The sequence below is a fragment of the Prunus avium genome, chromosome 6, assembly GCF_965620075.1.
Source record: "Prunus avium chromosome 6, drPruAviu1.hap1.1, whole genome shotgun sequence".
Taxonomy (NCBI): Eukaryota; Viridiplantae; Streptophyta; class Magnoliopsida; order Rosales; family Rosaceae; genus Prunus; species Prunus avium.
The window spans coordinates 32,489,509-32,560,127 of record NC_142289.1 but is presented as its reverse complement, the minus strand read 5'-3'; the positions used below and the strand labels follow the sequence as shown (position 1 = coordinate 32,560,127).

The 70,619-nt window shown below is 36.3% G+C and overlaps 8 protein-coding genes and 1 long non-coding RNA gene across 11 annotated transcripts; 5 read left to right on the top strand and 4 right to left on the bottom strand.

Moving 5' to 3' along the window:
- Window positions 1-10,176: 10,176 nt before the first annotated feature.
- On the top strand, window positions 10,177-22,709 carry LOC110752779 (uncharacterized). Its single transcript, XM_088254709.1, has 7 exons — window positions 10,177-10,202; window positions 11,316-11,412; window positions 11,499-11,614; window positions 11,731-11,854; window positions 12,001-12,117; window positions 22,346-22,426; window positions 22,542-22,709. The coding sequence occupies exons 1-7, from the start codon at window positions 10,177-10,179 to the stop codon at window positions 22,701-22,703; spliced, it is 723 nt and encodes a 240-aa protein (XP_088110835.1). The 3' UTR covers window positions 22,704-22,709.
- A 63-nt stretch (window positions 22,710-22,772) lies between these two features.
- On the bottom strand, window positions 22,773-23,922 carry LOC110752780 (major pollen allergen Ole e 10-like). The gene is made up of 5 exons (XM_021953505.2): window positions 23,905-23,922; window positions 23,602-23,836; window positions 23,475-23,504; window positions 23,347-23,381; window positions 22,773-23,224 (listed from the first exon to the last, which is right to left on the bottom strand). The coding sequence occupies exons 1-5, from the start codon at window positions 23,920-23,922 to the stop codon at window positions 23,192-23,194; spliced, it is 351 nt and encodes a 116-aa protein (XP_021809197.2). The 3' UTR covers window positions 22,773-23,191.
- A 1,351-nt stretch (window positions 23,923-25,273) lies between these two features.
- LOC110752784 (uncharacterized) lies at window positions 25,274-27,286 on the bottom strand. The gene is made up of 2 exons (XM_021953510.2): window positions 27,115-27,286; window positions 25,274-26,654 (listed from the first exon to the last, which is right to left on the bottom strand). Exons 1-2 carry the CDS (start codon window positions 27,204-27,206, stop codon window positions 25,355-25,357), a joined length of 1,392 nt encoding a protein of 463 aa, XP_021809202.1. The 5' UTR covers window positions 27,207-27,286; the 3' UTR covers window positions 25,274-25,354.
- A 279-nt stretch (window positions 27,287-27,565) lies between these two features.
- Window positions 27,566-30,358, top strand: LOC110752786 (uncharacterized). Its single transcript, XR_002526027.2, has 3 exons — window positions 27,566-27,627; window positions 27,753-28,239; window positions 29,983-30,358. It is a non-coding gene; the product is annotated as an uncharacterized LOC110752786 (long non-coding RNA).
- A 1,170-nt stretch (window positions 30,359-31,528) lies between these two features.
- Window positions 31,529-37,294, bottom strand: LOC110752785 (uncharacterized). Of its 3 annotated transcripts, none has more exons than XR_015836673.1 (4): window positions 34,230-37,294; window positions 34,049-34,119; window positions 33,220-33,315; window positions 31,529-31,925 (listed from the first exon to the last, which is right to left on the bottom strand). XR_015836673.1 is itself a non-coding variant. In XM_088255268.1 (4 exons), exons 1-4 carry the CDS (start codon window positions 34,255-34,257, stop codon window positions 31,818-31,820), a joined length of 303 nt encoding a protein of 100 aa, XP_088111394.1. In that variant the 5' UTR covers window positions 34,258-35,477; the 3' UTR covers window positions 31,529-31,817. The 3 variants fall into 3 exon arrangements, 1 of the variants encoding a protein (XP_088111394.1); XR_015836674.1 differs by having other exon boundaries at window positions 34,049-36,781; window positions 37,071-37,294; XM_088255268.1 differs by having other exon boundaries at window positions 34,230-35,477.
- A 3,224-nt stretch (window positions 37,295-40,518) lies between these two features.
- LOC110752809 (uncharacterized) lies at window positions 40,519-42,693 on the top strand. Its single transcript, XM_021953539.2, has 2 exons — window positions 40,519-41,246; window positions 42,555-42,693. Exons 1-2 carry the CDS (start codon window positions 40,652-40,654, stop codon window positions 42,560-42,562), a joined length of 603 nt encoding a protein of 200 aa, XP_021809231.1. The 5' UTR covers window positions 40,519-40,651; the 3' UTR covers window positions 42,563-42,693.
- Window positions 42,694-53,786: 11,093 nt separating this feature from the next.
- LOC110752781 (uncharacterized) lies at window positions 53,787-55,620 on the top strand. The gene has a single exon (XM_021953506.2). The coding sequence runs from the start codon at window positions 53,787-53,789 to the stop codon at window positions 55,365-55,367; it is 1,581 nt and encodes a 526-aa protein (XP_021809198.2). The 3' UTR covers window positions 55,368-55,620.
- Window positions 55,621-55,705: 85 nt separating this feature from the next.
- LOC110752796 (uncharacterized) lies at window positions 55,706-62,031 on the bottom strand. Its single transcript, XM_021953527.2, has 10 exons — window positions 61,734-62,031; window positions 61,011-61,041; window positions 60,735-60,883; window positions 59,869-59,960; window positions 59,749-59,756; window positions 59,568-59,639; window positions 59,262-59,429; window positions 58,818-58,913; window positions 57,444-57,563; window positions 55,706-56,277 (listed from the first exon to the last, which is right to left on the bottom strand). The coding sequence occupies exons 1-10, from the start codon at window positions 61,751-61,753 to the stop codon at window positions 56,170-56,172; spliced, it is 864 nt and encodes a 287-aa protein (XP_021809219.1). The 5' UTR covers window positions 61,754-62,031; the 3' UTR covers window positions 55,706-56,169.
- Window positions 62,032-64,812: 2,781 nt separating this feature from the next.
- On the top strand, window positions 64,813-65,400 carry LOC110752741 (monothiol glutaredoxin-S11-like). Its single transcript, XM_021953461.2, has 2 exons — window positions 64,813-64,902; window positions 64,993-65,400. Exons 1-2 carry the CDS (start codon window positions 64,813-64,815, stop codon window positions 65,398-65,400), a joined length of 498 nt encoding a protein of 165 aa, XP_021809153.1.
- Window positions 65,401-70,619: the final 5,219 nt, after the last annotated feature.

Below are 70,619 nucleotides of genomic sequence, written 5' to 3'. Positions count from 1 at the left end.
TGTAAGACCCCTCTACAATGTCAACTGCCATGGCTCTTGCTCTGTACACAGTTGTTCTAGATGGTCTGTAACCATCGTCTTGGTGAACTTGCTCTGCAAAAGAAGAAGCAGTCCAATTTGGATTGAGCCTTAACTGCCCAAAATATCTTTCAGCCAACCAACTAGCAGTGGCATGTATATTTTTACTCCCCTTACTACAAACATGTGTAGGATTAAAGGTTTTCACCTGCAGGTAAGTGCTACCACTAACACTTGAAGCATGGATAACAAAAGGACAACCATCTTCACATACTACTCTTATTTTGTTACGGTCATTATTCATAAATATCAACTCCCTTCCACAATTAATGGAGTATATCTTGACAGCTTTCCTAAACATCTCGGCAGTTGCAAACTTTAAACCTGTTTTGAAACCTGAGTTTGCCATATCAATTTCAAGTCTGAAATCTTCACCTTTTGGCCTTCTATTCTTCTTCCTTCTTAGTTCACCTACTGCTTCATCTTCACTTGAAGAGCTATTTGGGCAGGTAAGTGTAGGTGACTTTTCTCCATTGTCTGACTCATCATTTTCCTCTGCATTAGGATCATTGTCAGTACAACTATGATCCACATAACCTTCAAACCACTTATCATCCTTCTTCAATAAGTCAATCTCTTCATCACTCTGTGCATAGTCACTATCTTCAAAGTCTGGATCACTGCTATCATCATCCTCGGAACAAGAATATTCTGGATCACTGCTATCATTCCCCACTTGGCTTGAAGTCAGGCTCAATACTTTCAAGTACAAAACTATCACCCTGATATTGCTTTTAGGTACCGTGCTCATACAAGCTAAAAGCGTACTATCTGATATTATTTGAATGAGTCTACCAGTTTCACACTCTTCACCATAAAAACTCACATCATACCCATCGCCATATCCCAAATCTTTAGCCATTCCAAATAGCTCTAACATGGACATATAGTCAACCTCACTATAATCAAACCAATTGACTTCACCACCCAAATAAGACCATTCATTGTCCCTTCTATTTTTAACTAGTTTACCTTCATGGAAAAACTTAAATGTAACAACCTCGTTAGCATCTAAATCTGTGTAAGAGGAAGATTCACTTAACAAATCGACAAAGGTAACAAAGACAAAACAACTATAATATTTGGTAGATTTTAGTTCTATATGAATACCAAGGTGTTTGTAAGGTTCAGTCTAAATAAGCCATAGCACATAGTAAAAAAGTATACCATAAAACAAAAATAATATTTGGCAGATTTTAGTTCAGTCTAAATACCAAGGTGCTTTGTAAGGTGTTTGTAAGGTTCAGTCTAAATAAGCCATAACATAGAGTAAAAAAGTATACCAAAAAACAAAAAAAACTCCAGCAACACACAAGGACCAGACAAGGAACACACAAGGGACCACACAATGCCACACTAGGACCAGCACAGAGTCAAAAAGTATACAACAAAACAAAAAAAACTCCAACAACAGTCCAATGCACATGCCAAAAGAAAATAGAGTGAGAATGGGTCCACTTACATATGAGTTGACAACCTCCAGATTCTCTAAGCACCACCATCTTCGCACTTTCTAGCCTTAAAGTATAACGCCAAAGAGTGATTTCTTCTCCAGATTCTCCAAAATTCGAACCCCACCTCAGATTTTGCAAAAGCCCTAGCCTTCTTCTCCAAATCTCCACTTCTCACCCAAATACCCCCTTCCCCTTTTTTGAAACTCGAAAACCCTTTTTCTCCAATGTTAAGTGACTGAAACAAAGTGGGGCCCAACGCTCGTAACGGAACGTCTATAATATTGACGGAACGGGTAACGTGAGACCGTTTTTAAAAGTATGGGGGTTATTTTGAGACGTTTCGAAACACGGGTGGTAATCTGAGACAAGTTTGAAAGCATAGGGGGCATGTACATAAATAAGCCATAATATATTGTAATTCTAAATTGTTAATGTGTACAAAATGGTCATGAAAAATGTACATTTAATGTTGGCTCATTTTCGCAAACTTTCCCATGTGCAGGGAAAACAAAACCCAAGAGGGAGGAGGGCTTCACTTTCCCCCCCTTTCCCATGTGCAAGGTAACCATTTCCCATGCATGGACTTACCAAACATGGGAAAACAATTGATTTTCCATCTCCAAGCCTCCTTTCCTATGAACCAAACGAGCCCTAAAATCGATAAAAACTAACATACACCAATTAGAGGGAAAAGACTAGGATGCGGCCACATTAGACGCACATCACCCCCTAACTCAAAGAAATTACTACATATTGAATGTCATTTTTGTGATAATTTATATAGGCCTATTTAGTGAGTTCAATTATGTATTTGGATAAAACTGATGCAAAAACTCAATGAGACCCTGTTTTTATAAACTCCCTCCTACTTATTTTTCTTTTGTATTTCTTAAGTATTTTTCTAAAGAGGTATTTACATTAACACCTTTGAGGTTTTTCGTGTTCTCTTAAGAAATAATTGTCCACGTATTATAATATGAGTGAATGACGTGATTAAGATTTCCCACTTTAGAGTACACTATCAATGAATATTCACTTAAACCTTAACTTGTATCAATAAATATCCATCTAAACCTTAACGGGTAGATGACTAACTTTGGATCACCAATAAGGGCGACGTTTCATTCCTCCACTGTAACTCTCAGCTCTCATTTTGGCTGCCTCAGTGAGCCTCACCTCTGCCAAGGACTTCTTAGAGAAGGAACAAACAGTTTTTCTTCTTGCTTGAGCTCATAAAGCATGGAGACAAAAATGAAAGATTATAATGCCCAGAGTTCAAACATTTGCAAAGAAGAAAGTAGGCAATAGGAGGATTTCCTTCCCTATCATCGGTGGTATACAAGTACAAGTGATAGGGAAGAATTACTCCTTGAGTAATTTAGCAATGAGTTGAAGCGAAATGATGGAAACTACGTAATTTAGCATCGGTGGCATACTCTTGAAGTACAGAGTCTACGGACATTCATATACATGCTCATATATGCGTGTGTAGGGAGGGAAAGCAGTTCACCTGCAGACAAACTTCAATCATTTCTCTAATTTTTGCCATGCCAACAGAGCTTCGGGCAGAATATCCATAAATCATTGCTGTTATCAAGACAGTTTACAATTTATCTTAACCAACATAATTTTTTATTCACAAACTCAAAAAAAAAAAAAAAAGATACTATTACCATCTCCGCCAGTCACCGGTGTGATGCTAGTCACCGGTGCATTCTGTTCGAAAGCCTACCAGATTGTCATGGAAGACACTTCTTCCAAAATGAACTTGATGGAAATTGCACAAGAAATATGTTGTAGCATATTCTCAGTCTATAAACTTATCATCGTAAATGTGAATAGAGAATCTCCTATCTGTGTATTTTGGACTTGACAAAATAATGAATGTGGTGCTTTCAATCAAGCCTGATCTACAATTCTTTTTAAAGGTAACAGAACAATGTAACTATGGTACAACAACACAAGCAGAAAATCTCCTATCTGGGTACTTCCTTCTTTGATAATTTATCTGGCTATGATACATGTTAGCGTGCTATACCCCATGCTTGGTGCTTGGACATGCATGCACCATTCCTGGCTGCTTCTTCAATATATCAAATGGTCCTCCCACTTTCTTTAATCACGTCCAGGGACGAACCGGGCACTGTCCAATAAAAGAATTGAATATATCGCCGATAAGTTGGCGGAAATTGAGTGAAAATAACTGAAATCTTCATTACTACAGTTTGCATGATGCTACAAAAATTTATGGCTATCGACGTAAGTACTGATTCAACCCACTGAAAACAACACCAGACTAAGCTTCAAAATAAAAATGTCACTAGTATATGGAGAAGCAAGGCCTGCCATATACTTGTATATTTAACATTTACTACAGTTTTATTATAAGTTTTCATATTTTGAGCAAATTCCAGTTATTTTCATTGACGTTAATCGATATTGAATTTTCATAGATGCGCTGTTGAAAAGATTCCTCATACTACTGATAATTGAGAAGAATTATGGTTGTAAAGATTCCTCATAATAAAAAGAAATACACTCAGTAACTCCCCTCATCAACAATCATTCAGACCAAAAATTCAATGAAATCATCTTGCAGTTTCAATGTTTACTGTGATAGAAGATGAGTTTCAACTTTCAAAGAGGCGAGTTAAGTTCATAATTCTCTTTTCATCAATGGCAACAATGCTGGATCCACTTTATCTTTACACAATAAATCAACTATCAATTCTGTAGTTGATGTATCTGCAGAGAAACCCCTTTCCACCATTTGTTGAATAAATACCATCGCCCTTACTGTTTCATTGTTATTGATGAACCCTCGAATAATTATGTTATAGGTACAACCATTTGGAGCACAACCTTTCTCTTCCATTTCGATAACCAGCTTTTCTGCTTCACTTGTTAGGCCCCCAATACAGAGTCCATTAATCATTACGGTATATGTCCTCGCATTTGGTTGAAGTCCTCTCGATGATAAACCGCCAAAGAGATCCCTTGCAGATTCAATTTTCGTGCGAATTCGTGTCGTGTTAACGGGTCGTGTGCAATATTGCCGGGTCTAATTTACACTAACGCCCTGAGGTTTTTGATGTTCTCTTAAGAAATAACTCTCTTAATTTCAAGAGTGTTAGTGTAAATGACTCCACTCTAAACGCCAAAAGCTTCCCATTACACTTAAACACGTACAAGACCAAAAACCCACCACAAAATCTATTCCACTAAAATTCAAATCTTCTAATTAATAAAATAAATACCATGCAGAACATACCTTAAAAAATTTAACGAAACCATCCACCAAAAAAAAATAATCACAATCTTGTCTCATTGGAAGGTACTAGTAGAGTATGGTCACGCGTATTTGTCCACATATTATAATATGAGCACGTATAATACAAGTAAAGGGCAAGATTAAAAGATTTCCCACTTTAGAGTAGAGTATCAATGAAAATTCACTTACACCTTTACTTGTATCAATAAATATCCACCTAATCCTTAACTGATAGATGACTAACTTTGGATCACCAATAAGGGCTATTGCAAAACTCAGGCGACGTTTCATTCTGTTGGCGAGTCCTTACTTAGTTAGGATTTTGATTCCTTACTATGTTAGGATTTTAGTTACTTACCTATTTGTCTAGTCCAATTATAATTAAGATTTATTTCCTATTGTAATTTAGATATATTTTCTATTGTAATTTAGATTTATTTCCTATTTTATTTAGGATTGTACTTATATAAATACCTCCATATTGGAGAAGAATAAAAATATGAGCATATAGGAGCATATTTGAATATTTGCCCTACTTTGTTTGACATGGTATAAGAGCCTAGGTTTTCTTGTGACCTGTGTTAGTGTTCTCCTTGCAATTTAAGTGTTCTCCTCCCCTCCTCTTCAAGGGGGGGAGGGGGAGTGAAAAGGATATGTTTATTGACGTATCCCCATTACCTTGATGTATTCCCATGAAGATATAGCCTATTTCTTGACTTCGACGACCTCTTCTCTTCAGGGGGAGAGGAGGAGTGAAGAGAAGTTGTCTGTGTGAATTAGCTAAAGTTGATATGGAAGAACTGTTGTTGTTGCTGTTGTCGTTGCCGTTACCTCTACTACTGTCGTTGATGTTACCATTGCCGCTATTGTTGCCGTTGTTATGGTCATTGTCGATGATGTTACTGTGTTTTGATCTGTCTCTACCCTAACCCTAGAGACTACTACCCTATAATCCTAGTCTGCCGCCGCCGCCGTCTACCTTGCTACCGTCATCGCTGCCTACCTTGCTATTGTCACCGATGCGCATCTATTCCGTTGCAATTTAACCACCTATCTGCCATGGCTGATTCTGCTACATCTCAGTGTTAGTCAGTGCATGTTTCTCAAGTACCATTGATCATATGGCTCCATCGACCCCTTCTCTTCAGGGGGAGAGGAGGAGTGAAGAGAAGTTGTCACTGCTGTTGCTGGTGCCAATGCCTTGTATTGCTGTTGATGATGCCTGTTATGTCTCTGCCTTGTTGCTCCTGCTTATTATGGTGCCAGTATTGTCGCTCATGCCTTTGCTGGTGTGTTTGCCTTCCTTACCCTATTTTTTAGGGTTTGGTTTCTGCCTTATCTTCTGTCGTGCTCACAGGGCTTCTGTGTTCTGTCTTATCTTCTGCCGTACTCACAGGGCTTCTGTGTTCTGCCTTATCTGTTGCCGTGCTCACAGGGTTTCTGTGTTCTGCTATCTGCCTTATCTTCTACCGTGCTCACAGGGCTTCTGTGTTCTGCCTTATCTATTGTCGTGCTCACAGGGCTTTTGTGTTCTGCCTTATCTGCTGCCGTATTCACAGGGTTTCTGTGTTCTGCTATGTGCCCTATTTTTTAGGGTTTGCTCTTGTGTTTCCGCTGCGAACTTTGCTTATGGTTGACGAAAAGACCTTCTCTACAATTGGTGCTTCTCAAGTATGGTGTTCTATGACTCGCTTGTCAAGTTGGGCATGCGAAATATCTTTGCCCAACTTGAGGGGGAGCGTTGGCGAGTCCTTACTTAGTTAGGATTTTGGTTCCTTACTATGTTAGGATTTTAGTTACTTACCTATTTGTCTAGTCCAATTATAATTAAGATTTATTTCCTATTGTAATTTAGATATATTTTCTATTGTAATTTAGATTTATTTCCTATTTTATTTAGGATTGTACTTATATAAATACCTCCATATTGGAGAAGAATAAAAATATGAGCATATAGGAGCATATTTGAATATTTGCCCTACTTTGTTTGACACATTCCTCCACTGTAACTCTCAGCTCTCATTTTGGAAGAATTACTCCTTGAATAATTAGCATAGCACATACCGATTTGATTGAAGCTAGGGGTTGGCCTTTAATACTAGTGAACAAGCGGAGGTGCTCTTGCCCAGACAATGCCTCCCACAGAATGTCAAACTATGAACATAGGCAACATATAGACAAGTTAACTCTAAATTTATCAATGAGTTGAATCGAAACGATGGAAACTACGTAACTTGCATACTCTTGAAGTACAGAGTCTACAGACATTCATATGCATGCTCATACTTGGAAAAGTTCACCCATAAACCCCCTGAAGCAAAGTTTCGAGTGTTTGACCTGTGCAAACTATCAACAGCACAAAATTTTGATTTTAATATCTATAGGAGAATATCATTAGAAAGGACTGTAATAATGTGAATGACAGGCACATTATTCACATTACTACAGCGGTTCCTTGTGATATTTTCCTACAGATAAACGTAGTGTGGTTCAGTAGCTCTTGGAGTGTTTTCCAATAGCTACTCCAGAACATTTTTTTACCCTTACATGGATTGGTTCTGTATCTGTGTCACATTGTGGATCAATAAGAAGCGATCTGGCGAACTCTTCAGCCTCGGGGTCATTTGCTTCAAAGTCAGATTGAAATGCATTGTGATCATTATTACTACGGAAATTTGCAAGCCAAAGATCCCTTGTACGCTCAAAATAGTCCAGATTTTCTCGTGGCCGAGTATCTTCCTACATTTGGAACTATAAAATAAGTGTTGGTTATTTTTTATATATATTTTTATGTATGCAGGGTGACCGCTCATATTCACTTGAGCTACAAGCACTTGGTAGCAAGTGTTGATTTATTGGACATGTTTCTTTTGCACCATATATACATGAAGAAGCTCATATCAGGAAATTAAAGTCTCACGACTCTCACCTCTAGACTCTCCATGCCATGTACTGGTTGATTTTCAAAATCAGATGCATTGTGAGTACTAGGTTCACCTTCATCACAGGTTGTTGCAACATCAGTATTCTCATCTGATTTTTTCACATTTTTCTTTAAGTGACAGAGAACGAAGTCCCTCTGCATATAATTAAGTTGGAAAACCAATTATGTAATGAAAGTAGAGGCAATAGAAAATCAAATGAGGTTCCAACGCAAGCGGCGTTTCCAAGTTTTGCATATTTACAAAACAAACCAAATTGGCTCGAAAGGGTTTCGACTTTGAGCCTTGAGCCATTCATTGATTTCAAATTCGAAACCCCTTTGAGCTGCAAATTAGTAATTCATTATGACTAAAGAGCAGCATTTTGTTATTGGTAATATGAGTTGGTATACACTCCATCGGGTCCAAGTGCTTTAGAGTTTTCTTTTAGTTCATATTAGTGCATAATCTCTAAACTTGGTCTATATATACACTCACCGCCACGTTTGGACCCAATTCCAACTGCATTTCTTCTTCCTGAAAGTCATGTGAAACCTCAAATTCCTTGTTAGTGTTAGAATTTGGCCTATAACTTTCTGGTTACAGTGATTGATTTTCAGAAAGCAAAACAAAACCTTTCACAAAACGTATGCAGAGGAGAAATGAAAAACTCAGAGAGAATAAAAGTCTAGGACAAAAATATTTTCTTGTATTGCATCAGAGCCAAAAACATTGACTATATGCATGACTCATTCTGTCAAAAACAGATCCTAAAAATCTAGGACACAAGGATTCATCTCCAGCCATTCAAGGTCATTGGAGGCTACGATTCTTACACCTAGCCTAGGAATCGTTACAGCAGATAGGACTAAGACAGCTAAGAATGACAGCTGTAGAGTTTCCCAAAATAGTAAGAAAACTAGCTGTTGGACATAACCTATAACGGCTATTGCTATAAAAGGAAAGTTCTTCAGCTCCTTGAATTTCTTCATCCTCTTCACTGTCAATCTGCAGGATTAACATCTGCAGCTTGATTCGAGGCTAGTATGCAGCTTAACTCTCAACAGTTAGTACGTTGGCAACAGACCCTACTCATTGATAGCCCAGGAGATCCGGATAGTTGTGTGAAAATCTTACCTTCTTCATCATTGTCTCTTTCTTCCATGTTTATATGCCTTTCATTAAAGCTTTTGTTGCTATACCAGCCAGAACTCAGAAGAATATCTAATAAGATTATTGGGAGTGTATATTCTGTAGACACTACATAGAATTTTTTTTAGTTGGATAATGGTTGGTTATTCTATAAAATTTTCCTACATTTTTCCAAATAACTCAAGAAATAGTGACTTTCAGAAGGAACAAAGAAAGTTAATAAACAATCCAGTAGAAGCTTTGAAATTATAACAAAATAGTTCAAATGTTTGGTATTGAAAGCATTTTATGCCAAGTTTTGAAGTTTCTAGAGAACGATTAAGCGCAATAAATATAAAGATTTGATGTGCTTTTCTTTTAGTTGTGTTCATATTCCATTTTATCAGTTCAGTTCTCAAAGTAGAAAACTAGTTAGGAAATTGTGGTCAAAATGTTATTACCTAAGAAGAGAATAATAAGTAGAACTGTGACCATCCAGTCGGCGAACATGATGTTGAAGGCAACTCCTATGCTGATGCCCAGCATTAGCATTGGCTGAAAGAGAAATGCCAGATCATAATCTATAAGGGGCATGTCCAGTGTTGGGTGCCTAAGTCTCAAATTGAAGTATACAGTTGAAACTGAAGCACCCATTATCTTACCTGCATGACCAATAGGATGGCATATAGTTCTTTAATTCTGTCTAAAGTGAATACATTAAGATTAAACTAACAAGTTAAAAGAAAAGATTAATAAGAAAGAACTAACACTTGGAAATGGCAGTGGAAGACTTGGGATCAAAACCAATGATCAAGGAATTTTGAATCCAAACCTCTTCAGTGATTTTTCCTTGCCAAGGATTTCTTGACAAGATTTTCTGACTGACAAAAAGAATACAGTGAATTTTGTCTTGCGTTGAACTATACCTAAGGAGGAATTCCCAATTCAAGAAAAAGGGGTCCCAAGATGAAACCGCCTCCCAGCCCAAGTAGGCTACCCACCATACCAGCTACTATCCCACAGCTGCAGTAAGGAAAAATCTGATGCAACTTCCACTCTGTGATTTCCTTTCCTTTTGGATGCAATCACCCTGGTGCCTTTGCATAAGAATTTGGCTTCAAAGAGCGTAACGGAGACTGAAATTGGTACCTACGAAATGATAATATTTATGTTCAACTGGACATCATTCTTTATATGTATGCTTGAGTGTATATAGTTAAGTGTTTCTATAGTGTCCGTGAAAGAAATCTTACTACTCTGGTTGTTAACCTTACCTGCAAGGAGTTCAGGACCCAATAATTCAGTAACAAAAGTTAAAATCATGGTGCTTTGGAAGCAAATGCAGAGGTATTAGAAAGACGGAACTTGATTGCATGGCTAGTGATGATCATATCTTTTGGAGAGCATTTTAAGGTCCGTTATGCGAATAGATGAGTTCCTAGAAAAGCTTCTTTAGTTGTACAGAACTATAGAGTAAAATAACTTACCTTAACAAACTGAATAATAAGAAAAGCCACCTAGACATACACAAGCATCAATAACTCCTTCCAGTAAACGTTGTGTGATATAGACACTTGGATAGAGTTGTTCGTCATATCAATAAAACAAAAATTGAAACCACTTAAAAATTGCAGATAACAACGACAAGTAGAGCCGCGCGGCTATACCTTTTTTTAAAAACCGGGGTATAGCCGCATATATAAAAAAAGATCCGCCGAGCTATTCGGCGCCCACGTGTCAATAGGATAGAGGAAGATGGTGATTTTGTGAGCAGGAGGATTGTTTGTCATCCATTATGAAACCAGCCTAGCTGTTTGGTGCTTACGTGTCAAAAACGGTATAGCCGTGCGGCTATACTATTTTTATAAAAAAAATACCGTAGTATAGCCGTGCGGCTATACTATGTAAAATATATCATCTTTAAAAGGTATCGAATGGTGCGCACTGTGGTGAAGCCCGACTCCAAGTTCCACCATGCCAAAATAATACACTTCAACCAAATTCAAGGAAAGCTAGAACATCCAACTTGAAATATATTATTCCAGGGATCATATCAGCAATACTCCTGGTGGCCTCTGCATCAATGTTCATATTGTGCAGGAAAAGGAAAGTAGAAGTTGCAACAGACACTGCCTTATTACCTCGACTTCTTTGGAGAAGAGTTTCACGCCTTGAACTTCTGAGGGCGACGAATGGATTTGATGAAAGCAACTTACTCGGCACTGGTGGTTTTGGCTAAGTTGTATATAAAGGTACAATTTCAGGTGGGATACATGTTGCTGTAAAGGTTTTCAATTTACAGCTTGAAGGGTCTGGGTGGCGCTAGGAGGGTCTGGGCTGCGCTAGGCGGGTCTAGGAGGCGCTAGGCTGGTCTAGGCTGGTCTAGGCAGGTCTAGGCTGGTCTAGGCAGGTCTAGCTGGGTGCCAGGGTGGGTCTGGTTCTTTTCTTTTGTTCTTTAAGCCTACTGCCTGGCGATTCTTCTTTGAAGCCGATATTTCGAGCAAGTACTGTATCAGATGCACAACCTTTTGACCCCAGCAATATTGTGTCATTGCAGGCACATTTCTGCAGCCACTTTCTTTTAGTCTATTCTTTCACTTCATTTTCTTCTATGTTTATTGATGGGATTCAAAATTATGGCAGCTCATGTTTAGCAACTTTGAATTTGATGGGAAAGTGAATCCTACTTTTGTGGAAGGGGAATTTAAGCTCCCATTATCAAGCATACGAGCATATCTAAAAGAGCCTATTACTCCCAGGTTTCACATTCTTTTCATTTTGTTGGATTATCTTCTTATGACTAAACATAATTAATCTGCTAGGTGCACTTTCTGTTTTAGTGTTTAAAGAATCTCTTTGCTTGTGTTCCGTGTAGGTTAGTACACGTAGGTTCTGCAGGAGTTACCCGACCTGATAGGCCTGGACTTGATCTAAGTAAACAACCTCTTGCTGTTCGCTTAAACAAGGAATTGGATTTTATCCTGACATTCAAGTTGAAGGTTTCATACTAATTCAGTGCAAGCTGTTTGATATTTTTATACATAAACAGTGTATCAAAATACCACTTCTTAGCTCTTTTCTGTTCTTTTTCTTTTTCTGGGTCGGATTTAGCTCTTTTGATTTTGTACATTGATAAGTTTTGGAGCTGGGGGAGGATTTAATACGGGAAAGTGGAATACCATGTACAATTGTGAGGCCTTGTGCGTTAACTGAGGAGCCTGCCAGAGCAGATCTCATTTTTGACCAAGGAGACAATATAACGGTATATAATCAAATAGAAGATCACTATTCTCTCTTTGTTGTATGCCTGTGATGACATGTATTGCTCTTTCTTTCCCTTATAATAGTAATAGTATCTGAATGTTTTGATTTATAGTATTTATATGTGCAGGGTAAGATATCAAGAGAGTGTAGAAAAATAGACAAGAGAGAAGTTTGGGTTGAATCACTCGATACTTTGATCATGTTGAGATACATGATCGGTTCATAATTGTATATCATTTTGTACCCTTCTAGCTTATGATTTGGTTATGTTATTGAGTTAAACTTGTGCTTTTAATCCATTTTCTGTTTTGATAAGTCCATAATTTCATACACTTGCATGCCTTCTTTACTTAGTGATTTTGCTTAGTTTCTCTTTATTTTGAGTCACTTACCTATGTTTGTGTGTTTTGTAGGTTAAGATAGCAAGAGATAACATTTGATGCAATCCATGCATGTTAAGGGCTGATTGGCATATGAGGAATATGAGCTTAAAGACAAACACATTTTGGCTACAACCCCTTTCCAGCCCAATTTCGTAGGTCAACTTCTTGGCCTTGGATCAGCATGCTATGGGGCTCGAATGAGGTGAAGATCTTCATGAAACTTGTTCCAATGGGTGTCTACTACAACATATCCAAATTTCAGCCCAATTGGACATTTGTGGAGTGCTCAGCCCGTCCAACACCCAACCATGCTCAGGAGGATTTGCAGCTGCCAGCTTTGAGCCTTGTCTCCTCCTTTAAGCCATGTGCCTCACCCATGCTGCAACTGACTTTGGATCCAACATAATGAGTGAAGTGGGGAGGCATTCCAGCTATGAAATTCTAAAGGAGCAAGTTGGTACATGCTGGAGCTATTATAGAGAAAGCATGTGCATGCATGTAAAGCAAAGAAATGAAATGAAGTCAATTCCAGTCTCTGTTCGGCTGCCAACTTGCAAGGCCCAAAACGCACACTTCTACTGCTCCGATGGGAATACTTTCTTCATAGAAGTTGTTCCAATGGGTGTCTAGTATAACATATCCAAATTTGAGCACCATTGGATACGTTTTGAAACCTCTGGCCTTCCTACACCAAGACTGGTTCAGAAAACTCGTTTTTCAGCAACCAAAAGGCAACCACATGGGTTGGCAACCAAAAGGCAACCACATGGGTTGGCAGCAAAGGCAGCCACAACTGATCACCTTTGAACCCATGTGAAGATGCTTGAGGTGCAGCAAAAGATGAAGGATGGTGTGGGAGTTCATCATGATGTTCCTCCCTCTTAGCCCTATAAATAGAGAAGCCTTCAAGCTTCAAAACACACCCCAAGGGGGGGGAAATCTCAAACACTTCTCTAGAGCTCCCTTCCCTTCTCTCCCTCAAATTCTCTTAGTTTCCTTTCAAGTTGTCAATTGTTGTAACAAAATGAGTTTACTAAATTTTCCTTCAAGTTTTCTTAGTTCTACTTTACTTTTATTTGTAATGTACATTCTTTCTTAAGTATTCAAGTTTAATTAGTTTCCAAGTTTCAATTATGGTTTTTGTTCTTATTCATTATGCTTATAAGTTAATATGCTAGTTTGAATGATTGATCACCATTTAGGCTTGCATGTTAGCTATCTTGGTTTGAATTAAGAGTAGACACCATGCTTTAATTCGAATTGAACTATGGATAGGAAGAGTATGTATGGACATTCGACAACAGGGATTAGATACATACTTGGTTGTTTAAAATGTTCTTCTATGCTTAATGGGTTCCTAATGCTTAGTTTTAGGTTAGACAACAAATGATCAAATTAGGGAATTAGGAACACAAGGTTTTGACCAAACACCATGGCTTAATCATACTTTAGCTAGAATCAATCCATTAATCTAATTGAACTTGGGAACTTATTTGCTTGAGTTATTTCTTTTTTTTTCTTGTTTTATTTATTTCCTTTTTCATTTCTATTTTGTGTAGGGAAAACAAATTGGATCATTCAATCGCCAATCCTCGTGGGATCGACCTCGCACTTACATATGCTATACTACCAAACGGCTCGTGCACTTGCGAGTATCACAAGTTGAGGATGCAGCTGAATCTATTTTGGTGCAGCTGAATCGAAGCAACAAGTTTTTGGCGCCGTTGCCGGGGATCGGTAACATTGTTTGATTCTATTTGATTTTCCTACTTTTTATTTATTTATAATGTTTAAAGTCTACTTAGTTCTCTATTGTTCATTCCTAATCCTTTTAATTCCATTTCAAGTTTGTGTGTTGGTTTTAGCAATTTATGACAGCTTAATAAAAATGGAGAGAGATGGCAACCTCAATCGTAAGAATGGGAAGTGTGGAGCAATGGGAGAAGTCGACCTCCAAGTGCATCCATGCTCGACCTAATCGCTTCAAGGAGGAGCATTTCAATCCTTTCTCTTCTTTGAATTATGTTTATTTCCGTATTTATTTTTGCCTTTTGGTCCACGTTGAATTCTTTGTTTCTTTTTCTTACGAGAATATCTTTTAAAAAAATTTATATAAAAAAATTATTTTTCATATGAGCTAACTTTTGGTAACTCCAGTAAGCACTTCCGTCAATACAGTGTCTAGGAGTTCTTTAGGCGACACCTTCGATGTCTAAGAAGTTTGGGTTTTAAGCGGGACCATTGTGACCCCTCCAACCTTCCCGGATCCCCTGGCTGTGTTTTCTGAGGCCCTTAACTGGTCATCCGTGAGTTGCTTGTATATTCGTGTGTTTTTAAATTAAGTTATTTATTTATTTATTTATTTTTATTTTCTTTGTTTTCTTTTCTGTATAATCTTTGTTTTTGTTTTTGTTTTGTTAAGTTAGTTTATTTATTTATTTACGTGGTATGGTTAGTTAGTTTATTTCTGAGTGTTAAAAACACATTTTTATTTCACTTCAAACTCTGCATTACAAACAAAGAAAAAAAAAAGTTAAAAAAACAAAAACAAAAACAAAAACTTCTTCATCATCTTCTTCATCTTCATCATCATCATGGCTTGCCTCTATTTTCTCGCACTTGTAGAATCTGCAGCAGCTCTACATGGTCTTCATTTCTCTTTTGCAGCATTTCTACATGCTGGTTGACACTGTAGAGCCGCTTCTGCAAGTCCGCCACCTGAGCCTTCAAGGAAGCTACTTCCTCGTTCAGCGTTGTGCACTCCCGCATCCTCGCCAGTAATCGCATGCCCAAATTGGTAGCCGAGACCGCATGGAGCACAGATAAAGAGTGGGACTCATCCACTGCCATCTTGTCAGACCTACGTGCCACATGCAGATGATCTGCCGGTGTGAGTATACTGCCAATCATGCCACCCAACAGCACTGCTCTGTTCGGCATTGCCTCAGCAAAGTTCGGTATTGCCTCAGCAAAGTTTGAGGCCGTGCCGTGATGATATGTGGAGTTTGGGAAGACAGGAGTTGGAGGAGCCCTTGTCTGGGCATTCGGTGGTGCAAGTGAGAGCTCAAGGTTGAGATCATCAAGGTGAGTGCATGAGGATGCCATTTGTTTTGCTTCTGAATTTTTTGATGTTTTTCCTTGAGTTTGCAGGAAGAAATGCTGGGTATCATCCGCTTGCAGAGGTGTGGTTTAAATAGACATATGCTGATGAGAGAGAGCCAACACCATTTCGGATTTCCCGGGCATGCTCGACCTAATTGCTTCAAGGGGGAGCACATTAACTTTCACTTTACTTTTCTTTTTTCCGTGTTTTCTGGTGTTTTGTGTTTTTGCCCGTTACTTTCATTTTCTAGAGCTTTGTGTTTTTGCTTTTCCCTTTCGGCTATCATCTTTATTTTATTTTAGTTAGGGAACTGTGCTTTCTTTTCCGTTTTCTTTTTCCTTCTGCAACTTTACTTTTATTTCCGAAATAAAATAACGAAATTACAAAAACAACAAAATAAAATAAAAACAACAATAATGTAGTAGGAAATCATTTCTTCTCGGTGCTTGGTGTCTCGACCATTGGAGCTTTGAGTTTGGCCCTCTGGCTGTCCTCTTCCGGGGCTTCACGTACAGCTTCTTGGGGCTCACCACTTGAGCTCCCAAAGATCGCAATCTTAGCTTGAGCGTAATTACTCTCGCGATCTGCTTGCTTGCGTTTACTCGGTCGGTCTAGGTCCTCCAGCTGCTTTCGCATGTCGCGAGAATACAACTCTACCATCTTTGATAGGTTTTTATTCTCGTCCCGCAATACTTCTAGCTGGTGTCGATTCACCTCCACTATCCTTGCCCTCTCCTTTTTCAAGCTTTTTATAGCACTCTGACATTCTTCAACCATACTTCGCTCCGCCGCCAACTGACCCTTTAGCACCTCTACCTCATGGGACTTCGCAAGTAGGCGATGACCCAAACTTGCGACTGTTGCCGTACTCTGCACGCTCAGTGCCAGGGCATCGCTCACGACCCGGTTGTCATCCCTTGTCCCCAGGACACGTATATCTTTAGGAGTCACTAAATTTCTAGCCACTCCAATAGCAACATCGTTGTCCAGGAGTATTGAGTCAGTTACTGTCACAGGCCCCCGTGCGGAAGCAAAGTAAGGCATCCATACTGGTGCCGCTGCTTGGCCTCGTGTCTAAGTCGGTGGAGCTAGGTTGAGATCCAACGAAAAAGGGTAGGAAGAGGCCATTTGATTTCTCACTCTTTGTTCTTCTTTCTTTTCTGTTTTGTGTGTTTCTGAGTTTGTGTTTTTCACCCGTTCTTTTTACCTTTTTATAGACTTAGTCTGCTAAACCCTAGCCGCTGCGGTTCTGGGTTATGTGCGGCCCTTACGGCTTATCTCTATATATCGCCGCACCCATTTCCCAACCTCCCCTTAATTGCATTTTCACCTTTCACAACCTTCAAAGTGAAAAAGTCGTCCCGCTTCACCCAAGAGGCCAATAATTCTGGCTTGGGGGATGTGAAAGCGGCCTCTGCGCGCCGACACGTCCCTCACCTCTTTTGCCCGTAACCTCACAGGAGCCGAGACATCAGGGACCACATTCTCTCTTTTCAAAAATCCCGTCTTTGCACTCCCAATTCACGTGTCATCTTAAAAATTAAAAATTAAAAATAATAATAATAAAAAAACGTGTGGGCTTCGGATTTCATTGTGGGTCGGCTTTTCACCGTTGTTTAGGTTTCAAAGTGAGTTAATTTTCTTTTGGGTTGGGCTTTCAATCGTTTGGATTTTGGTTTGCGTAAGACTGTTTGTTTATGGCTTTTTGTTTCGAGTGTTTTACTGTTTCGTTTCTTTTTTATTTGTTTGTTTGTTTTGTAATTTTTATTTTGTAATTATTTTATTTTTGTATTTTAATTCTTGTGTGTTTTGTGATTTTATATTTACTTACTTTAGTACCTTTCATTTCTTGTTATGACATTGCTTGTTCCTAATTTTTAAACATTGAGGACAATGTTCATTTCTAGGTTTGGGGGTATTGGAGTTTAGCAAGTAAATTTGGTTTTTCTTTTTTTAAAAAAAAAAAACAACAAATTTTAAATTAATTTCTTGCTTGTTTTTTTTTTTATATTTATTTTGAGTCTTGTTTTGTTTTGAGTCACTTTCCGAACACTTATGATGAGATTGTGATAAATGTTTGCATGACTTAAATGAAAATTGAATTTTATTTATTTATTTATTTATTGTAAATTTTTTATTGTAAAAAAAAAAAAAAAAATATTAAAAAAAAAAAAAATAATAAATTTGGCATTGTTCTAGCATGATATGTTCGAAACCTTCTTTGCACTTGCCATTTGTTTCATAATTTTCCAATTAAAGGATTTGCATGACCCAAAGAATTGTATCAAGCATAAATTAGACTTATATAACCATATAATGTGAGCTTTTGAGCCTTGTGCTTCATTTCATGAGTGTTATACACATACTCTTATTTTCTTGTCATCAAAGTTGTTGTTTGATTTCATTATTCATTGATTTGGTTGAACACTTAAAAGTCATTCATTCTTATGCAATTTGATTTCATGACATTTAAGAAGTGATATTAAGGCCCTCTTTGGATCGTTTGTGCCTTTCAAGCTAACCTTATGCATGCTTAAGCATGATTTTCCATTGTTAACCATTTTGAGCCTACATGTAAACCTTTTCTTTCATTTTACCAATTATATTTCCTCACCTTAGCCCAAAAAACAAATATTTACCTTTCTAAGGAACTCATGAGCTCTAATTCGGATGTGTTTTTCATGCTAAGTTTGGGAAGGGATATTACATAAAGGAAAAAAAAAAGAAAAAAAGAAGAAGAGAAATTCACACAATTGGTGAAAGAAAAGAAAAGAAAAAAAAAAAAAAAAAAAAAAAAAGAAGTTGTGATTAAGTGGTGGTTGATTAAAAATTCATTTTTGGGCCTTCAAAATAATTTGGTGTTTGGAAAGGAGTTTAAATCATTGTAAATGAAGGTATAAGGAGTTTTGATCATGTAAAAGAAAAAATTTAATCGTGATGATTCGAAGTCTTGTAAACAATTATTTTATGCTCTTACATTTTTGAGTTCCTTGGACTTTGTATTATCCATACCTTTCATTTCTTACTCACCTTACACCATTGGCCCCATTACAACCTATGTTAAAGACCTAAATTGATCTTAAATGTCATGTGGTTGAATTGCATTCATTTTTCTACTTTTAAGTGTTTGGCATCCTTCTTGAGATCATATTAATGCAAGTTCTTCATCTTCCTATTTTGAGTTAACTCCTTTACGGTTTAACTCTAATCTCATGTTTATAACTGAGTGATGCATTGTAGCCCTCTTCTGAGTAATTCATTTGTGAGAGGACAACTTTGGTGAGATTTGAAGTTGCATTTGTGCTTGGTATGATTTTTGAAATTGTGTGGAAACTAAGATTGGAGAATTTGTTGCATTTGGCTATCACACTATACACTTTGAGCATGTTGTGCTTTGAACTTTGCCGCCTTGTAAATAATGTCTAAAATTGAGTTTTAACTTTTGAGTCATGTGCATGAGTCATCTCTCTTCAGAAAATGTTCGGAAAGATTGTTTTGAGTTTACTTTTTACATTATTTATTTATTTATTTATTTATTTTGGTTTTGTAATTATTTTTATTTTGGTTTTTGTGTTTATTTTATTTTGCTTAAGGACTAACAAATCTAATAAGTTTTCTAACCACCTTGTTTTGTAGAGTTAGTAAAACGTTTGTGGGTATCGTTTCTGTTAAACCCTCAGGAGACACAACTCCTCCTACTAGGGATGCCTAGAGGTTTAAAGGCTTGTTGCATATGCTCAATGCAATCGAGTTACCTGCGGAAGTGGTTTAGTTAACTTTTTGTTTTTAACTTTGTTTTGTGTTGTTTTGCTCGAGGACTAGCAAAATCTAGGTTTGGGGGTATTTGATCGGTTCATAATTGTATATCATTTTATACCCTTCTAGCTTATGATTTGGTTATGTTATTGAGTTAAACTTGTGCTTTTAATCCATTTTCTGTTTTGATAAGTCCATAATTTCATACACTTGCATGCCTTCTTTACTTAGTGATTTTGCTTAGTTTCTCTTTATTTTGAGTCACTTACCTATGTTTGTGTGTTTTGTAGGTTAAGATAGCAAGAGATAACATTTGATGCAATCCATGCATGTTAAGGGCTGATTGGCATATGAGGAATATGAGCTTAAAGACAAACACATTTTGGCTACAACCCCTTTCCAGCCCAATTTCGTAGGTCAACTTCTTGGCCTTGGATCAGCATGCTATGGGGCTCGAATGAGGTGAAGATCTTCATGAAACTTGTTCCAATGGGTGTCTACTACAACATATCCAAATTTCAGCCCAATTGGACATTTGTGGAGTGCTCAGCCCGTCCAACACCCAACCATGCTCAGGAGGATTTGCAGCTGCCAGCTTTGAGCCTTGTCTCCTCCTTTAAGCCATGTGCCTCACCCATGCTGCAACTGACTTTGGATCCAACATAATGAGTGAAGTGGGGAGGCATTCCAGCTATGAAATTCTAAAGGAGCAAGTTGGTACATGCTGGAGCTATTATAGAGAAAGCATGTGCATGCATGTAAAGCAAAGAAATGAAATGAAGTCAATTCCAGTCTCTGTTCGGCTGCCAACTTGCAAGGCCCAAAACGCACACTTCTACTGCTCCGATGGGAATACTTTCTTCATAGAAGTTGTTCCAATGGGTGTCTAGTATAACATATCCAAATTTGAGCACCATTGGATACGTTTTGAAACCTCTGGCCTTCCTACACCAAGACTGGTTCAGAAAACTCGTTTTTCAGCAACCAAAAGGCAACCACATGGGTTGGCAACCAAAAGGCAACCACATGGGTTGGTAGCAAAGGCAGCCACAACTGATCACCTTTGAACCCATGTGAAGATGCTTGAGGTGCAGCAAAAGATGAAGGATGGTGTGGGAGTTCATCATGATGTTCCTCCCTCTTAGCCCTATAAATAGAGAAGCCTTCAAGCTTCAAAACACACCCCAAGGGGGGGAGCTCTCAAACACTTCTCTAGAGCTCCCTTCCCTTCTCTCTCTCAAATTCTCTTAGTTTCCTTTCAAGTTGTCAATTGTTGTAACAAAATGAGTTTACTAAATTTTCCTTCAAGTTTTCTTAGTTCTACTTTACTTTTATTTGTAATGTACATTCTTTCTTAAGTATTCAAGTTTAATTAGTTTCCAAGTTTCAATTATGGTTTTTGTTCTTATTCATTATGCTTATAAGTTAATATGCTAGTTTGAATGATTGATCACCATTTAGGCTTGCATGTTAGCTATCTTGGTTTGAATTAAGAGTAGACACCATGCTTTAATTCGAATTGAACTATGGATAGGAAGAGTATGTATGGACATTCGACAACAGGGATTAGATACATACTTGGTTGTTTAAAATGTTCTTCTATGCTTAATGGGTTCCTAATGCTTAGTTTTAGGTTAGACAACAAATGATCAAATTAGGGAATTAGGAACACAAGGTTTTGACCAAACACCATGGCTTAATCATACTTTAGCTAGAATCAATCCATTAATCTAATTGAACTTGGGAACTTATTTGCTTGAGTTATTTCTTTTTTTTTTCTTTTTTTATTTATTTCCTTTTTCATTTCTATTTTGTGTAGGGAAAACAAATTGGATCATTCAATCGCCAATCCTCGTGGGATCGACCTCGCACTTACATATGCTATACTACCAAACGGCTCGTGCACTTGCGAGTATCACAAGTTGAGGATGCAGCTGAATCTATTTTGGTGCAGCTGAATCGAAGCAACAATACACCATATATACAGGATGCTAGTGGTGGTCAACTATAACAAAAGAGGAAAATACATGATTACAGGGATTTGTACATAAATTGCACCAATCACGTTGTGATGGGAGGTTGACTTGGGATAGTGGGATTCTTGGCTTGATTGTTGTTCTCTTCAGCCCCCGCTCAAGCGAAACAGAACCAAATGGAGATTGAGCTTGCCAGAAAAAAAGGAGAACCGTTCTCTGGAGAGACTTTTGGTAAAAATATTGGCTAATTGATGTTGGGACGTGTGCGAAGAACTCCATGTGCCAGTAATTCACTAACAAAATGATAATCAATTTCAATATGACGCATGCGAGCATGGAAGACTGGATTTGCAACCATGTGAAGGGTGGAAATATTGTTGACAAAGACGCATGGTGGAGTGCGAAGCAGAACCCCAAGTTAACGGAAAGGATAACGAAACCACTGAAGTTCAGCAAGGGCTCTATACTCAACTTCTGAGTTGGACCTAGAGACGGTGGATTGCTTTTTGGCGGTCCAAGTGAGAATATTGGGACCAAGAAAGATGCAGGCCCCACTAGTTGAACGACGATTGTCAAGATAGCCGGCCCAATCTGCATCAGAGAAGGCGCGTAAGGTGTAACAAGGGGAAGAGCGATAAATAAGGCCATGTTCAATAGTCCCCTTTATGTAACGATAAATGCGTTTGACGGCTTGTAGATGAGTAGTCTTGGGATTGTGCATGTATTGACAGACTTGGTTGACGGCATATGCAATGTTTGGGCGAGATAAAGTGAGATATTGAAGTCCTCCAACCATGCTACGATAGATTTCAGGATCTGAAAGAGAATCACCATCATGGGCAGAGAGCTGTTGAGAGGAAAGCAAAGGTGTAGGACAAGGTTTGCATAGGTCCATTTTGAACTTCTTCAATAAATCTGAAGCATGTGATGACATGTATTGCTCTTTCTTTCCCTTATAATAGTAATAATATCTGAATGTTATGATTTATAGTATTTATATATATGCAGGGTAAGATATCAAGAGAGGAGGTTGCTCAGATTTGTGTTGCTGCGTTGGAAAGACCCTATGCATCTGGCAAGACATTTGAGGTCACAGCCCGACTTATGTCCCTTAATTGTGTGCTGTGTGATGTGGCTGTAATTTGCTATTTTTGGAAGTTAAAAGCTTTTGCAAATTCTGAGATGCTTATAAACTTATTTGCAGGTTAAAAGTGTTGTGCCATTTAGTGAGCCATTTACAGTGGACCCACAAAATCCCACCCCCCCCCCCCCCCCCCGCCCCCGGAAAGGAAATCCTCGAACAAGATCCTGTACCAGTGTAATGTTTTGCATACATAGAGCTCTAATTTCAACCTTAACTTTGTAAGTATAATTGAGCTTAATATACTTCCATTTTCATCTAAGATAATTCTCTCAGCAATGAGTCAATGACTAATGAGAAGAAAATCTGTCAACATATATTAATTCTAACCACATACCCACTCCTTTCATGAATTGACAAGCAAGGCTTAGATATATTATATACTTTGTATCACACTTCACCCACAGAGAAACAATGGTCGGACGAGTTGTATATTACCAGAACATAAATTCAAGTGGACTTGATACAACTCAAGAGAAATGACCAACATATTAAACTTTTAAAAAAAATCATCTCAAATGTAGAGAATAAAACAAGTTAATCGACCGTCATGTACTCAGTATTTTGTTGAGTAGAAGCGTGTGAGAATGATAAGGCCAATGCCATTGAAATCACAATTGTAGCGTCCATCGGTCTTATAGTAAAGATTCATGTCAAATGAGGCATGGTTTATGAGGGTATTTGGAAAGTAGCATGAACCATGTTCTTGTATTTCACTGCATTCTTTTAGGCACACACCAAGTATCCTGCAAACCCAACACAGCATAATAGTAATTAATTAAGTTTAATTAAGCATTTGAAATGATTTTGATATAATTAAGATGATTTGAAATCTTGGTTTAAATTGTACTGTTTGGATTTGAGTTACCTCCTTTTCTTGTGGCAGTGGAGGTCCTGATCCTCCTACAAATTTCAAAAGGGAAAGTGAAAGTAAAGTTATACAAATATTTTTGCATATGAAAATGTGCAAAACTCATTATAGTTATAGACACATACCACTCACAAATTGGCAGCAGGGATTGTAACCTGCAAAAATGGTATAGAACCAAAATGTTTAATTTGCTGAAAAAGAAAATCTGAACTTTTGAAACAAATTATTATTATTATGAAATTGAAGGCCTACTTGGATCTGCCAAGGAAATGAGACTAGCATTGTTAAAATGACAATTCCATTGGTTTCTTCCCATCTTCTGGTAGTAAGCATTCATGGCAAATGAGGCATGGTGCACTGGCCTATCTGGGTCATAGCAAGAACCTCCTTTCTTTGTAGGGCTGCAATCTGCATAGTTACAGGCATAGTCCAGAGCTGACTGCAGTGCTTGTTGTGGTGCTGCAGGCTTTGCCACACACCAAGCTTTCTACAACACCATGTATATATGTAAATTAATTGCTAATTAATTTAAGAATTGTTCTTTCTAATTCTTACCTGTCCATTCACCAACATCGAAATCTCCCCTGCAAAAAGAAGAAAAAGAAAAAAAGAAAAGAAAAAAAAAAGCAGCCATGGATGAACATAGGTGAAAATAATAAGTTTCTTGCCCATCAAGAAACACTTAGAGATATCCTTCATGCGATAGAATTAATGTATTCCAATCCTTATAGAACTAGGAAACCTTAAGCCTTTGTAAACAACCTTAAACACTGATTGCAGGCGCCTAATCAAGATAGGATATGAGTCCTTGATAAATAATAAGTCCTTGCAATCCTTCATTGATTAGAAGATCACTTTAGTAGGTTTAAGGCAATAAACCTTCTTACATATAATGCCCAGAGTTCAAACATTTGCAAAGAAGAAAGTACGCAATAGGAAGATTTCCTTCCCTATCATCGGTGGTATACAAACAGTGATAGGGAAGAATTACTCCTTGAGTAATTTAGCAATGAGTTGAAGCGAAACGATGGAAACTACGTAACTTGCATACTCTTGAAGTACAGAGTACAGACATTCATATACATGCTCATATGCGCGTATAGGCAGGGAAAGCAGTTCACCTGCGGACAAACTCCAATCATTTCTCTAATGTTTTCCATGCCAACAGAGCTTCGGGAAGAATATCCATAAATCAATGCTGTATCAAGACAGTTTACAATTTATCTTACCCAACATAATTTTTTATTCACAAACTCAAAAAAAATGATACTATTATTACCATCTCCGGCAGTCACCGGTGCATTCTGTTCGAAAGCCTACCAGATTGTCATGGAAGACACTTCTTCCAAAATGAACTCGATGGAAATTGCACAAGAAATATGTTGTAGCATATTCTCAGTATATAAAATTATCATCGTAAATGTGAATAGAGAATTTCCTATCTGTGTATTTTGGACTTGACAAAATTATAAATGTGGTGCTTTCCATCAAGCCTGATCTACAATTCTTTTTAAAAGTAACAGAACAATGTAACTATGGTACAACAACACAAGCAGAAAATCTACTATCTGGGTCTTTCCTTCTTTGATAATTTATGGCTATTGACGTAAGTACTGATGCAACCCACTGAAAACAACACCAGACTAAACTTCAAAATAAAAATGTCACAGTTTTATGGAGAAGCAAGGCCAGCCATATACTTGCATATTTAACATTTACTACAGTTTTATTAAAAGTTTTCATATTTTGAGCAAATTCCAGTTATTTTCATTGACGTTAATCGATATTGAATTTTCTTAGATGCGCTGTTGAAAAGATTCCTCATACTATTGATAATTGAGAAGAATTATGGTTGTAAAGATTCCTCATACTAAAAAGAAAAACACTCAGTAACTCCCTCATCAACAATCATTCAGACAAAAAATTCAATGAAATCATCTTGCAGTTTCAATGTTTACTGTGATAGAAGGTGTGTTTCAACTTTCAAAGGGGCGAGTTAAGTTCATTACTCTCTTTTTATCAATGGCAACAATGCTGGATCCACTTTATCTTTACACAATAAATTAACTATCAATTCTGTAGTTGATGCATCTGCAGAGAAACCCCTTTCCACCATTTGTTGAATAAGTCCCATCGCTCTTACTGTCTCATTGTTATTGATGAACCCTCGAATAATTATGTTATACGTATACCCATCTGGAGAACAACCTTTCTCTTCCATTTCGGTGAGCAGCTTTACTGCTTCACTTGTCAGGCCCCCAATACAGAGTCCTTTAATCATTATGTTATATGTCCTCGCATTTGGTTGAAGTCCTCTGGATGATAAACCGCAAAAGAGATCCCTTGCAGACTCAATTTTTCCAGCTAGGCACAAACCGTCAATAAGAATATTGTAAATCACAATATTTAGATCAAACCTCTTCCCTTCCATCTCTCTAAACAATTGCATTGCTGTAGAAAGTTGTCGGTTTTTACACAGGCCATCCAGTAGAATAGCATAAGTTTGAACATCTGGAAGTTGGCCACAAGCTTGCATCTTAGAGAACAGCTTTTGTGCATCACCTATTTTGCCCATTTTGCAACAACTGTCCACAAGAGTACTATAAGTAACGGTATCTGGAACCAGCCCTTTACCAGACATTTCCCCAAGAAGCATCATGGCCTCATCCATCATCTTATGCTTACAAAATCCGTTTATCAATATGTTATAACTAAAAGCATCAACCATGGAGCCCTTGCTAAGCATTAGTTCAAAAACCTTTTTTGCTTCGTCAATTCTTCCTTGCAAACAGTAACCATCCATTAGTGAACTGTATGTAACAGTATCAGGTTCAATATCTCTTTCAATCATCATTTCAACCACAGTTTGTGCTTCCCCAACCATCCCCTCTTTACAAAGTGTGTCTAACAAGACAGTGAAGGTGCGCACATCTGGAAAGATATTTCTACTCACCATGTCATTCAACAACCTTGTAGCTTCTTTCCACTCGCCTAATTTGCAAACTCCATGAATCAAAGATGTATAGGTAATGACATTTGGGGCAATACCCTTGCACATCATTTCTGAGAAGAGGTTTAATGCATCATCAACTAGTGTATCCTTGCAAAGACTGTCGATGATTGTGCTATAGGCAACTAGGTCAGGCTTGCAAGCTCCTTCCTCCATCTTCCTAAGCAACTGAATAGCAGCACTATTGTTACCTTTCATGCAAAAGCCCTTTACTAGTGTGCCATAAGTAACCACATTAGGCTGACAATTACCTCCCGCAATCATTTTGTTGAAAATTCCTGCTGCCTCAGCCACTCTATTCTTGAGAAGAAAGCCGTTGATTAGAGTGTTGAAGGTAGAGACTTTTGGTTTAAGACCAAGTTTGAAGAAATTTCCCAAGACAGATAAACTAAACCCCATTTGGTTCAAATGGCAATAACAATTAATGAGAATGTTTAGAGTATAACCATCAGGTTCAATTCCCGACATACCCATTTGGTTGTACAAAGATATGACGGCCGAATAATGTTTCAATTTCGCAACTTGAATCAAGATTTGATTGAAAGGGGCAACAGAAGGCAGAGGACGCATTTGAAGCATTCTATCGAACATATTGAAAGCATCCCCAAGATTAGTGATATTGGGTAAGTCTCTCACTGGCTGCTTGAGTTGGGTACTTCTAGATTTGATTGGTTTAGAAGGTTGAGAATGAAAGAAAGCTAAGTAATTGTTGAGGAAAACAACAAGAGTGGAGTTAGAGTGAAGACAAGGCATACCTCTCCAGCTCCAGCAAGAAGAAGAAGAAGCCGCAGCAGCAGTTGTAGACCTGATTATCTTCAGCATCGCTCCAACTGGATTCATTTACCATGAATTCGACAAACACTTTCTTTCTCTAAAAGTTCTAAACTTCGATAAGAAATTCCTCCGTTTCGTTTAGTTTTTGGCCGTATGATATATCATGAGCCTCTTTTTATTTATTTATTATATTTATTTATTTAGTTTTTTAGTTAAATACCCAATTCTACACCAAGCCCTATTACAAAATCCTGTACCATTTAATCGTTCTAAACATAGCCAAAATAAACCCAAAAATCAACAATTGTATATATTTTTAATTTAATTAGTAAGGTGAAATATCTTTATTACCTTTTTTAGCATTAAATTAGTTTTGGATCTTGTTTAAAATTAAAATCTATAGAATGCAAAGAACATAAAAATTCGACAAAACCACTCCTGAGGTTTGAAGCCTCAAGCCGCTCTCCCCGCCGATGCCTCCATTTCCTTTACAGGTTTTTTCCATCTGCTTCAATTCGTTATTTTCCTTTTGACCTTTGCTTAATTTATTTGAATTTCAACTCAATTTCAGTTTCTTCTTTGAATTTGGTGCTAATTTCCATTTTTTCGATATAAACAGAGCTAGTGGTTAAGCTCGTGGAGTTCTGTGGCTACTCTGTAGATTGGAGGTGTCAATTGCCAGAGGAAGGTGTTCAAAAAGGCAAACGTCAGTGGTGCTAGCGAGAAGAACGAAGATGAAGACGATTTCTCTTTCGCATGCACCAACCCCGATGGATTGCCGATTTCCGTCGACGATATATTCCAAAATGGCCAGATTCGTCCGGCGTTCCCGATTTTCAACCGGGATCTCCTATTCTACAATGCCGATGACGACGATTCTTCCAAGCCAAAGGGGTTGCCGCTTCGTCTTTCTCTCTGCGGCCGCCATTGATGAAGCTCTTCTTTGATGAGCGGGATACGCCAACCTCGGCAACGTCGTTTTACAACTCAGGAGGTGGACTCAGGTCCTGATCCATGAGATCAACCAGCTTCTGAGTTTGATCATCAACACCTTCTACAGCAACAAGGAGATCTTTCTCCATGAGCTCATCTGTAACGCCTCTGATGTATGTATTTTCACCGTTTATTCTTATGTTGATTTCTCATTTCAGTATTTTCTAGTGTTTATTGTATGAATCGTTGTGTTTTCTGTTTGTGTTTGGCTTGTGAACGTTTTAAATTCAACGACTTAGTTTGTATGGCTTAGGTTAGAGATATGAACATGTTAACTTTTATGTTGTGGTTTATGATCGTTTCAATATGGAAGGAAACTAATTTATTTGTTCTTTAGTTGTGATAGGCATATTTGCTTTGGTTGATGTTTAGTCCTTTCTTTCTTTAGGGGCACCAAAAATACAAATTAGCCAATACATTACAGAGAGGATGTATGTCTTTCCTACTTTCCTAAGACTGTTCCCTGTAATATTAACCAAATTCAGTTTCCCTACTATTGCCTCTATGATTGAACAAAGTCTATCTGTTAGGTACTTAGGTACAACATATGTTTTAATTCATTTAGTTTTGGTGTTGTTGAATGATCCAAAGAACATAGATAGACACATAATTGTTTTAATTTCATAATAGTCCAATGATCTAAGTCTTCGGATACTCATAACCTCTAGCTTACAACAAGAGTTCAACTTTCATCTCTGTATTTACAAATTTTACCTTGATTTCAAGTTGCTCAAACTTGTTGGCCAAGATTAGGTTTTACACAACGAGGTAACATAGCGAAGCAAGCAGCATTTAATATGTAATAAATGATTAATCATGTTTTGTATTCATTGCCCTGAAGCATGTCTTGCTTAGGACATATTGGTTAAGTCATGCACACATAGATCACTATCTGACCCCCAACTCTTACAATGCTTAGAGCATCCGCAATGGGCTCCCTAAACCACTTCCTTAGACAAATTTTAGGGAGGAATTGTAAAAATGCAACTCCAACCATGCTCCCTATCCACCTCCTAAAATATGGAGTCCTCTAGGAGCTCCTAAATCTGAGGAGAGAGAAAGTACTCCTAATGGCTCCCTATAATTTAATGCTGCCTTATTTAATGAATATTTCAAACCTTTATTTAATGCTAACTATTTTTTATTTTATTTTTTAATAGAGATGGACCAATCATAAAAGAGTTATAGCATTTATGACTCTCCAAATTAGGGAGTATGGTTGGAGTTCAAATTTTTTAGAGAGCTCCTAAAATAGCTTTCTTATATTTTTAGCTAAATTTTAACTAAGAAATAGAGAGCATCATTGCGGATGCTCTTAGCCAACAAACTACGCCCCAACCAAGAGACCAAACTTTCTACATCATTTCAAGCTGCTAGCTAAGAGTCTTAATAAAAGTTTAACCAAAACATTGGGTGAGTTACATCTGTTTTGGGAAATTGGGTTGCTGATAAAATGTGTCTATATTCACAAATTCCTCATTTTTAGAGTTAGAAAATGAGAAAGTTGGTTTATTTATTGTACTAGTTTTGTGCAATTGTTTTTGCTTCTGATTTGTAGCTGAAAGATAGCTTCTCTCTTTGTCTTGGAAGTTTGTAATGGAATTGCAGCTGAATTTAATGGTTAGGCTTTGATTTCATTTTGTTCTTCTGTTATTTTAGTGAAGAGAGAAATCATCATTTTGAACTCATTCTAAGTGTACCATGTGATTGAATTTATTCATTTCTCTGTGCTTTGATGTGGCATTTGCAACAAGCCAATTTTGGCCTTTTGGGTGGTTGTGGGTCTAATATATGACTCTTGTAAATTGTAACAAGCTGGTAAGTTGATTTGTAGTATACAATTTGTTATATGTAAGTGGGGCATAGGCGGGTTCAAGCTTGGTGGAGTTGGTGATTCATGGATGGATGTCTTGGAGCTGATACGGCTATCTGGTTGAGGGAACTTCTGGTCTTGGTGGCAGATTTGTGGGTCTTTTGTGTGCAACTATGCTGCTTTGTGCGGTGGTGATGTCTCCTCTCACGGCGGCCTTTGTGTGCTTAGGATAGGGTTTGCCAAAATCCTAGCTTTGAGTGTGAACTGGGCTGTATGCTTATTTTTGGGCCCTAATTGTATTTGGGGTGGGCCACTGGACTTTGTGTGTTGTTTTATTTTGAGTTATTTTTGTTATTGTACTGGGTATGAGAACTTTGTTCTAAACTTGGTTTGAGTTTAGATGTTCTTTCCTGGTTGTGTTACGGTTCTGTTATGCCATTGGTTTGTGCTTTGTACACCTGCCTCTTCGGCGTTTTAATGAAATGAGATATGATTTCGACCAAAACAAAAAAAATAAAAATAAAACCTGTACAAAGTGGTTTTGCAATACCATTTCCAAATCAAGACAAATGCATAGTAAGTGAGCTTTATAATAAGAAGTTGCAGCTAAATTAGATCATTGCCTGATATCAGATAATTGTAGGTCATGATAAGGAATAGGACATGATTGCAAAAAGTATATTAATGTGACTAAACTTACACCTCAGAATCAGTAATGTAGTTCATGACTAAACTTGAAATTAACAACTATATCTCTATTATAATTTGGTAAGCGAAAGTTCATTTTGAGCATTTATCAAAAACAAGAACAGGAAACAGTCAAACTGAAGAGAAATTATGGACTTGTTCTAAAATCATATGAAAGCAATCATACTTGTAATCAATTATCCTGAGAACTGGAGGATCTGCTTCTGTAGAAAATATTACCTGCAACAATGCAGAAGAGATTAGTCTTCAAAACCATGTTATTATAAAAAGCATCATTTCTAACTCAAATAAGAAGCTTTTGTATGAATACAGACAGACAGAGATGGAGGTGATGCAAATACTTCACATGAACAGAGGGGTTGGCGAGGCTAGTTATGCTCAAAACTAAAACAGAAATACTCTACGTATCAAATCCTCATTAGTAAAGATTTTTATGTCTAATACCTAATTTTTCTTAAAAACTAACATACACCAGTTAGAGGGCAAATCCTAGAACATGGCCACGGTAGACGCACGTCAACCCCGAACTCAAAGGAATTACTAAACATTGAATGTCATTTTTGTGATAATTTATATAGGCCTATTTGGTGAGTCCGATTATGTAATTGGATAAAACTGATGCAAAAACTCAATAGGACCCTGTTCTTATGAACTCCCGCCTACTTATTTTTCTTCTGTATTTCTTAAGTATTTTTCTAAAGAGGTGTTTACATTAACACCCTTGAGGTTTTTCGTGTTCTCTTAAGAAATAATTGTCCACATATTATACTATCTGTGTATTTTGGACTTAACAAAATTATGAATGTGGTGCTTTCCATCAAGCCTGATCTACAATTCTTTTTAAAGGTAACAGAACAATGTAACTATGGTACAACAACACAAGCAGAAAATCTCCTATCTGGGTATTTCCTTCTTTGATAATTTATCTGGCTATGATACATGTTAGCGTGCTATACACTCTTCTGTCAAGTTTATGTTGCCAAATGTATCAGCAGGAAAACAATTTCAACCCCTGCATTTCAATTGACATTCCTTCAGTACGTCCTTCGCAGTCGAATAGGAAATAGGTGGGGCCTGCTGTTATGTGACGGACGGACCTGATTGTCATTAGAACCCAACACAAGTATAACAAATTTGCTCCATGTCAACGAAAGGCCATGCTGTGTGGATTTAAGTTGAAAGTTGAGCCCTCTGTCCACTATAAATGTCTTTGCTTTCAGGTAATAATCCCTGGTCGAAATCTTCCATACTCTTCACCAAAGTCGGCCTCCCAAGTTCCTGTGTAGCATAGAATAGCAGTCATTAAAAACTAAAATATCATTGGTTTGGAAGCAAGTCAATAAATAACAGAAATTCACTTGCACCGTAATGTTCAGTTTTAAAATAGAACTACAGTTTGTAATTGCCAAGCATACTCTGCTATTTTTCAGTTACATTTTTCATTGTTAAGACTGGGAATGCCTAGAAATTAATCAGACTGGCATACAAAAACCCACACTCTAAGCAAGTTGATCCGGCTAAAGTTCACTCTGAGATGAAGTTGAATGACCGGAAACAATTGAGTCAGAAGAACACAAATGACAAAATAGATGTGACTAGAGTACAAATTGATATAAAATGAGCAAAGAACACTTTTACCTCCCTCTAGTTTGCTGAAAAGTTTTATTGTTCCCTCGAATCTCAACTTGAACAAGGTTAACACCTCATTTTTCAATTATGACTGACGGATTCCTCAATCTGTTTCTATTAACCAGACTGGAAGGAAAAGAAAACATCCACATAATTCCAATGTGATCTCAAGTCCACGTATATAAACTCCCCCCATATAAACATCAGTTGGAAAGTGATCACCAACCCATCCTATGATCCATTACAGATATAGCAATTCACAAGGATAATCAGTTTCATTTAGGAAATTTTTATCCAAATAATGAAATCCATCCAACTCATCAAACTGCCATTTGGATTTGTAATGCTCTTCTCCCATCTATGATGTTTTCAAGCCAATCAGATAGAGATAAAATATGCCATCAAGAAGGTAGAATTTTTATATATCACAGAGGAGAAAATGGTAATCACAATGCAACACAGATAGAATGATTCAGAAAAAAAAAATAGAATGGTTGGGCACATTTGATTTTACATGCCCAATAAGCATGACTAGAGCATTAAATTCAAAGATGGCATCCCCATAAGTAAAATCCTATGAAAAAAATTGTGTTCTTCAAATATTTTTTTTATTTTTAAAAGAAACAATATTATTCAGAAAGAATAAAACATCAACAGCACACGAGATGGATAAGCTCTACACTACAAAACTACCGCTTTCCAATCTAGATGGATAAGCTGAAAACTAATCTTCCTAAACTCTGCTGAAACAGAAGCCCAAAGTGAGGCCCAGACTCGGATACAATCCCAAAGCTGCTTGCATTGACTCATTCAAATTGACTCATTCTGCTTGCAAAAGAAACCTTATATACAGATGTGATGGTGGCATTTGCCTAGCTATTGCATGCATCATTGCATTCTGAAAAATAATAAATGGCCATGTTCAAAATCCAAGAGACCCTACCAGTAGCAAAGTGTGTTCAATTCTATAGCCAGAACCCCAATATGGTGCATCATTGGTGATGACTTTGTACGCTGTCATAACTGGCTTCGACTTATCCTGAAAATTTTGAACAATGATTAACAGATTAAAAGCTAGATTTGCATGAGAACTCAAGCGACAAGGCAAATCAGAGAGTGCAATTGTTTTGCAATACTTTTTATCCATGTAAAAAGTAATATCCAAGAAAATGCAAGACTAAGGTTTTATCACATGTACAGCATTTTTTGTTTCCAGCCAGACACTTGGAGAACATAATTAAACAATGCCATTCTCCACACATTCATAAAATAGAATTTGTGTGCCCTAGCATAAAGTAGGATTAGAAAACAATAATGCACTAGAGAGAGAAAGAGAGAGAAGATAGCACATGGATAGTCACAAAAAAAGTATTCTAAAATAAAAGAAACATAAAACAAACTGTGAGTAACTGACACGTCGTAAATTCATAAACAACAGGGTTAAACTACTGGTAGGGAAGATTCCAACCGGATCCCTCTAAAAGTGGACCACGGCCGGTTTTCGCTGACGAAACTTTGGATAAGTTTGTGTTGCTACTGCTAACTACGTAACTCCAGTAATCCCTTGCAGATGATGCAATGTCAACAATTTTCACATCCCTGGTTGCTAGTTGTTCTTTGCTTAGACCATGTACCTTTAGTTTCAAAGTGACAAAGAGAAGAACAAGAAAGAAAAGTAGGGTATACAGACATTAAATTATAAATTCCCCACTACAAAGAGAGTTATAAAAAAACCTTAACAAAAGACAACAGAAACTTTTCTAGAAACTTACATTATTTGTCTGTCCATTGTCAGCCCTGTGAACTGTTTCAATGTCAGCTGAAACTTGGTAAAGTATGGGCACTGCAAAAATGAAACACTAGCGATTATGCTTCTAAATTCTTTTGTAGAGAAATTCTAAGAATACAGATGGACAATTAATTGTTTTCAGAAATGGACAAGAATTCTGTTACCTTGATTACTGTGCCGTAGAGCATCCATTTACAGACAACCAAATACCATGTTGTAACAAATTTGAAGTGTGTTTAACGAAAAAGATATACAAAAATTGACATCAAGAACACATGGAAAACCTGTTTTGCATCTTGGGTATGCCTTCCAGGCTTCCTCTTGCATGATGAGAGCACCAGCTGGTGCAAAAGTGGTAAGCCAAGTAGGAGCTTTGCTGAATAAGATAATGTAACCTTGGAATTCATAAAATAAATGTCTGCATGAAACATTATTAACAGTCGTTCTACTTCACCAAAATAAAGAGGAAGGAAATAGTAAGGCCATCATATATGTAGGAACCTAAGCCGTATCAATGCTCCCACGTAGACCAAAACTCTCTAGGTGATTATGGTTACTGTGCAATTAACTAAAGAGTGAAGCACAACCTTTCAGGTTTCTCCTTACTCCATAAAACAGCACACCTTCAGTTTAAGATAATCTTTTGTTCACTGTTCACTAAACAATAAGGGGTTCTAAAACTAGAGGAACGCCTTTCATTTGCCATTTTGGCAGCAACTTAAACCGACCACATATTACGTGTATTGATTTACCTTTGTAGATGGTAAATTTTGAAAGAGTACTGACCAAAGTACATCATCTTCAAAGGATTTGTTCTGTTGCTGCATCTTCCTAACAACGTACATCTGCGCTACTTGATACTGCATAGTTCATAGTTCTTTTACAAAATCATGAACTTGTTAACTGCATTTACCTCTTCCAATGACATGGGCATTACAATCCGACTTCAAGCAAGTCCCCAATTGAAAGGTCAAGAGTTAAGGAAACCTCAAAAGAAAGACTTAAAAAATATGAAAAGAATATGAAAAGAATAGGGGACAAATTTTTTGAGGTATTGTCTGACCAAATAACCCGATAACGCTATACACCTTAGAGCATATCCAAATGATGTATAAAAGTCAAAAGGACCCAGTTCTTATAAAACTCAATGCATATCAATATCCAATACCCAATACCCAACCCACTTTGATGGCAATTTATAGAATGTATATAACTATTAGTAAAAAAAAAAACATACTATTGATAATTGAGAAGAATTATGGTTGTAAAAGATTCCTCATACTAAAATGAAAAACACTCAGTAACTCCCTCATCAACAATCATTCAGACCAAAAATTCAACGAAATCCACTTGCAGTCTCAATGTTTACTGTGATAGAAGATGTGTTTCAACTTTCAAAGAGGCGAGTTAAGTTCATAATTCTCTTTTTATCAATGGCAACAATGCTGGATCCACTTTATCTTTACACAATAAATCAACTATCAATTCTGTAGTTGATGCATCTGCAGAGAAACCCCTTTCCACCATTTGTTGAATAAGTCCCATCGCTCTTACTGTCCCATTGTTATTGATGAACCCTCGAATAATTATGTTATACGTATACCCATCTGGAGAACAACCTTTCTCTTCCATTTCGGCGAGCAGCTTTTCTGCTTCACTTGTCAGGCCCCCAATACAGAGTCCTTTAATCATTATGTTATATGTCCTCGCATTTGGTTGAAGTCCTCTGGATGATAAACCACAAAACAGATCCCTTGCAGATTCAATTTTTCCAGCTATGCACAAACCGTCAATTAGAATATTGTAAATCACAATATTTAGATCAAACCTCTTCCCTTCCATCTCTCTAAACAATTGCATTGCTGTAGAAAGTTGTCGGCTTTTACACAGGCCATCCAGTAGAATAGCATAAGTTTGAACATCTGGAAGTTGGCCACAAGCTTGCATCTTAGAGAACAGCTGTTGTGCATCACGTATTTTGCCCATTTTGCAACAACCGTCCACAAGAGTACTATAAGTAACGGTATCTGCAACCAGCCCTTTACTAGACATTTCCCCAAGAAGCATCATGGCCTCATCCATCATCTTATGCTTACAAAATCCGTTTATCAATATGCTATAACTAAAAGCATCAACCATGGAGCCCTTGCTAAGCATTAGTTCAAAAACCTTTTTCGCTTTGTCCATTCTTCCTCGCAAACAACAACCATTCATTAGTGAACTGTACGTAACAGTATTAGGTTCAATATCTCTTTCAATCATCATTTCAACCACGGTTTGTGCTTCCCCAATCATCCCCTCCTTACAAAGTGTGTCTACCAAGACAGTGAAGGTGCGCACATTTGGAAAGATATTTCTACTCACCATGTCATTCAACAACCTTGTAGCTTCTTTCCAATCGCCTAATTTGCAAACTCCATGAATCAAGGATGTATAGGTAATGACATTTGGGGCAATACCCTTGCACATCATTTCTGAGAAGAGGTTTAATGCATCATCAACTAGTCTATCCTTACAAAGACTGTCGATGATTGTGCTATAGACAACTCAGTTAGGCCTGCAAGCTCCTTCTTCCATCTTCCTAAGCAACTGAATAGCAGCACCATTGTTACCTTTCATGCAAAAGCCCTTTACTAGTGTGCCATAAGTAACCACATTAGGCTGACAATTACCTCCCGCAATCATTTTGTTGAAAATTCCTGCTGCCTCAGCCACTCTATTCTCGAGAAGAAAACCGTTGATTAGAGTGTTGAAGGTCCAGACATCTGGTTCAAAGCCCGATTTGAAGAATTGTCCCAAGACAGATAAACTAAACCCCATTTGGTTCAAATGACAATAACAATTAATGAGAATGTTTAGATTAGTGATATTAGGCAAGTCTCCTTTTGGCTGCTCTGGTTGGGTTCTTGTAGATTTAATTGGTTTAGAAGATTGAGAGTGAAAGAAAGCAAAGTAATTGTTGACGAAAACAACAAGACTGGAGTCAGAGTGAAGACAATTCATACCTCTGCTGCTCCAGCAAGAAGAAGAAGAAGAAGAAGAAGCAGCAGTTGTAGCTCGCATGATTATCTTCAGCATCGCACCAATCCAACTGGTTTCCCTGAGAAAGCTTAAGTCCGTGTTACCATGAATTCGACAAAAACTTTATTTCTCTAAACTTCGATAAGATATTCCTCCGTTTCGTTTCGTTTCGTTTCGTTTAGCTTTTGGTCGTATGGTTTTTTTCTGGTCCGACGGATCCCGAAATGGTTTGGTTTTTGTCAAAATGGCACGTGAGTTTTTTTTATTTTTTTATTTATAAAAGGTGACACGTGATTTTATATTGGTTAAATCAATAGATTGGTTTTTAAAACCCAAACAATAATCTCCACATTTTCTAGTTAAATGTACTTTAAATAAAGTTATTGATCTCTTTTTTAAACAAATAATAAATCTTATTAGTATATACATAATTATAAAAAAGATTTAAATAAAGTTGTAAAAAAATTACAAAAAAAAAAATTGCATACATAAGTCAAATTTGATTTGGGCCCATATCGGCATGTTTGGTGGCTCGACACCAGCATGGTTTGAGTTCATATGGGCTCGGGCTAGGATTGATGATTTTCCTAAATGGACGGACCCAGCACCACCTGTTTATTAAATGAGTTGACTATAAACAGGTTAGACCGACCCAACACAGCCCGTTTAACACCTCTAGTTTTGATACTCACATAATAGAAGAGAGAGAAGAGTTTGGTTTTGTTGTTTGCTCGCACAACCATAAGGCCTATTTGGTGATAATTTTACAATTGCTAGGATATCTTGACTTATTTTTGGGGAGTTCGATTATGTAATTGGATAAAATGATATATAAAAGTCAATGGAACCCATTATTATAGAACTCCGGCCTACTTATTTTTCTTAAGTATTTTCTAAGTTAAAACTTCTTCTCTTAACGCTTTGAACACCAAAGTTTCCTATTACCCTTAGGCCCTGTTTGGTTCACGGAACGGATTTGATGGGAAATCATTTCCCATGTCATTTCCCAAGGGATGAGAAATGGTGATTCCTTTCCCATGTTTGGTAATGCTGGGAAAGTAACTCGGAAATATCACTTTATTTCCTTTCCCATGTTTGTTTTGAGTAGGAATGGAAAACAAATTTTGTTTAGTTTCCCAATTGTACCCCTATTAAAGAAATATGAATAAAAAAAATAAAAAAAGAATACCAATAGTTGTTGGATAAAAACTGTAATTATGAATTGTTAGTAAGGACAAATTAGTCAGAAAAAAAGTGTATTTAATGCTAGCCTTACTTTCCCATGGGAAGGGAAAGTAAAACCCAAGGAGGAAGGAAGGCTTCACTTTCCCTCCTACTTTCTCATATGCTAGGCAACAATTTCCCATGCCTAACTTACCAAACATGGGAAAGTAATTGATTTCTCATGTTTGGTAAGTCCAAGCATGGGAAATGGTTGCATGGCACATGAAAAAGTAAGTGGGAAAGTGAAGCCTTCCTCCCAACTTGGGTTTTGTTTTCCCTCATGAGAAAGTTTGAGAAAATAAGCCAACATTAAATGTACATTTTTCATGACTATTTTATCCCCATTAACAAATTAGAATTACAATGTATCATTAAATGCATTCTTTTTTTATTGATTTAATATGGGTATAATTGAAAAATTATACAAACTTGGTTTTCCATTCATACTCATAACAAACATGGGAAATGAAATAAAGCAATATCTCTCGGTTATTTTCCCAACATTACCAAACGTGGGAAATTAATCTTCCATCTCCCATCCCTTGGAAAATAACATGGAAAATGATTTCCCCTCAAATCCGTTCCGTGAACCAAAGCCTTAAAACGCGTACAAGACCAAAAACCCACCGCAAAATCTATGACATTAAATCTTCTAATTAATAAAATAAATACCATGCAAAAAAAAAACCTTGAAAAATTTAACGAAATCATCCACACACAAAAATCACAATCTTGTCTCATTGGAAGGTACTAGTCCATGAATATTCACCTAAACCTTAACTTGTATCAATAAATATCCACCTAAACTTAACTGTAGATGAATTATACCATGTAATGATCTCCAATAGTACACTAGAATTACTCTATTAAATAGAAGGTTTAACAATAACACAAGGCCTCATTTCAAAGAAATGTTTTAACCACCCCTCTCTCCCTGGTCCTGTTTAGGGGTGCTTCTGAATTTCTGACAACCAAAAGCGCTTTTGACAGCGTTTGGAAAAAAAGTTTAGAAGCGCTAAGCATTCCCAAGTGATTTTCCAGAAAGAATTTGTATTTTTTATATTTTATGAAATTTCAATATTTTTATAATAAAAGCGCTCTCTCTCTCTCTCTCTCTCTCTCTCTCTCTCTCTTTTAAGGCTCAGCTCTCCTGTCTTCTTTCTGCGTTATCTTCTCTTCTCTTCTGTTCTTTAGTTTTAAGGCTCAAATCTCCCCTCTCTCTCTCTCTGTCCTTTCTGCTTTCTCTTCTTTATAGCAGTAACTATACACAGCTTCAGCATAAGAAAACCATATTGACGTACCTGTTATAATTTTTTTTCCCCCCTTTATATTATTGAAAACAAGCTTTGCTACGCTTCAATCACAGAAAACAAAAGCAACTGAGCCATGGAGTCTACTCATGGACATGCATGCACCATTCTTGGCTTCTTCTATACATCAAGTGGCCCTCCATCCTAAAACTTCTCAACATAATCTCCAGTTTCCTTAATCACGTCCAGGACGAACGCAGCCCTGTATGATAAAAGAATTGAAGATTTCGCTGATATGTTGGGCAAATCAAAGTGACCAAAATTTTAATACAGTTTCATGATGCGGCCCTAACTTCATAATTATGCTACAAATTTATGGCTATGAAAGTAAGGACTGATGCCCAGTTAAAACAACACCAGACTGAACTTTAAAATAAAAATGTCACTAACACTTGCTACAGTTTTATTCAAAGTTTTCATATTTTGAGCAAATTCCAGTAATTATCGTTGATGGTAATCGATATCGAATTTTCGTAGATACGCGGTTGAAGATGTAGAAATAAATATTAAAAATGTTTGGCATACACTTTAGGAAATGTCATCAAAACAAAAGAGACTCCACTGAAATTTTCCGAGAAACTTTCCACCTAGAAAAGTTTGGCTTAAAAGCTCAGTTCTCCCTATTTTCTGCGCAAGGATGGATTTTTCTGTTGGCCCCAGCAGCCATGCATGAAACTACCTTACCATTTCTGTGTCCTTTTTTTTTTTTGGGTCAACTTAGGCATGACATGACCCAATCAAAATACTACCCCCCCCCCCCTGTCATCCGATTGGAGAGTCTCCAACTGGACCCACTTGGCAGCCACGTCATCAATTCTCCTTGTAAAGAAAAATGGTTGGAGATTCTATATTAATCCCAAATTCCCAAAAAGAAAAAAAATCCTATTAATCCCAATTCTCTCCAATCCCCACCCACAGGGCCACAGTAGTAGTTTCAAAACACATTTCGATATCTTCTCTCTCGCGCTCTCTCTCTGCCATCTCTCTCTCTCTCTCTCTCTCTCTCTCTCTCTCTCTCTCTCATTTTTTCCATGAAGAACTTTCATGAGAAAAACCAGTCCCTCCAATTTCATGCCGGTCCAGAAAACGGGGCCCATAAGAATAACGTACGTTCAGAAGAAGACACAGAAAAAGAACACCACCATGATCTCTATCACCAAACTCCTCCTCTTCCCAAGATGAAGACGATGGTCAACAACACGTGCCAGTTTAAGCGGCGGCCCATCAAGTACCGCTCTTTGAAACAAATCCTCCGCACCAGACCACCACCACCTCCTCCTCCTTCTTCTTTTTCTTCTTGTTCATATGAGTACTCGAATGGCAACGAGGAAGACGAAGACGAGGGTGTGGTGAAGGCGTCAGATAGAATTGATCTGGCGAAATTCGCGTTCAAGTGGGGAAGGACTGATCGGAGAGAGCGTGAAAGTTTGGTTGCGGACAAAACCCATGAGTTTTCAGTGGAGAATTATAACAGAGTGGTTCATGAGCCTGCGATCGGGTACAAATGTGGAGCTTCTTTGAAGAAACTTCTCTATGGGATGTATGGAAGGAAGGCTGCTGCCACGGAAGACGATGAGAACGATGACGCGACTAGTCGTCCCCAAAATGAATTAAACTTCAGTGAAGGTCAGTTTGCTCGTCTCGTTAATTTCGCCAGGAGAAAATTAATACAGAACAAAAGAAATATCATGAAATTTCGGCCATAAGTTAGAGAGGCTGCTACCTTTTAGTTTTGGGTTTTGATTTTTATTTTGTTATAGTTAGAGAGGTTGAAACAATCTGTGGAAGAAATGAGGGATGAGAAATGGTGGAAGGAGGGAGGACGAAGAAATGAATGTGAGTCTATGAAAAAGGAAAAACTTGAAAACATAACAACGCAAAAGTCAATTTTAGTTTTTAATTTCCTTTTTATATACCGTTTCCTCCCACTCTTTTTCTTTCTATAAATCCATTCTACATCTAACAAAAAACATAAAAAAAAGAACACAAAATGGTTATCGAACGAGCCTAAAAGTTATACTTTTGTTAAATTATGAATCAAACATGTGTTGAAGGAACTGTTTGTGTAAACAAATCACTACACAAGTTTAATGTTACTATACGTACCTTTGTTATAGCTTTAATTTTGCCCGCCTGTATGTCTCTAGTTGATGATATTGATCAACATTGTTGACACCGAACTTGCCTTTATTAAATTTTCATTTTTCTAAAAATTATGGTTGGTCTGTGATTTCTATTTGAGTGGTCTTGTGTCTTGGGCAAAGACGACACTCCTTGGCTCGTTACATGTAATGAGTTATATTTTTTTTTTACAGACAAATCATATTCTAATACATTGGCAAAAGTAATTCATTATAATTTTATGCACACATGTCAGACTGTGATTTGTATGCAAATGGAGGAACGGCTCCTTATTGTATTTTCCCTTTCAAAAATGTGAAAATCAGCTGATGCTTGAAGTTGTCTATTTTAGAACCCATAATTAGTTAAAATTAGGTTTAGTATTATGGGTAGTTTGTTTCAGATTTTGTTGGACCCAATAAATCATAATGTAAATATGAAAATGGGTGTAATTTTAGATGTGTTGCAGAATTATATGTAAGTCAAATTTCCACCAGCTATTGGTACGTCTGCTTAGAAAAAACTGATTTATTGAGCTTCCAATCGTTGTTTTTTCGTTCTTTCTGGAAATGATGTATGAGAAGAACTCGTACATTACATGCGAACAAGTATTTCAACATCGCTTCTTTTGAAATGCGTCGTACGGATTAAAGGGGTTTAAAAGAGAGTGAGTTCATGCATTTATCACCATTACTCACTTATTTATCTAGTTCTTTTTCATTGTTTGTGTGTATTATATATGGATTAAATATAATTACTGGCTCACTTTCCCTACCGAGCTATAAGCAGCTCACACATCAATAGATTTTGCAGGTAACTAGACTGCGAATTTGGAGGTGGAACACCAAAGTGATGCTTTGGGAAATGCTAAGCATGCTTGATGTTTTAGTAGCGATTAGGTTGTGCCTTTGTTAACTTCAAGCTGCAACAACCTGCAGGTAGAACTTATATGTTTGGGACTTTGGTTTTAATGCAATATATTAAATCTTAAGTTTAAACCAAATTTATCCTGATATTTTGAGTGTAGAAAACAAAATGAGTATGATTCACACCCTAACTCTAAATTGATGGTAATTTTTAGGGTTAGGGTTTGAATCATAAAGTATATGTTTTATTTATAGACATAACATATATATATCATCTCACGAATCTTTGATGTACGAACACACGCAAAAAGAAAATTCAATTTACAATGGTAAGATATCTTACAAATTGTTCACATAAACTATGAATATCCATGAAATCTAGGTGGTATCCTCCAACTAGGGTTTTAAATATTAGGGATTTTGGAAATATAGGTAGTCCAAAAATCGGAAAATATTGACAAATTATCAATTTGGTAAAAATTGGATAAAAACAATGGAAATTGTTGTGAACTAAACATATAAATTTTTATTTTGACACAAGGAATTGAAGCAAATCTATTGCATAGTGGATTTGAGTTAAGTTATGTCTACTAAGTAATGAAAGAAAGATTAAAACACATCATAATCTTTTGTTTATAATGATTTACTATAATATTTTATACTTTATATATTGCATTACATACGTAACTTAGTAGCATATGCCAATGGGATCTTAGCCAAGTGGTAGAACTGTTGGCATGCAGTTTAGTGGCAACAACAACAAAAAAAAACACTTAGTACCATATAGAATTCCAACGAGGTTCAAACTTTTCACTAGTACAACTATTAGTATCGGTATTTATAGTATGAGTATATTATTTCTTGAATAACTAACATCTCTAAAGGAATAAATATGAGACTCTGGAATGGGAACAAAAAAGCGGTTGTATTTTGTTGGATGAAGCTCTCTTGTACTAATGAGGGAGGACAAACATGGTTGAATTTTATTTTATTTTAGTTTAATAAATTAATAGTTTTTCTATTTAAACCCCGCACTTCTCTTTTTTCACCCCTTATTCTAAGTTCATCCCAACTTCTAATTCAAATTTTCACAATTTCTAAGAAAATTCCACTATCTTCCCAAACTATTCCTAAATACACACCCAACAGAAAAAAAAAAAAAAAAAAAAAATAGTAACACTTTCAATTTTAATAAATTAATATAATGTGTTCCCCCATTTCACTACTGCAATTCTATCTCGTGTCAAATTTACTATGTAAAATGCTTATGGAAAGTTTGAAGATGGTTAGCAGTTGGGGCCATCCCATCCTAAGTGGTATAACTCGTTCACATAGTATAATGTATTGGTGGGTTAAGATTTTGCAATTTAGAATATAGTATCAATAAATATTCACATAAAAGAGTTATATATACTTGTACCACGTGTCTATACTCTAGGACCATGTTATAATTACCTTTACTCATTGTGGAGCATGTCCACGACTGCCAAAAGTTACATTTCATGCAAATCAAAATTATGTAAGCGTCAATAGCAACAATCACTACCAACTCCAGTTCTTATTTCTTTGTAATTCTTGAATCTTGAAGCAATGAATTTCAACAAAAGAAGCCAAATCACAGTGAATTCCATTGCCAAAAGCTTCCCATTACGCTTTAAACGTAGAAGACCAAAGAGTCCAACACAACAGAGATGAGAGGGAGGCATCGAGCTTGTTACACAAACAAAGGGTTGTTTTAGTTTTAGCCATAGTCCTATATAGAGGGAAGTGGGTTCTCTATGATCTGCTTAACTTATAAAATAAAATTGCATCATTAGGTTAAAAGTTTTTAAAACACACATATACTTTAACGAAAAAGAAAAAGAAACCATTTTTTTCGATAATCTGCTCTCTTCTCATCTCCAATGAAATGTGCAATCATAGCAAATGTGAAACAATGGCATTGCCCATTGTTCCTTCCGGTACCAAAAACCGATTTCCTGACAAAAGCGACTGGCTCGAATGGAAGCTCCATAGCTCACAAGCTTTTTTTTCTCATTGATGGTTCTAATTTACATTAAAACTTTTTTTTCTTTCTCGTCACCCATTACAAAGAGGAGAGGCTCTAGTTTGGAAATCATTAATGTTTATTTGAAAAAGGAACATATATGCTTTGACCTATTTGCTGTCAAACAAAGTAGGGTAAATATTCAGTTATGCTAAGATACGCTCATATTATTATTCTTCTCCAATATGGAGGTATTTATACAAGTACAAAGATGTGTTAACCCTAAATAAAATAGGAAATATATCTAAATTACAATAGGAAGTAAATCTCTATTACAATAGGACTAAATAATAATTGGTAAGTAACCAAAATTCTAACTAAATAAGGAACCAAAATCCTAACTACATAAGGACTCGCCAACACTCCCCCTCAAGTTGGGTAAAGATATTTCGCACGCCCAACTTGACAAGCGAGTCACAGAACACCATACTTGAGAAGCACCAATTATAGAGAAGGTCTTTTCGTCAACCACGAGTGAAACAAGTGACAAACTAAAGCAAAGTTCGCAGCGGAAACACAAGAGCAAACCCACGAGTGAACACCATACTTGAGAAGCACCAATTGCAGAACACAAAAACCCTGTGAGCACGGCAGCAGATAAGGCAGAACACAGAAGCCCTGTGAACACGGCAAAAGCAAAGGCAACCAAACCCTAAAAATAGGGTAAGGCAAGGTAAGGCAAATAAAGGCCAAGCAAAGGCAAGGTGGCAAGGCATGGCAAAGAAAGCCCAGATAGGGTAACAAAACCCTAAAAATAGGGTAAGGCACGACAAAGGTAAAGCCTTACCCTAAAAATAGGGTAAGGCAAGGCATGGCAAGGCAAGGCAAAGCCAAACCCTAACAAATAGGGTAAGGCAAGGCAAAGAAAGTCAAGAGCAAAGGCAAGGTCAACGGGCATGACCACAGCAGAAACACATCAGCAAAGGCATGAGCAACAATATTGGCACCAACAAGAGCAACAAGGCAGAGACATAACAGACATCATCAACAGCAATACAATGCATTGGCACCAGCAACAGCAGAGACAACTTCTCTTCACTCCCCCTCTCCCCCCGAAGAGGAGGGGTCGATGGAGCCATATGATCAATGGTACTTGAGAAACATGCATGACTAACACTAAGATGTATCGGAATCAGTCATGGCAGATAGGTGGTTAAATCACAGCGGAATAGATGAGCAGCGGTGTCACTCCCCCTCAAATCCGACGATGTATGAGAGTCGAGATTTGGAGAAAGTAACACCCAAATAAAGTTGCAACACTCCCCCTCAAATCCGACACTGGTAAAGGGTCAAGATTTGGAAGAAGAGAAATTGAATAATAGTAAAGAGACTCAAACATGCCAGTCTCGTGGCAGAAACAAATGCAAGATGGGAAGGTGGTAGGGAGGTGGATGAATTTGTATAGATAGGGTAGGTGATGTTGACAAATGCGAGAGGTGTTGATAAAGGAAGAGACATATGGTGCAAAACAAGTCAATAAAATAAAGGATAAAAAAAAAAGAGGCAAGACATCCAGCATGTGGGCAAGAGAAGAAAAGACAGATTGAGCTCAAGAGATAGAGCTAATCACAAAGGGTGTTGGCGGGCAGAGAGAGAACATAGAATATTGAATATAAAAAGTGAAACAACTGGAAGACAGAATGCATGTGGGATATGGGCAAGACAAGAAGTCGGGACAATACCGGCAACACATAGAGAGTAAGTAGCTGTGCAAAGGGAACAACAACAGTGTGGATTGGCCGGGATAACTTTGAATGAATTGGTTTTATGCTGGTATGGTATGGGATTGCAGATGCCAGACGGGCCTGGAAACTTAATTGGAAGCTTGACTTGGGATGTGATACCAAGTCTGTAACACAGAGGAAGAAATCACGGCAGATATGGCTCGGCGAGCGTTGACGAGGCTCGCGGAGGAAAGCAATGGCTCGGTGAGCGGTGACGAGGCTCACGGAGTAAAGCAACGGCTCAGTAAGTGGTGACGAGGCTCACGAAGTAAAGAGACTTGTTATGAAGTTTCAAAGATAGAGAAGCTGAGACATCAAGAAAGACCATAAGATGAAGACCCATGATGGGTTAGGAATGAGGAGTGCCAACGACTCTCAATTTGGCAGAGGTAATCATAGGGGAACACAGCGGAGCACAGCAAATACACAAATACGGTAGATGCACGAAGACACGAATGACACGAACACAGCGACACAACACACAAACCCAGGAGGGCACACAGGGCACCGATAGGAAAAAAAATATGAGGCTAGAACACGGGTGAGCACAACACACGGGTCACCAGAAAAGTTGGCTCTAATGCCATGTCAAACAAAGTAGGGTAAATATTCAGTTATGCTAAGATACGCTCATATTATTATTCTTCTCCAATATGGAGGTATTTATACAAGTACAAAGATGTGTTAACCCTAAATAAAATAGGAAATATATCTAAATTACAATAGGAAGTAAATCTCTATTACAATAGGACTAAATAATAATTGGTAAGTAACCAAAATTCTAACTAAATAAGGAACCAAAATCCTAACTACGTAAGGACTCGCCAACACTTGCCCAACCAATTAAATTCGGGTCGCAGGCTAGACTACGGACTATTGATCCAATCCAATAACAGATCAAGTTGGGCGGACCTACAAGCAAAAGAGTGGCCCACAACCCTACAGATGGGCCCACCTATGGCCCATAAAAAAAAATTGCCCTTTATTGTTGGGTTTTAGTTGGCTATTATAGGAAATATTAGAGTGGCGATAGGAATTCACACTTTAGGTAGCATTGGTAGCTCCTATATCTTTAAGTGCAATCCTAACACTTTAATATAAGTCCGTGGATAGAGCGACAGTCCAACTCAAAGTCAGAAGCCTCTCCTAAATTTAGGTGTTTACTCAAGCACCCTCCCTTATAAATAGCAAGCCTCTCTTAAACCCTAGTCACCATATCACAAACGCAGCAAGCAACTCCTCCTTTCACATATTCTTTCTGTCACAGTTAAACTACAGATTTTTAGGTTATCCTCAATTTTTATTTTTCTCATGGAAAACTTTCGAGAGGAAGATCGAGAATATGATGGAGTAAGGGATGACCACCATCGTATGCGCTCGGAAGACACGAAACAAGGAGTAGTGCATGGTTTTGATGATAGTAAAGGTAAAGAAGTAGTACTACGAAGTCTAAATTGTGAGAACAACCAAGATCCAGATCGAAGTCGAATATGCAATGTATGTGGAAAAAGATTTGGGAGTGGACAAGCTTTGGGAGGTCACATAAGTGTCCACTTTGAACCTCGTCTAGGTCCCAAGAAGATGAATAACAAGTTTAAGGTCACCAAGCAACGACGATTACAATATTATCCTTCTTTGGATAATAAATTCTCATGCCATATTTGTAAAAAGATTTTCCCATCAAGGAAATCCTTGTATGGCCACATGGGATCCCATAGTCGAAGAGTCAAGTCTCCTTCTTTTTCTTCTTCATCAACATCATCTTCAGCTGAGTATAATGATCTTGATCTTAAAGAGCAAGATTATGACCGAGTAAAGTTCTTACCAGGCTGGGCTAAGAAAGATAGGGGAGGCATGAAGTTAGCTAACCAAACACCTAATTATAACAATGATTTTGCAAGAAAGTACAACAAGTTCTCCTCGTCAAAGAGATTGAAATTCTTAGATGGCCATACATGCAATATTTGCTACAAGAAGTTCCCAACGGGGCAGGCTCTTGGCGGCCACAAGAGGGCTCACTACTTCGATGAAGCACAACCAGTGCTAGAAGCTCCACCAGTTGCTAATAAAGTCAAAGTAGCAGAAGCTCCACCAGCAGCTACAGTTGAAGTAGCATCGACCGACGATCATGATGATGGTGAGACCATAGATCCTGTAGATTCCTCGCCATTAATGCAACTGGCTGAACAAGCATTGCATCTTGCAAGTCGGAGAATACTAGACTTGGATCTCAACGAACCTCCCAAGGAGGAATGATGAAGGATGAAATCAGTAGATAGAGAAATAGAAACAGCCGCTTAATTTGCTTGTTTATTAGTTAGTTAAATTTTAGAGAAGCTGAATTTGCTCCAAGTTAATTTTACTTACTTCGACAATTAATGTAATTTTTCTCTATTATCCCTCAAAGAAAAAGAAAGAATCAAGAATTAATTTGTCATTAAGGACCCGAACGGGACTGATCACAGTAAATCCTAACTTTTGGAAAACTGATCTGGTCTGCATGGTTTAACCAAACCGGATGGGTCACGATAAACCCTAACTTTTTTCGCTTGTCGCCCTTTCTTTCTCCCTTTTTCTCCTTGCTTCTGTTTCTCTCGAATTCTCTCCCTTTCTCACTATTTCCCTTTCTTCTTCTTCTTCTTCTCAACTCTCTCTCTTGTTAGTCTCCCTTTTTCTTGGTGAAGAAATTGGGCTAAAACTAAACAACGATACTAGACCTAATAATATCAGGAGGATCATAAAAGGTTGACAAACTCAACTCAAGATATGAACCCAATTCAGCTAATTTATCTGCCACCATATTGCATTCACGATAAATAAAACATCCCATCTCGATCTTCTCTCTCTCTCAACCATTTATGCTCTCCGTCTACCAGTGACGGAGGCACATGGGGACCAGTGCAGTCACTGGCCCCCACTGAAATTTTATTTAAAAAAAAATTAGTACTAGTATTCTGGAGTTTGGCTACATATTTAGAAGCCATATGGGCCAAAGAAGATTTCAGCCGAAGTTAAGCCATAGTGGCATGGTCCAGCAGCCAAAGTAGATTTCAGCCAAAAGTGATTTCAACGTGGGCCCTATTGACCAGCCAAGCCAAATATCCCAAAATCATACATTACATATTCCTAAAAGGATTAGAATTATTATTATTATTATATATTATCTTCTTGTATAAATCAATAAATTTAAATCTTTTTCTTTTTTCCCGGGTCAGAAACACGACCAGACCAGCCAGTTGCTTATGAGTTTTTTTTCTTCTCAAATTCTAATTATATTATCAAGTTTTTTTTTATATTTCTATTGATTTTAATGGGTCTTTCAATTTATGTGTAGATTACCAAATGGAAAAAGCTTTGGAGATATTTAGTAAATCGCTATTCAACTCCAAGTATGTATTTATCTATCCCTTTTAATTTTTCTTGCGTAGTATGTAATTGTTTATCCCTTTAATGCAATTGTGAACTTGTGTTGGTGAAATTTTAATTTTAATTTATAAATTTCTATATATATAATTCTCTATTGGTTTGATTAATATATTGCTTTGAATTGAATGCTCAATTTGCTTTGGTTTATAAGTTTGAGAAGATGTTCATAATTGTTTCAATTTAAATTTAGTTCATATATGTGTTTCAGTTATGGAAAGATTTTTCAAAAGAAAATCAAAGTCTGAGTTAGTGGAGTCGTCACCAGCAAATAGTCAAAAGAAAAATGAAAGTAGTTCAAACCAAACTACGGAAGTTAACTTGGACAACTATGATTGTAATGAATAGACACTATAGACAATATGATTTTTGATGTTTTGATGTCTTGTGAGTTTGAAGTTTTTATTATTTATATTTTGTGAGAGGCCCCCAGACTCATGAAATCCTGGCTTCACCACTGCCGTCTACGTCAACTCAGCCACTAGATCCAGTTGTCGCCAAATCTAGTCAAAGCAAAACTAGATCTTAGCATTCAAGGGCGGAGCCACCCTTAGACTGGGAGCTCCAGCTAGGGTTCGTCATTGGGCAAGGTCGGCCTGAAACTTTTGGGTTTGGGCCGGGCCTTACGATTTTTTTATTTATTTAATTTTTCAGGCCAAGTCGAGGTTTCAAAGGCCTTTGGCTTGGGCTGCCATGGGCCTAGACAAGTCAAGCCTTTCTTTTTCTTTTTTTTTTCTTTTTAAGTCTATTAAATCTTTTTGTTACAAATTTTTAGACAACAATGAAAAAACTATGATCTTCAAAACCAATATATACTCAATTGCAACTTTTAATAGTTGGTAGGTAGAATTTCACCTATGTGGAACATCATTGTCTACATTTTTCTTTTTCATATTTAACTTATTGCAACAATTTACTCATAATTCATGCCTTATTTGATGAATTTATGCTACTTACAATATTAGTTATTTATTCGTCTACACCAAGTTGCAACTTTATTACTCTATTTATTATAAGCGGACTGGACTGGGTCTAGAAGGGCTTTTCCGAGCCGAGCCTAGACGGGCTCAAATGGGCTTGGCCTAGACGGACTCAAATGGGTCGGGCTGAGGTTTCAAACCTTATGCTGAAGCCCTACTCATACTTAGAGCGGGCTAGGCAGACCAGGCCTAAATATTAGGCCTTGGACTACCCACTTCGGCCCACAGGCCAAATGATGATCTCTAACTCTAGCCTGGTTCAAATAATTAGAAAAAAAGAAAAAGAATTTAGAGTTATTTTTAGGAAATTCATCATATTTAGTGAAGATTAGCCCACTCCATTCCAAAAAAAATTAGTCTACTCCACCCTAGCAACTTCTTAAACAAACAAAATAAAAAATAATAAAAATAGCCCACCCATATGAAAATTCCTTATTCTGCCCTCGTCGACATTGTTGCCAAACCAGAATGCATCAAATCAGCTATTCGGTTAACCAATTGTTGGTGGTTTCTCCTCAAGTCGGCTCAACGTCAATAACATATTTGTGGACCACCTAATGTGCCTACTGAGTTGGCTATGACACATCATTAAATGAGTTTTTAACCATACCCTTCAAGTCATAGAAGCCTAAGTGACATTTAGTTTTTTCATGTATCTTTTGCTTATACCTCCTGCCCTACTTTCCTCCTCAATCACCAGCAACAAGAACTCTCTTACTGTTCGACGCTGGCAACGATAAGTTCATCTTTGTTTTACTCTTCAATTTCCTTCCTTGTTTTACTCATCTAAGTCATTTAAATCATTAACTCTTATGATGATTGGAATTCTTGGATTAATTTTTTGGAATTCAATGGATCACTGATATATCACTTCTTTTCAAGTAGAAACCTTGCTTTACTATTTGATTTCTTCCTCTGCGAAAATAATGTGGGTGATTTCCTTTTTTCTCTTTTTACAGATTTCTCTTTAAAGCACGTCACTAAATTCTAATTAAATAGACTTTTTTTGGTTGACCTGAATCCTATTTAGGATATAATTTATACGTTGACAAATTTGTAATTAATTGCCAATTGTAACTAGGATTCCTTATAAGATAAGGTTTTGTATACCCTATATATATTGGACCTCTATTTGGAGAAGAATACAAGCAGCTTGCTCAGCTAGGGTCTTGGAGACAAAGTACATCTGAGTTATAAAGCTCATAGTTGGACCTTCGGTTGGATAGACCCGTCCGCCTCTAGTGTGCACGGTCGGCTCGTCCCTATTAAAGCCTTGTGCACTCAAAAGTAATATCGTTGTCGAAGTAGTCAAAATGAAGTCGTCAGCATGGCACCCGAAGGGGTCTGCCAGTGCCATATCCACTACTGCCATTTCCCCAAGGGGTCTGCGTCTGCCATAATTTTTCTTATTGCTGGCAATTGAAGAGAGCATGGCAGAAACCCCCTAAACCAAGCTTAACGTACGTCTCTAGTTGCAGCCGTTCTCTTATCGTATATAGATGGGGCTTGCAAGTAAAGTAATATTGTGTTTTCTTCTCTTTTATACATTTTTTTTAGTAAAAGTGCGATCTAAAATGAAGTACCAATTCAAAAAATGAAATTTTAAGTATGAACAAATGGTTTTCCTCGAGTGGTTAGACCTCATCAAGTTAGCACAAGCATGAGACTTCCACCAAAACTTTTTCTCAATAATTGTGGGGCTTATTCAATATGGGACAATTTATTTTCTTTTGATCGGTGAGGAAGGAACTCAAACTTGGGATCTATTTCAACATTACGAAGAGAGGTATATCACTAAAACAAGTTCTAATTGATTCTACATGGAATTAGTTTGGAGATCTATTAACGGTGGAGTCTTGTGGACTTTGAAGGAATTTGATGTATAAGGGTTAATGAATGTCAAAGTACGTTATGTCACCAGCCTTTTTCTCTTGAAAATTTGGTGGATTAATTTTCTTTCCATGGTTAAATTGGATATGGATCCTCTAATTAAACTAATAAGGATTAATGCACATAATTCAACTAATTAAAATAAATTAAATTGTTACAAAGTGTTCTGTCTTATCAGGGTACAAAGATTTTCGTTTTTTTGCCATGCCACAACACCCTCACCACAATATGTGAATCTTGAAGTCTTGTCAGCCTTCAAGGGCTTAAACTTGGCTTTGGCTATGGCTACAAAGGACCCAGTCACCCAGATTCTGAATTTGGTGCAGATAGAAGTAGGTGCTTCCTTGGACTTCATTTTTTACCAGCACTGACTTTTACCATTCAAAGATTAAATAACAAGTAGCTCAGTTAGTTGAGCATTTCCACCTCCACCTATGTAGACAGAGGTTCGAAACTCCCAAACACCCAATTAATATTTGTGTAAATCCCCTCCCTTAATCACTTGTATTTAAAATAATTAAAATTAAAAAAAACTCATTGATCAATGAAATTCTTATGCCCTTCAAGTGTCTTATAGCTCAAGTAGTTAAGTGTATTTATCCCTGCACGGTTGAACCCGAGGTACAAGGTTCGATTAACCCCTCCTCCAACATAGTGTGTATAAAACTATAATAAATAATAAATAAATTATCGTGTCCTATTTGAACTCAGCAATTATCTCTTACCCAACGATGTTTTTTACCCCAATTTACCCAATTTAATTACAGCGAGCTTGTAGGATACGCATACATATTAACCTGGACACAATAGGACGGATCAGAATCAGAGATTTGAGCCAACCCCTAGAAGTCACAAAACTCCAATCAAATCTTAATTAATTATCACTAATTAATTGGGGCGATTCTTTGTCACCCAAAAAAAAAAAAAAAAAAACTGAGCAGCACATCAAAGCAAGAACTCCTAGGAAATCAATTAGGGCTTTAACCTTGTTGATAGGGTCTCAATAAAACTGAAACTGTAACGTTCTTTTAGAGTTTGTTATAGATAAACTAACAAGCAGCCTCTCTAGTTAAAACCCTAATCCCAGTACAAAACGATTTCTATAATTCTTCTTCATGAAAAAGCTCCAAGAGAAAAATAAACACCTCCAAGAAGATGATGAAGATCAAGACTATCAAGAAAGCATGGATCATGATGATGAGGACATACATTCACAAGAGTCAGAACAAGAAGTAGAACTACATGATGATCAGAAGGGTAAACAAGTAGTACAGAGTGATGTTCATCATCGAAACGGAGATCGGGTTTGTGAGCAATGTGGTAAGAGATTTCAAAATGGAAAAGCTTTGGGAGGTCACATAAAAGTTCACTTCAATCAATCTCTTCTTCCCAAGAAGAACAAAAACTTGTTTAAGCCCAAGAACAAACATCTTTCTTTGAAGGAAGCACATAGTCCTGTTGGTGATGATCACAGCAACAAAATTTCATGCTATGTTTGCAACAAGAATTTCCCATCAATCAAATCTTTGCACGGTCACATGAGACTCCACCGAGAAAGAGACTGGAAGGGTGTCAGGCCTCCGGGGCCTGCTCTGTCGCCGTGTGACGAAAGCAACTCTTCTTCTTCATATGAAAATGTGTCTGAAGATGAGGATGATGGTGATAGTAGTTTATCTGACCGCACCATAGATACAGATAATGATGTAGCAAATTTCTTAGTAAACTGGACCAAGATTGAACAGAGACGCAGGAGTCTAATTGCTAACCAAACCGAGCCTAATCATGCAGAGAATAGTGGTCTATCTAACCAAAGACAAAGAATGCCTCATTATGCAGAGGACCAAGTTGGTGAATTTGCAGGGAAGAAGCCAATAGAAGAATCACCAGTTGGATACAAAGGCAGCCCTTCATCTAAAAAAATCAAATGTGATGGTAGAAGTAACAAGAAAAGTACCATGGAGGCAAGTAAGAGTACTGGAGGTACAAAACCCATGAAAGACATTGGCTTGCTTGATCAAACCCACAAGCAGATTCCAACAAAGCGTCAAGAATTTGGATCCAGAAGATCAGATACAATCAGTGATGTGAACATGGATGAAGATTCTGGGTTTAGTAGTAAATATGTGGAAGACCAAGTTGGTGAACTTTCAGTGAAGAAGCCAATACAAAAATCACCTGTTGGATACAAAGGCAAACCTTCATTAAAGATCAAATTGAAACTTGAAGGTAAAGGAAAGGCTTCTATGCAAGATGTTGATGAGAATGCTGTTCAAACTAGTTGGAAGACGAAGCCAAAGATGATGACGATGAAGTCGACTTCGAAAACAGGTACAAAACCCATAAAAGACACTGCTTTACTTTACCAAACCCGCAAGCAGATGGCAAGAAAAACTCAAGAATTTGGTACTAAATTTGCTGGGAAGGGAAAATACCATGAAGAAGCTGAAGCAGTGGAACATGGCATCAAACAGTTTGAGTGCAATATTTGCCCCTGCAAGTTCTCAACGGGTCAGGCGCTTGGAGGCCACAAGAGAGGTCACAACTATAAAGCAGTACCAGTGGAAGAAGCTCGAGGAACAGCTCAAGTAGCACCCATGAATTTAGAAGATGGTGAGATCAGAACAGATCCTAAAAAATTCAACTTGGATCTCAACCAACTTCCTCATCAGACAGACGATGAAGATATTGGTAGGTAGAGCTGCTTACTTGTTTGTTAGTTAGATTTCAGGAAGTTCAATTCAGCAGAGGTTTCAATTACAAGTGAATTTGACATTGATAGTTCTTTTCTTTATTTTTTCTCATAGAAAAGAAAGAATCGAGAAGTTGTTTGTTTGCCATTTTGTACTTGGTTGAAATTCTTGTAGCTGAATTACAATGTGAATCCGAAATGTAACTGTTACAAGTACCAATTTCTTCCCAAGGAGCCTATTTTCCTTTTGATTTGGAAGACGGGCGTTGCTTTCCGTTGCTTTCCGTTCAAACGCCTACCAGATTGTCATGGAAGACACTTTTTCCAAAATGAACCTGATGGAAATTGCACAAGAAAGTATATTGTAGCATTCTCAGTATATAAACTTATCATTGTAAATGTGGCATGTATTTTGGGCTGAGACAAAATTATGAATGTGGTGCTTTCCATCAAGCTGATCTACAATTCTTCGTAAAGGTAACAGAACAATGTATTATGTTACTGTGGTACAACAACACAAACAGAAAATCTCCTATCTGGGTATTTTCCTTCTTTGATAATTTATCTGGCTACGATACATGTAGCGTGCTATACACTCTTCTGTGAAGTTTATGCTGCCAAATGTATCAGCCGGAAAACAATTTCAACTCTTGCTAGTCAACTGACATTCCTTCAGTACGACTGGCGCAGTCGAATAGGAAATAGGTGGGGGCCTGCTGTTATGTGATGGACGGACGTGATTGTCATTAGAACCCAACGCAAGTATAAACAATTTGCTCCATGTCAACGAAAGCCCTTGCTGTGTGGATTTAAGTTGAGAGTTGAACTCTCTGCCCGCTATAAATTTCTTCACTTTCAGGTAATAATCTCTGGTCGAAATCTTCCACACTTTTTACCAAAGTCGGCCTCCCAAGTTCCTGTGTAGAATGTAATAGCAGTCATTAAAAACTGGTTTGGAAGCAAGTTAATAGGTAGCAGAAATTGACTTGTAATGTAATGTTCAGTTTTAAAATAGAACTGCATTTTGCAATTGCCAAGCATACTCTGGTATTTGTCAGTTACATTTTTCAATGTTAAGACTAGGAATACCTAGAACACACTGGCATACAAAAACCCACACTCTAAGCAAGTTGATCCAGCTAAAGTTCACTCTGAAATGAAGTTGAATGACTGGAAACAATTGAATCGGAAGAACAAAAATGACAAAATAGACTATAGGACAAATTGATACAAAAAGAGCTCAGTACACTTTTACCACCCTCTAGTTTGCTGAAAAGTTTTATTATTCCCTCGAATCTCAACTTGAACAATGTTAACACTACATTTTTCAATTATGGCCGATGGATTCCTCAATCTGTTTCTATTAACCACACTGAAAGGAAAAGAAAACATCCACATAATTCCAATGTGATCTCAAGTCCACATATAAGTAACTCCCTCCATATACATGTGAGTTGGAAAGTGATCACTAACCCATCCTATGATCCATTACGGATATAGCAATTCACAAGGATGTTTAATCTGAAAAAATCTTCAAATGAATCAGTTTTAATTAGGAAAATTATAATCCAGATAACAAAATCCATAACTCATCAAACTTCTTATTGGAAACAGAGAAGAGTCTGATAAAGACCGCATGCTGCTCCCGTGGTCAGGGAAATATGGATTGGTAAGGTAATTTGCGGAAAATGCAGTGTCTAGTGAAATTGAGATTGTGTCGTGTAACAAGTGGTCTTTTTTCTCTAATTAGATTAATAGAATAGGATAGAAGGTCCCAATTATACAAGACCAGATGTGCACGATTGACGTTTATCAGATTAAATTGGCACTAATTGGAAATTACAAGTTTGACAGTATTCAAATTGAACTAGAGGGACCAGATTGAGACTTTTAGTAAATTGTCACCACCATATAGATAAAGCATAACTTCAAATATGAATTCTTATAACTACTTTAAAGCTCTACGATTTAAATTTGATCACTATGGAGTTCCTTTTTTCTTTTGCTTTGGATAACTAATGAAATTTAGAAAATATGCAATCTCACGTCTACCAAAGAGTTGTCATGTATAGAACCTTCATACCTCCTTCAATGAGTCACTTTGTTGTTCAAGTTCACGTATCTGTTCCACTGTCAACCCAAACCATTCATCGATCCAAGCAAAACAATTCCGGTGACTTTCTAGGAAAAGAGCCCGTTCACCCTATAAAAAATATTCCGGTAAAAAACACTATAAAAAGGTATAACCGAACATAGAGTGGACAAAGATTTGATAATATGAATAGATATTTGAAAATAATTACCACATGCTGCAAGATTAATGGAAACAGATGTAAAATTAAAAAATTCACACTACATCGCTTAATAACTTTCTAAAAAATACGAAGCACATTTTTTTATTAATGGAGAAAAGATGAAGTACATAAGAGGACGAGGTAACCTCAAACACTGCTTAATAACTTTTTAGAGGCCATCACTTCGCTGATCATAGCATTGGATTTTTAATGCTTTTCTCATATCTATGATGTTTTCAAGCCAATCAGATAGAGATAAAATATGCCATCAAGAAAGTTGAATTTTTATATATGACGTAGGAGAAAATGGTAACTAACTACAATGCAACACAGATAGAATGATTCAGAAAAAAATATATAGAATGGTTGGGCATATTTGATTTGACATGCCCGATAAGCATGACTAGAGCATTAAATTCAAAGATGGCATCCCCAAAAGTAAACTCCTATGAAAAAAATTATGCTCTTCAAATTGATCCTGGCCCTACACATATCCCATTAAGAATTTTAAAAAAAATTTGTCAACAACCCACATATGATAATTGTGACAACACATTTGCAATTACCGTTATCCATATGGTGTACGTTCTAACCTACGATTTTGCAGCTCTTGCACAACAAAGTTACTGAAAAATAACTTTTGTTCTGTTCTCATTCTCCAACTGATACTTTGAAATTATCCCCTTAAACAATTTAAGATTTTTCTCCTTTAAAAGACTCTAATACTTTTCTATTACACCAAAAATACTGACTTTTTGAACTTGGCCTCAGTATGTCCGTGACGACATATAGTTAATTGACAAATGAAAGTTCAGAGCTATCACATAAGCATGAGTTACCATCAGCTCAAGGTTAGAGGTGTCTCCAATGTCTAGCTCTATGGTACTTTCTTTAATGAGCGGAAAGAGTAGGAACTACTTTTCCTGTCTCTGTATTTCCTCTTCTTATCATTAAGTTTTATTGCTGACAAAAATAAGATGTTGACTCATTCTGCTTGCAAAACAAATCTTAACATATAAAAAATTATTATCGTAAATATAACTCATCACTTGTCTGTGTCATATTATATACAGAAGTGATGGTGGCATTTGCCTAGCTATTGCATGCATCATTGCATTCTGAAAAATAATAAATGTGCACGTTCAAAACCCAAGAGACCCTACCAGTAGCAAAGCGTGTTCAATTCTATAGCCAAAACCCCAATATGGTGCATCAATAGTGACGAGTTTGTAGGCTGTCATAACTGGCTTCGACTTATCCTGAAAATTTTGGACAATAATTAACAGATTAAAAGCTAGATTTGCATGAGAACTCAAGTGACAAGGCGTGTTCATTGATTTTGTAGGACACCATTAGATGTCTAAATGGTTTCCGATTTGTCTGATTTTTTGCAAGGATGGTCTATGAATGAAGACTTAAAAAATAGATGGTTTTGATTGTTGGAAAAAAATTTGTAGGGTACCCTAAAGGGTGTCCCTCAAATAAAATTATTTGAGGGATCCCTCAATAGAAGGGGACTGATATATATATATAAACCAAACTGAGTAACTGACACGTCGTAAATTCATAAACAACATGGTTAAGCTACTGGTAGGGAAGATTCCAACCTGCCATCCGTCTAAAAGTGGACCACGGCCAGTTTTCGCTGACGTAAATTTGGATAAGTCTGTGTTGCTACTGCTAACGACGTAACTCCAGTAATCCCTTGCAGATGAAGCAATATCAACAATTTCCACATCCCTGGTTGCTAGTTGTCCTTTGCTTAGACCATGCACCTTTAGTTTCAAAGTGGCAAAGAGAAGAACAAGAAAGAAAAGTAGGGTATAAGGACATTAAATTATAAATTTCCCACTACAAATAGAGTTATAAAAAAAACTTAACTAAAGGCAACAGAAACTTTTCTAGAAACTTACATTATCTGACTGCCCATTGTCAGCCCTGTGAACTGTTTCAATGGTCAGCTGAAACTTGGTAAAGTATGGGCACTGCAAAATGCAACACAAGCGATTATGCTTCTAAATTCTTTTAATGATAAATTCTAAGAATGTAAATGGACAATTAATTGTTTTCAGAGATGGACAAGAATTCTGTTACCTTGATTACTGTGACATAGAGCATCCATTTGCAGACAACCAAAAACCATGTTAAAACAAATTTAAAGTGTGTTTAATAAACAAGATATACAAAAATTGACATCAAGAACACATGGAAAACCTGTTTTGCATCTTGGGTATGCGTTCCAGGCTTCCTCTTGCATGATGAGAGCATCTGCCGGTGCAAAAGTGGTGAGCCAAGTAGGAGCTTTGCTGGATAATAAAATGTATGAATAAGATAATGTAACCTTGGAATTCATAAATTAAATGTCTGCATGAAACAGTATTAACAGTCGTTCTACTTCACAAAAATAAAGAGGAAGGAAATAGTAAGGCCATCATATATGTAGGAACCTAAGTGGTATCAATGACGTGGTGAAATCAGGATCAAACTAATATATTAAATTATCCTTTCAACTGAAGAAATAAATGTCAACATAAATAAACTATTTAAATGTAGCTGAACAGGAGTTACCAAAAATCATTACAGTCCCGCAAATGGAATGCACCACAAAAAGAATAGGGAAACCAAAAACAAAAGGATGGAAACAAGACAATAGTACAGATTTTGATCCGCAGCCCTTTTTGTGAATCAACTGGTGCCAATTTCAATCTCCATAATTCAAGAGAAAGTAATTGACACATAAATGCCTTCATCAAGATATGACCCCTTTTTTTTTGGCCTGAAAACCTTCATCAATATATTAATCTGAACTTATCCATCCAAAACTTATAGAAGCCTAAGAAAACAAGACTCATCGTTAACTAGATCACAGAACATAAACCCACGTAGACCAAAACTCTCTAGGTGATTATGGTTCCTTTCAGGTTTCTCCTTACTCCTATAAAACAACACATCTTCAGTCTAAGATAATGTTTTGTTCACTGCTCACTAAACAATAACGGGTTCTAAAACTAGGGGAACGCCTTTCACTTGCCAATTTCGCAGAAACTTAAACTGACCGCATATTATGTGTATTGATTTACCTTTGTAGACGGTAAATTTTGGAAGAGTAGTGACCCTTTCCAAGTACATCATCTTCAAAGGATTTGTTCTCCAATATTTCAACCCCTTCAGTACTGGTCGTGTTCTGTTGCTGCATCTTCCTAACCATGTACATCTGCGCTACTTGATACTGCAGTTCAAACATGTGGTTCAACAAGTACTCCATAGTTCTTTTACAAGTGAAAACTAATATTGTAACAACTAATGGCTAAGCATTTTAGTAGAATACAAAATTATGAACTTGTTAACTGCATTACCTCTTCCAACGACAGGGGCATCACAATCCGACTTCACGCAAGTCCCCAATTGAAAGGTCAAGAGTTAAGGAAACCACAAAATAAAGGGAATTGATTTATGGCATTGCAAAAGTAGTAAGAATGAACTGATTTTTGGAATGTATGTATGTATGTATATATATATATATGTATTCTAAATTCATCTAATGCCAGATTTCATATAAGTTTACTTGCAAAAGATAAAAGTGTGAAAGTGGCATTCAGTTTGGTTAGGCATGAATGTATAAGAAGAACAGAAAACTTTAAAATCTGAATCCTTTGATGTTTCATCATAGTAGCACCAAAACAAAAATTATCCATAGACACCCCCACAATTAACAGCAAAAATTGAAACTTTGTCTTCCTATTCTTTGTTCTTCATTTCCTTGGCAACCAAAGAAAACGAAATGTTTAATGCTCCAAGCGCACATGAAAAAGGAAACTAAAAACAGAAACAAAAAGGCCAGTAACTGTAGACTTGTATGCATTGAACAAACCAACCCATAATTTATAACAAAAAAATAATTTGCTCAATTGTGTTAATCCAATATCTGCCCACTCAAAGTAAGCCTATACTAAAACAACATAAATTAAGTTCAAATGGCATTTTTCTTGGCAGCCAGAGAAAATAACATCAGAGAATTCAAACCCATAATCCAGAATTCATAATTAAAATCAAAACAAAAAGCAAAACAGCAAGGATACAATTCCTTCATCAGAACCATTTCTACCGACTCGAGCTTCAAATTCCACCAAATTGTGATGCTGAGCTTCAAATGTGGAAAGAAACAGACAGAACCCAGAAAGCACAAGGAGAATGAGAACCCAGAAAGCACAAAAGACACCGAGGATGTCCGAGCAGAGGCTTAAGAAAGATTGTGTGTTGTTTGCAAAGTGCAGGGAAGGAAGATTTTCTCAATTCTTTATATGCGTTGGACTTGTAATAAATAACAAGGCACGTCACCAACTCAACTCACAGCGCATTTTAGCATATAGAGCCCCAGAGACGAAGTCAATTGAACGCGAGGAGTCTTTTTTGAGTGCTTCGTTTTTTGACTTTTTAACGTTCTAGACACGCGTTTTAGACCCGGTGCCACGAAACGATGTCGTGTCTGTGGATTAGGAAAATAGAAAGGATATTTTTATATTTTTATAATTTGAATTGAATCTTTTTATTTTATTTTATCTTTATTTGCTTGACAATGACACCTCATTGCATTGTTCAAGTCGGCTGGATTTTTCTTTTTGTTTTTAGATTTTCTTTTCTTGAAGGGAATTAAAATAGAGAGGGGTGTGGGATTAGGACGATTAGAAGTACGGCAACCACAACAAGGTTTGCTTAAATTTGTTGTTTCTATTAGCCCACATAATCCGGCAGCGTTGTCACAATATCACATGAAGATTATTAAGCCAATTTTCATATGAATCTCTTGCTTTCCAGCTATATTGATTCTAATTGTGAACATAAAAAATTAATAAAATGAAGGTTTATATTCTTGCAAGAAAAGAAAGAAAAAAAGAAGATGTCATTTTAGTTCCTTATAATTTACCGGTCTTATCACTTTGGTGCTCATAGTTTTAATTGTAGTTTTCAATTTTTTTAGTTTTATCATTGTAGTTTTCAATTGGAAACATTTCAAGGACATGTTTCAATTATGTCAAAATTTCTCACAATTCCATTAAGTTTTGACAAGGTTCCCTTCATGTGGAGGGGTATTTTGGTCCACTAGAGCTAAATTCCTCCAAATTCACCAAAATTTTAACCTAGAGATGCAAATGTTTTCGAAATTGCTCCTAAAATGAACGGGAAGAGCTTCAGCTTGTGTTTTACTGTTAGATAGCTTGAGTAAACTGAAATAACCTTCCAAGTGATGGGCATGTGGTCAAAACTGTACAGGAATTGGAGAAATTGACATGAATTGAAATATATCCTTCAATTGCTCCGAATTGAAATTACAATGACAAAATTTAAACTACGGAAAACAAAGTGGTAGAATTGGTAAATTATAGGGACCAAAAGTAAATTTTTAACCGCCCCACAAACCGATAACAAAGGCTTCTATTTGTGTACCAACTTAAAATAGTATGAATAAAGTTCTACTTAAAAAATGAAGGCTTCTATTTGTGTTCCTATTTGAGCTTACCCATTGACCATTAACAAAACAAAATTTAAAACTCATTCACTTAGCAAAACAAAAATAGACCATTTACCATATTAAATTTTTTTAAAAAATAATTATTATCACCATATACTAATTTTTCTTAAATTAAAAATAGGATTTAGTACACAATTTGTGCATGTGACAATCTCTTTAATTCTCAATCCCAAAAATTTGTAAGCGTCAAAGAGTCAGGCGCACTGTTTTTTCGAGCCCTAAGCCCAATTGACGCGACTATCATGCCCAAAATACTAAAATACCCATATGCCCAACTTTAATTCACAAATCAATATTCACTAGCCAGCCACAGACAGACCCGGGATAGAGGAATTTAATCGGAGAAAGAAATCAACGGTGAGAGCGCACTTCATTTATGCTCACCAATTTACCATTTTTCTAATTTGATATGTAAAGTCTTTTTAAGAAGGAATATATTTTTGAAATATAAAAATAAGAAGTAATGGAAGTTTTATAATAAAAATACCCACACGTTACTTTTATTCTTTTATTTCATATTACTTAAGTCATCTTGTTTTAGAAGTCTAATTAATAAAGGAAATTTCTTAGTATTTTATTTTGAAAGTTTCCCTAAATTCTTTGGAAAACAAAAGGTTGCCTAAATTTAAGAAAGGGACTGATGTATTAAGGGATTTTTCTTTGGCTTTTAAAAAAAATTCATAAAATCAGTATTTAATAACCTTAAGAGCAGCGTTCTGTTTAGGGAAAGCTTCAAAAATAAGCATCCCTACAGTACACGCCTATATACCTGTATTTTTAATCTCACTACTTACAATCTCATCCCTACGCCAAGCCCTTAACCCTAAAATCCTCCCAGTCTTTTTCCCACCCCTAGCTCGACCGTGATACGTCACTTTTGAAGCCAATCGGTATGTATGTTTTTTCTTTTTCGTTTAAATTAAGGGTTTATATTACACAATACGTCACTTTTGGTTCATATAGTAGAATTTCGTTTTGTAAAATATCCTAGTTCTATTTGATTTGAAAATATGTTTGAGTTTGTTTGCTCCATTGGTTAATTTCTCAACAAAATTTGTGTGTTGGACTTCATTTATCTTTTATAAATTTCTACTTCTTTTTTTTTTAGCTTTTCGTATTATCATACAACTAGTGTTCTTTTATCATACAATGTGGCATGTTATATTTGTTAAAAATTTAAAAGCATCATAGATTCAGGCCCTAATTTCAATTGACACACAACTATCACCCCCAAAAAACTAAAATATTTGGTGGATGACCAGCCATGCCAATTGTTCGGGCCCTAATCCCATGTGCCCGACTTTAATTTCATAAATCAATATTCACTAGCCACAGACAGACTTCGTTATTTTACCTTTTTTTAATATTAAAATTTTACTTTTATTATTTTATTTCATATTAATTAAGTTATCTTGTTTTAGAAGTCTAATTAATAAAGGATATTTCGTAGTATATATTTTGAAAGTTTCCCTAAATTCTGTAGGAAAAAAGAAGGGTTCCCTAAATTATGCCTCTGTCTTTAATTATATATAATAGTCTGTCTTTTCGTTTTTTTTGGTCTCCATCTCTCTCTTTGTTTTTGATTTTTTGTGCGTTTAGGGTTCATAATTTGGAAGACTCTGTCATCGATGGGTGAATCAGTGAAGGATGTGCAATTCAAGGAGCTTGATAGCGTGGTCTGGCCCTCGGGGTGTGAGGCTTCGAAGCACATGGACGAGGTTACTTTTCATCTCTAACTGGGTTTTTTCTGTTGTTTTGTGTGTGGGGGTGTTTTGTTTTTAATCTCTAATTGCTGATAAATATTGTAGGTTAAAGTTGCTAGGGTTGATGGGTTAGTTAAGGCTGGAGAACCTGCTCCTGCTCCTACCAGTCTTGAGACAGTCCAAGAGTTAGCAAAAGAAACTGGATCTTCCGATGAGCAAATTTCAGCCCAAAATGGGCTTGATGATGCCTTGAAAAGGCGGCTGCAGAAGCTTATTGACGATAATCTAGTCATGCTTTTCATGAAAGGAACCCCTGAGGAGCCCAAATGTGAATTTAGCAGAATGACTGTTAATTTTTTGAATGATTATGAGGTCGAATTTGGAAGTTTTGATCTTCTTACAGACAATGAAGTCATGAAGGGGATACAAAAGTATTCCAACCGGCCGCAATTACCATATATCTATTTCGACGGGAGAGCTTGTGATTTACATCAGTTAAGGACTTTTCATTAGATTACACAATAGAAAAATTGCGCAAGAGAAAGCACTGAACTTTTGCCAAATGTGATTTTGATTTCGATAGAAGAAAAGATACTGAAGCATTTGCAATGTAATGTTTTGATTCTTAAGTGTGTTTATTCGCGTGGCTAATTTCTGTTTCTTTTATGGTTTACTTTCTTTTTTGACAGTACACTCGGTTGGTGTGAGATATTAACCAATTGATCAATGGATGATGGATTTGTTTCAATAATATGATATTCCATTAAGAATTTTTAATGGGGTTACTTTCTGGACGTGAAATGAATATATAATCTACACACACTTTCCTCTCCGAATTCGTGTGTTTTGAATTCTATGGTGCCTTAACTGTTACCAGAAACATAATCTGATTTTTAATGATGTTGAAACCAAACAAAAAAATTCCAATTTGCATGAACATATTTCTGCGTATACACCAATGAATTTTGTATATGCATGAGCATATTTCTGTCTAGATTATGGTGAAGAACCCATTAAGAAAGAAGTTGTAGGTTTGCTGCTTTGTTCATGAATTCTACTGAGTATTTCACTTCCTCTGTTTGGTTCTGCATTGCAATTTGGGTGTCATAATGTTTCAGAAATGAGTGTAATGTTGGAAATCGAAAACTCTAATTCCTAAATTCATAAATGTCACACAAAATTAATTAATCAGATTTAAATTTCAATTCAAATCTATATGTACTAACTTCATTATCATGTTGATTGGTTATATGATGACGAGCATTGCATATAGTTCATATATATTTGACAGTTTATATATAAATATTGAAACTTTAAAACTTTTTAAATTTTTATTTGAGTTGCTGGTATTTCATTTTTTAGTAAATTTGACTCTTCCCCTTCAAATTAATATTTTCTTACCTACAACCCATCGTTTTATTTTTCTATAAATAAAACCCGATTTTTATAAGGAAAACCCGATGACTAGGATCCAACTCATCAAATTTCCTAATCAACCTTAATGTGTTAAATGTTATATTTTAAATTCCTATAATAACCTTGATTACATTTTTAACGTGATTTGTTTAAGAAATTAGCTGCAATTCAATGCCGATTAATTGTGTTTCAATTTTGCATAGATTCCAAGGATTTAATGGATCAATTTTTTCCTTATTTAAAAAAAATGTAATTACTGCCGTATGGTTTGAATATACTCGTTGTTCCTATAAAAAAACAAGAATATATTCATTTTTTTTTTCAAATTTGACTACTTGATCATTTCGTATTTTAATTTTCAAATTGATAGCTTATTTATTTCCTTTTATTTATACCAATTTCCAAATTCAATAATTGTTATGGTTTTTGAAATTAATTTGTTCAAAGGGAAATAACATGTTATTCTCTATTTGACCCCTATGGTCATGTTTGGTACGCCTCACTGGATTGGACTGGGTTAAATAGCACTCGAAATCCTTGTTTGGTAAGAGACGAGACTAACTTAAATGAGACTGTATAGTCCAATAGTGAAAAAACCGTCTCACTTGCTCGTCTAATACAGTGAGCTTGAAAAGTGGTTCGCTAAATAGCACACTTGCTAAATAGAACGCGTGAGTCCGACACCTCTCTTTAGAAAATATCATAATTTTATTTGTTTTCTTTTAATTATTGTTTTAGATCTTTGAATGGTTTTTTTTTTTTGCAGCATTTATTTTTTTTAGATAAAAATCATTAAAATATTACAATAATTATTTTGATATTGCATTTGGAAAATCGAACTATAGTAATTTACAAATGTTTGATTTTTATTTATTTATATTGAAACAAGTTTAATAATTCATGATGTGATGCTTTCTTTATCGCAAGCAATTTTTACCTTGTCAAATTATATTTTTCAGTTTGAAATCAAAAGTCAAATATACACAAATTATATATATATATATATATATATATATATATATATATATATATATATATTGTTATAAATCTTTGAATTGGGTTTCTTTGTAGCATTTATTTATCTTTTAGGTCAAAAAACCTAATTAAATTTAAATATTATAAGAATTATTTTTTAGTTCGACACATCACCAAACATAGGTCTTCACTATTTTTACAATCTGCAGCACCAAATGTAAGTCAGTACTTAATCTAGCATAGGCCAATCCAAGACAGTCCCAGAATTAAGTCCAGTCCATGACAATCCGTCGTGCCAAACGACCCCTATGTGTTTAGGTACATGAATTTACCTACATTTTTTCTTAGCAACCTATGCCTCTAGGTAGGTAAATTAATATACAACCAACTAAGGTGCTACTTTTTTTTAGCTACCTATGCCTCTAGGTAGGTAAATTAAAATATATAGTAAATTGAGCTTAGACCCATAAAATTCATTTTAAATCACCTACAACCTTCCCTTTATTTTTCTATTTAAAATACCCAATTTTTTCAAATAATACCCGATGACTAGGATCCAACTAAGCAAGTTACCTAATATAACTTAAAATCTGATTTATTGTATTTTTTGGATTCCAAAACTACCCCTATTTATAAGTTAATGTGTTATGGGGAGGTGTAACTAATGACACACGTTGAATCTGGAAAGATCTCCAAATGGTTGTAATGGATGTAGGAATTAATTTAGAAACTTATTTGAAATTAAATATTAAATTCAACATTAATGTATTAGTAATCTATAGGTGATTAACATTTCAGTTTATTAAATATAAAAATTATGTTGTTTTCCTTTTATGAATTATACGACTAGTAATCTATTTATTATAGTTTTATGAATAATAGTGTACATTCTAATTATTCTAATTATGTTGAAAAAGAATTTGATAAGCTATTTATTGTTTGTTTTTTGAAAAACATTTTTTTTAAATGAACCTATTTTTTCTCCAAATAAAGCACCTATTACTTGTTTTATGAAAAATAATTTGATAATCTTTTTATTGTTTGTTTTATGAAAACATTTTTTTTTTAATGAACCTATTTTTTCTCTCCAAATAATGTACCTTTTTTTTTCTTCTCTAATAATGTACCTAGTAAAACAATTTACCTAGTATAATGAACCTATTTTCAATTATACAACGTACCTATTTTCTATAATTTACCTAGTATAATGAACCTGTTTTCAATTGAAAAAATGTGCATAAATTTCAATTATACAACGTACCTATTTTTTATAAATTATTGTGTACCTATTTTTAATTGATAAAAAATGTACGGAATTTTTTTTTTTTTTTGTCTGAACCGCGAGGTGGTCCTGGATGGGCCCCAACTATGGGTGGCACCTTTAAGCCTTAACCACAACCCAGACTAATCCCCGCTCACACCGGGTCGGCCCGTAAGGGGTAAAGTGCTGGCCAAAGTGGTGACTCCATACGAGAGCAGGGATCGAACCCCTGACCTCTCTTAAGGAATGAGAGTGCCGAACCACTCACACCAACCACCTTGGTTAAATGTACAGAATTTCAATTACAAAGTAACTGACCTATTTTTTTTAAATGTTTTTGGTAAATACTATACCTATATTTTTTTATAGGTATATATTTATATTTATATTTTTCACATGTACATTATTGGATATGTAATTTGCATTTTTTTTGGTTTGCAATTTTAGGGGGCGATATGTTAGAGGGAATGGCAACCAAAAGAAATGGGGTGATTGATATGCTATTAATAGGGAGTTTTAATTACAATTATGGCAGTTAATGAAATGTTTGGAATAAATTATAAATAAAATATGAAGTTTGATGGCAACGATGTAAAAACATAGGAATATTATGACCTCTTATATCCTACTGGTCATTTAAGTTTGAAATTGGGTTTTACACATAGATTTATAGAATGATGGGTATATGTCTAGGAAATAGAAATTGTAGGGACCTATATTGGACAAGCCCATTAATATACAACAAAGTAAGGTAAATCCTTAGGGAAAAAAACTATGGGTAAATAATTTACCTATACGCATTTATAGGTATTTTTACCTATGGGTAAATAATGTACCTATATTTTCTATAAATTATTGTGTACCTATTTTTAATTTGTGAAAAATGTATGGAAATTTCAATTACAAAGTAACTGACCTAGTTTTTAATTTTTTTTTTTTGGTAAATAATATACCTATATTTTATTTAAATAATATACCTATATTTTTATACTTATATTTTTTACCTATGGGGTGATTGATATGCTATTAATAGGGAGTATTAATTACAATTATAGCAGTTATTGAAATGCTTGAAATAAATTATAAATAAAATATGAAATTTGGTCGCAACGAGGTAAAACATAGGAATACTATGACCTCTTATATCCTACTGGTCATTTAAGTTTGCAATTGGGTTTTACACATAGATTTATAGAGTGATGGGTATATGTCTAGGAAATAGAAAATGTAAGGACCCATATTAGACAAGCCCTAAATTTTTTCATATTAAATTTTATAAATTTTATTTATGATTTGCATGCTAATTGATAATAATTTGTATTTTTTTTTTAAAATTGTTGAATGGCATTAAGTAATGGTGTAAGTTTGTATTAGATTATGTGAGGGTTCTAGTTTAAATTTAGCATAGGGCCTTCAAAATATCAAGAGCGACCCTACATCCATTCCAGATGAGAGAGAGAGAGAGAGAGAGAGAGAGAGAGATATATATATATATATATATATATATAGATATGGGGGCGGATCCGTGGCACTACGTTTTTGACACAAGTTTTGACACAATTTTTGGGCCATTAGATTACTCCACTTTCAATGGTTGAGATTAAATATTACATGGAAAGTAGTTTTAATTTTTTTAAATAGACAATCATTAATTTTATTTTCTCTCTCATAAAAATAAAAGAAAAATTTTCTCTCTCCAACATTTTTGCTGGAAGACGTAATCTCTCTTGCCTTGCCTCTTTAATCTCAAATATTTATTAAGGTCTGTTAATGTATTTACAGGATGTTGTGTGATATACCGTCAGTCCTACAGGAAGATAAGAACAAACTTATTACCTTCCTAATAGAAGCTCCTCTCTTCAAAGCATTACCCATATGGTTCAAAAGAAACTTGCTTTTTATTCTCTGAATGCATGCTCTTGTCCAATAACAATTATCAGAGGCCAACGTACTTGTCAGGCATACCAGGCATTTCAGTGGTTGTTCACTACTTGGCCAAGTATTATCGGGCATACCAGGCATTTCACAGTGGTTGTTCACTACTTGGCCAAGTATTATCGGGCATACCAGGCATTTCACT

Coding starts and splice junctions, on each gene's coding strand:
- LOC110752809 (XM_021953539.2), top strand. CDS start 40,652: ATGAAGAACTTTCATGAGAAAAACCAGTCCCTCCAATTTCATGCCGGT.
- LOC110752779 (XM_088254709.1), top strand. CDS start 10,177: ATGGTGCTTTGGAAGCAAATGCAGAG. Junction 11,855..12,000: donor TCCTGACATTCAAGTTGAAG/GTTTCATACTAA, acceptor TAAGTTTTGGAG/CTGGGGGAGGATTTAATACG. Junction 22,427..22,541: donor CATCTGGCAAGACATTTGAG/GTCACAGCCCGA, acceptor ACTTATTTGCAG/GTTAAAAGTGTTGTGCCATT.
- LOC110752784 (XM_021953510.2), bottom strand. CDS start 27,206: ATGGTAAATGAATCCAGTTGGAGCGATGCTGAAGATAATCAGGTCTAC. Junction 26,655..27,114: donor TTCTTGCTGGAGCTGGAGAG/GTATGCCTTGTC, acceptor TCTCAAGAATAG/AGTGGCTGAGGCAGCAGGAA.
- LOC110752796 (XM_021953527.2), bottom strand. CDS start 61,753: ATGGTTCTGATGAAGGAATT. Junction 61,042..61,733: donor ATGGTTCTGATGAAGGAATT/GTATCCTTGCTG, acceptor ACTTGCGTGAAG/TCGGATTGTGATGCCCCTGT. Junction 58,914..59,261: donor CACTTTTAGACGGATGGCAG/GTTGGAATCTTC, acceptor CAAAATTTTCAG/GATAAGTCGAAGCCAGTTAT.
- LOC110752781 (XM_021953506.2), top strand. CDS start 53,787: ATGAAAAAGCTCCAAGAGAAAAATAAACACCTCCAAGAAGATGATGAA.
- LOC110752741 (XM_021953461.2), top strand. CDS start 64,813: ATGGGTGAATCAGTGAAGGATGTGCAATTCAAGGAGCTTGATAGCGTG. Junction 64,903..64,992: donor CTTCGAAGCACATGGACGAG/GTTACTTTTCAT, acceptor TAAATATTGTAG/GTTAAAGTTGCTAGGGTTGA.
- LOC110752780 (XM_021953505.2), bottom strand. Junction 23,505..23,601: donor CATTTCCTTGGCAGATCCAA/GTAGGCCTTCAA, acceptor CCATTTTTGCAG/GTTACAATCCCTGCTGCCAA. Junction 23,225..23,346: donor CACTGCCACAAGAAAAGGAG/GTAACTCAAATC, acceptor TTGGGTTTGCAG/GATACTTGGTGTGTGCCTAA.
- LOC110752785 (XM_088255268.1), bottom strand. CDS start 34,257: ATGGATGCTCTACGGCACAGTAATCAAG. Junction 34,120..34,229: donor TCTACGGCACAGTAATCAAG/GTAACAGAATTC, acceptor TCATTTTTGCAG/TGCCCATACTTTACCAAGTT. Junction 33,316..34,048: donor ACAATGGACAGACAAATAAT/GTAAGTTTCTAG, acceptor CAAAATTTTCAG/GATAAGTCGAAGCCAGTTAT.